The sequence below is a fragment of the Nicotiana sylvestris genome, chromosome 7 (genome assembly GCF_000393655.2).
Source record: "Nicotiana sylvestris chromosome 7, ASM39365v2, whole genome shotgun sequence".
In the NCBI taxonomy this organism is placed as follows: domain Eukaryota; kingdom Viridiplantae; phylum Streptophyta; class Magnoliopsida; order Solanales; family Solanaceae; genus Nicotiana; species Nicotiana sylvestris.
The window spans coordinates 137,174,251-137,246,339 of NC_091063.1; the positions used below are offsets into that span (position 1 = coordinate 137,174,251).

A 72,089-nucleotide genomic window follows, 5' to 3' on the forward strand; every position below is an offset into this window, starting at 1 on the left:
CATGATTGCACCGCATAAGACCCATAGAGATGAAAGAACTCCCTATCAAATTTATTTTAGAACTTGAATTCGAAACTTCTAACTAAAAGTAGAAAGAATTACAAGAAAATATACATGACTTCACACCATAACAAAAGATGGTCCATGTTTTTAAAGTTTACCCGCTATAGCCTAGTTTATATAGAATTTAAAGAAAAGATTTCAATCACTAACCTAGTTCTCTTTTTCCTTACGCGCCCAAAATGCTCTCTCTCCATGTGCCTCTTCATTCTCTATAGGCCATTATCTTCTATCCTCTATATTTTTTTGATCTATCTCCCATATTCATCTAATATCTTCTATAATTTTTAAATCTATCTTTCATCCTATCTTTTATCCTCTCTAATTTCCAGATCTAATTTTCCTTAACTTTTGTTAATTCTCTCAAACTTTCCTAATGCAAAAAGATGAAAGTCTAGGGTAAGATGAAGAATATGAAGTTCGTTGTTCGTTTGAAAGGATTGAGGAAGAAAACATTTGACCCATTAATGATTTAAGTAATTTTGACTGATAAATCTCCGAGTCTCTTACCTTGAGCATTTGGTATCGAAATATAAGTCCCAAAAATCATAATTCCGCCACTGACGAAGCTAAAGTTTTCAGATCTGGAAGTTTTATTGTGAATTGGTGCTTCAATCCAAATGGGTATTGACTAATAATAGTATTATTGATCGGGCGAGACAAAATTTAAGAATTTGAGATTCATCTAGACCTATCTTGAGCTGATTGGTTCTTCTTCTTCTTTTTTCTTGTTCTTTTTGATAATATTGGTGTTAAAACAGAAGTGTAGTGACAGACATAAGGTATTTTCCAGTGCATATACCGTATAACTGGTGTTTATACACACTTATACAAATATTGTATAATTATGTATAAAATAGGTATAAGTGTGTAGATTTGTGTATAATGATGTATAATTATATTTTTTTTCAATATATAAGGGTGTACATACATTATTATTGTATAAGAGGTCTTCATGAAAGTTTGACACTTTTTTTATATGGTAAATTTTGTGTTGAAATAAAGGTTTAATGATGGTTGATTTTTTTTTAGTGTAAAATATGCATGTTGAATTTATGTACATTCAGTGCATATGTTGTATACTCATACATATGTATTATATATATATATATATATATTGTATAAATATGTATATAAGTGTGTATAATTATATATATACGAGCATATAATAATGTATTTACATTGCATTCCAATGTAAATATACTCCTTATATATATATATATATATATATATATATATATATATAAAATGACAATATACTCCTTTTTAGTAAATTTCGGACAAAAATAAGGCAAAGAGAGGGGGAAAAGTAAGGATTTAAAACCACGTGATGACTTGACTTTTTGTGAGATAGTCACATTAATCTGGAAGAGAAAAAAACAAATAGGAGAAATAGAAAAAAAAGGAAAGAGATCATTATGAGATTGATGTGAGACGATAATGTCAGTCAAACAATAGTATTAGAGGGCTCCGTTGGCAATACGGATGAAAACTTAAAATGATTGATACGCGGATGAAGAGCACCTACATGGGCTCTACTTATGTAAAATTATCCCTTAAAAGTACAAAAATACTAAGTAGGGGCTATTTATCATTCAAATTCTTTTTCCATGAATAAAATAGCCTATAAATAAATATCGAGAGAAGATTAGCTATCATAAATACATTCAACTTTCACAAACATCCTTTTCTAAATAAATTTGAAAAGAACTTTTTCCTAATGTTGTTCAAAGGTTTAAAACAACTAGTTACTCCGGTTCATAATAAGTGACCAGTTTCCTTTTAGCACATCCATTAAAAAAAATACTAAATTCTATACAAAAATACCTAGTATGACTAAACAACCCTTATTAAATATTGGTCACATAGTTATAGTGAGGAGTGAGAATTTTTTTTAGGAATATGCATATAAGGGTAAAAGAGTAAAAATAAATTTAATTTGTTCTTGATTGCCTAAGTGAACACTTATTTTAAATCAAAATAAAAAAATAAACTGATCACTTATTGTGAAGGTAGCATATCATCGACTCTTTAAAAACTCCTCTAACTTTATTTTCTACACTTTTCATTCCCGTTTCAATAGTTTAATCGAAAACAATTTACCGCATCGCATAAGGGAATGGTCCTATAATGTGCTCTATCTTATTCCACCCAACTCACTTTCTCCCTATAAATACTCTTCTCCAGCTTCCCTCTTCTCTTCCAAAGGAGAACACACTTTTCTCAGTCTCTACTATTCAGTAGGTTTTCTCAGTTTCAAAACAACAGTTGTAGCATACAAAATTACCACAGCAAAACAAATTCTCTAAGTTTCGAGAAGGAAAAAATGGATGCATATACAGTTCACCTAGCGATGGCGGCACTAGTCGGAGCATCGCTAGTGGCGGTATCGGCGTATTATATGCACCGTAAAACCCTAAATCAGTTATTAGAGTTTGCGAAAACGATAGATAGGGATAGGGACCGGGATGACGTGGCGACGACGGAGGACGTCGACGGTGAAGAGGCAGAGAAGCATTTGAGGAAGTACGGCGGTGTTGCTGCGGAGAAGCGTCGGAATCATAGCCGGAGGAAAGGGAGTAATGGATATTACCGCCGTGCTTCAGCTTCGTTGCCCGACGTGACTACGGCGACTTCCGGCGAGGTTGAGGAAAACAGGAATGGTCCTGTACACGTGGATTCTATTCCGGTCGGTTTGCCTAGGCTTCACACGCTTCCTGAAGGTATGTGATAGAATTAAAGTTATATGCACGGACAGTGTAGTCAATTTTTTAAAGTAGCAATGTAATTTAACCTGTTCTAACTGGTTAATTACCATTTATTAAAGATTACTATTAATCAGTGCTATTAAAGCGAGTTACCAGCGATTAACTTTTGAGTGACCTAATAGTGTAAATTTACACAGTCAGTGCACTTAAGGATTAAAATTATATGCTTTACTGTATCTCTATTCACTCAATGCTTTTAAAGTGGGAATGCCTGCAATTATCTTTTAAATGGACCTAATAGGTGTAAATATTTTTTACACCGTCACTGCAGAAACTTGATAAGGATAAACCTTATACTTATTTAATGTACTGAATATATGTTTGCTATGGTATTTCCAGACAGTGTAGTAACTTGTTTTTGTCTTCAGAAATTGATCATTTTGAATTATGATACCGTGGAGAAAAACTATCAGTTACCTAATATTCAAATGAGAAAAGAATCTTTGGCTTGATTTGAAGACGTACATGCTTGAAGCAGATGTGTCATTACAGTTATATATATAATAATAAGGCCAATAGGCCTCTTATAAAGTTGGTGAGTTTTAAATAATGGGTGGAATTAACAAGTTGGTCTCCTCATTAGGTCCTGATGTTTGGTGCTGGATATCTAGATACATGCTTTTAAAAAGTTAATTCATCTCTTAGTTTCCTTTCCAATTGCTGAGATATTTCATCTTTAAATTAAATCCGGACCCACTATTTCAGTTGGATAGAAATGACGGTGCATTATTAGGTTAGGGACAAAGGAAAGGAATCTTTTTTGTTCTGATTTCTGTTTTAACAATATATAATAGAGTGGGAGGGATGTAGAGAATAGAGATATAGATGACCTTACTAATTTGGCATTAAAGCATAGGTTGATCGATTGTAAATTTCTTATTACTCACGTTTAGCGCCAAGAAGGTGCTGATTATGTATACAGTTGTATAAAGATGGCATCTCCTATTGATAAGAGAGGTTAGATCAAGCAGAGAGCTCCCTCCACCTCTTAACCTTGAGGGTGGGCTTCGAGTCACTAAAGGGACAAAGTGGGGAACACGATTGACTCTCAGGAAGGAGGGTTTGGGTGGAGTAGATCTAGGTTACCAATAAATTACTGCGTAGGGAAGTAACAAGAAAAAAAAAAAAAGGAAACTATCTCTGTCATGTGCAACATTTAGTTTATCCCAAAATAGAAGATATGCTACAAAGGTATTTTTAGATTATACAAAGATCTTATTCATTCTTCAAAGTATAAATTGTTCCTTTTTCTTCATAAGAGCAGTATAATGCATACAAGGAATGCCAGTCCAAGTTTTCCTGTTGTCTGAATTCTGCTGCCCTTCCAATCACAAAAAAGATTGCCTAAAGGCATTAGGCGTTACCTACTTGGGTTCAAAGAGTTTCAAGCACATGACAATGCAGAAATAAATGGTTGACCTTTTACAAACTTTTTTTTTTCACACCTGATTTTGATCTCCTTCAACAAATTATCTTGGATAAGATAGGCTTCATGTAATAATCCACCCAAAACATGCAACTCTTTGGGGAGCCTTGATTTTCCTAAGCATTTCTCATGGCCAAACATTCCTGTTGTTGCTGGACCAAGTGTACCCAGATTTACTATGCGGAACCCTGTGCTATCCTCTGGTTTACTCGATAGCAGGATTATCATAATTTTTTGGGAATTTCCTCCTAAGTTTTAAGTGACAAAAAGGAGTTGTACATCCAGGCGTGTCCTGCGCATTGTGCAAATTTTTCTCAATATACTAGGTGTTCAGATGGGAGTGATAGGAAATGACTCTACAACAACAACAAACCCAGTATATTCCCACAAGTGGAGTCTGGGGAGGGGAGTGTGTACGCATACCTTACCCCTACCTAGTGAAGGTAGAGAGACTGTTTCCAATAGACCTTTGGCTTAGAAAGAGTGAGAAGAAGAAGGGGAAGAAAAGGAAGAAGACGCCAGGGGAAGAAAGAGAAAAGGGAAGGGGGGGGGGGGAGAATTAATAGTACTAAACACTAACAACAAGAAATACGATAACAGAAGCAAACTAAATCACATGACGAAGTAATGATCTACTAAAGCATAAGAAGGAACTTGAGTGCTTCCAAAATAACTGGTAAGAAAAGGAGAAACTTACAACTACCTACTACCTTTCTACCCTTATCCTCGACCTCCATACCTTTCCATCAAGGGTCATGTCCTCAGTAAGCTAAAGCCGCGCCATATCATGTCTAATCACCTCTCCCCAATACTTCTTTGGCCTACCTCGACCTCTTTTCAAACCTGCCATGGTCAGCCTCTCACATCTCATAACAGGAGCATCAATGCTTCTCCTCTTTACGTGCCCGAACCATCTCAGCCTCGACTCTCGCATCTTGTCCTCCACGGAGGCCACTCCCACTTTGTCCCGAATAGCTTCATTCGTAATCTTATCTCTCCTGGTATACCCACTCATCCTTCTCAACATCCTCATTGTTACTACTTTCATCTTCTGCACATGTGAGTTCTTAATTGGCCAACGCTCTGCCCCATATAACATAGTTGGTCGGACCAACACTTTTTAAAATTTGCTTTTAATTCTTGGCGGCACATTCCTATCACAATAGACGCCGGACGCAAGCCTCCATTTCATCCATCCCGCTCCATTGCGATGTGCGACATCCTCGTCAATCTCCCCGTTACCTTGGATAATAGACCTGAGATACTTGAAACTATCTTTCTTGGGGATAACTTGAGTATCAAGCTTCACATCCACTTGTGACTCATGAGCCCCGTCACTGAATTTGCACTCTAAGTATTCTCTCTTAGTCCTGCTCAACTTGAAACCTTTAGACTCCAAGGTATGCCTCCAAACCTCCAACCTTGCGTTGACCTGGCTTCCGTCTCGTCGATCAACACGATATTATCGGCAAATAGCATGCACCATGGCATTTCCCCCTGTATCTGCTGTGTCAGCACGTCCATCCTCAAGGCAAATAACAACGGGCTAAGAGCTGATCCCTGGTGCAGCCCCATAACAATTGGAAAGTGCTCCGAGTCCCCTCCCACGGTTCTCACCCGAGTCTTAGCACCATCGTACATATCCTTAATCACCCTAGTGTACGCTACTGGAATGCCGCTAACCTCCAAACACCTCCACAAAACTTCCCTCGGCACTTTATCATACGCTTTTTCAAGGTCGATAAACACCATGTGCAAGTCCTTTTGCCTTTCCCTATACTGCTCCACTAATCTCCTCACCAGATGAATAGCTTCAGTAGTCGAGCGCCCCTGCATGAATCCGAACTGGTTCTCGGAAATAGACACGCTCCTCCTATTCTGACTTCCACCACCCTCTATTATTAAGATTTTTAACGATATCTAATATGTCAAAGTAGCGGCATGTAAAATCGATGAATTGGAAATCATGTTACAGCATAACAGTCAATGAAGGTGGAGTGGTTCATGGGAGATCATGGTTCAAATCCCATCCTAGAAAAAAAAAAGTTTGGTGATTTCTTCCTATGTGTGAGTGTTGTTGGACAGAGTTACCCCATGCTTACGTTGCTGGAAGATAACAGGTCACCGGGGTGTACTAGTCAAGGTGCTCGGAAATTGGCCTGTACACCATGAAAATGTACCAATACACTGCATTTATCAAAAACCAATAAAAGAGAAAAACACATAAAAAATTTAAAATGCACTCCTTTTTGATTTAGCTGAATCCTTTCATTATTTGGCTATAACCAAGGCAAAGGAATTATTGATCACAAAAATTACTTGATCTTCAAACATCTTTTTATCTTACTTCTATAAAAAAAAAGTAAGACCCCCCCCTCCCCCCAAAAAAAAAACAAAAACAAAAGAAACAACAAAATATCTGTCTTGGAGATGCAGGTGCTAGTTGCCGTTCAACATGCTATGAACTCTCAAAGTTACAATGCATTCCCCCCCCCCCCCCCCCCCAAGCATCACGTATCTTTGGTAAAGAAGAGACCGAAAAGCAAAACAAGTTGCTCGTGACAATTGCTATGGGGTATAGAATGGCAAGGAATTATCCTTTTTTATAACAAAAGATTTTCAGTAGCACCAACATCTTATGGTCAAGTGAAATGTTAATAACCCAAACTTTTATTCAAGTGCAGTAGGAGTTTACATGGCTATACATATTGTTTCAGTACAACCTATGTACTGATCTTTTAATATACACAATATGTTACCTATCTCAAAAAAAAAAAAGTTTACATGGCTATACTTGCAGATATATGGATAATGCTCATATTGATACAGTCATGACCTTGTTTGACAGTACTTGAGACAGTATTTAAGTGGAATCTGAGAAGGGAGAAATTTGCCTTGACCGTGCTCTGGTTATGATCAAACTGTGTGCATCATTTGTTTCATAGAGTAGCTGGCTGTAGTAAAATTGTTTTCTTTGACAACTTTTGCCATGAAAGATCTCGTTCAACTATAAGTGCATGTTTTTGTATTTGATTCTTTCATTTGCTTTGATTCCAGAAGTTTACAAAATGTTGCTTATTTTCTCTCTTCTTTGATTAGAACTGATTTCTAAGTTTACCATGAAGGGTGACGTTCACTTTTTATTTTTAAAGGGAAATCGAGATCCGCACATTCTCTGAGACCTACTTCTCCCAAGTCTCCAGTTGCAAGTGCCAGTGCATTTGAAAGTATAGAAGGATCAGACGAGGAAGACAATTTGACTGACAATGCTAAACTCGACACTTCATATCTACACACCAATGGGAATGTGGTACTACTGGAATATTCAAACTTCTAATTCCTCCATTTTCCTGAACTCCCACACCACTCCTCCCCCCCCCCCCCAAATATATAAAAAAGAAGGAAAAAGCCATCATAAATGGTGCTTTTTGAGTCTAGTATATTACTTATCATTGAAAAATATACTTTAAGGGTCATAATGACTGCTAGGACACTTTCACTATCTTCTTCATGAACATAACATTATTCTGATAACTTCTGTAGAATCTTATAACTATTTGCTAAATTGTTAAACAGGGCCCAGATGTCAATGGGGATCAAATGGCGATGGCTGCACCAAGTATGATTCGCACGCACAGTGTATCTGGTGACCTGCATGGTGTTCAACCTGATCCAATAGCTGCAGATATTCTAAGGAAAGAGCCGGAGCAAGAAACATTTGTACGACTGAAGATATCTCCTGGTGGTAATGCCCTTTTCGTATTCCAGTCCTTGTCATGCTACTGACTGTTCTTAAACAACTGTGTTTATTTGAATCTTGGAGACAAGGAAATAGAATTTTGGTATTCAGAGAAAGCAAAATAACACTGAGCGAAAGCCTAAAATTTTACATTTGCTTGTTTTAGAGTCTTGCTGCTGTGCATCATTTCAACTTGTTCATCTGTATCCTAAAGCATGTTACAGTTAGTTTATTACTCGAAGCATCTTTCAAAGGAAGTTTTTCAAAAAAAAAAGAAATTTCTGTTCTCTCTCTCCATTTACTTTGAGATTGAAGTATCAATTAGATATGGATGAGTTCGGTGCCAACATGCCTATACCAGGTGAAACAATGCTCATAACTGAACGTGGAAGAAAAAATAGAGGGAAATAACTTGTGTTGCCCATGAGACACTTTCCTATAAAAATATAAACAGCTTCCATATCATGCTGCATAGCCCAGATCACGAAGGGCAAGATTAAGATTCTTTGACTAATACCTTGTCTCCTCCATTCTATAGTGGCTGATCTAAATTGGCTATTTATTTCCTTCTTGGTTCTCTAAATATACCTTGCACGACCCGGTGAAACTGGGAAACCATGATGCTCATCTACATTGTCGTTACATTTTTTTCTTTCATTGGATAAGCTATGTTGATGCTCTGTATAATTGTTTTTTAGCAACAAATTAGTGCACAATGTGCAGCCTGAAACTTAATGCACTGTTTTGCCAATTTGGAGTGTTTATGCAGGTGTGAGGAGTATTATCTCGCTATGTTTCTTGCTGGAAATATAATCTCTTTGAATCATGCTTCAAATCTTGGATCTTGTTACCCAGGGTTTACTCCCCCCCATCCCCCCACCCCCACCCCCACCCAAAAAAAAAAAAGAGAAAAAGGAAGTATACTTTATATATTCTAGCTTTTTCTGATCTGTGAAAAAGTAGAGATTTCTCTTGGATCTGTTAAGGTTCCTGCATCCCTTAAATTTTTGTTCGTACTATTTCTAGAGACACCATCTGCCGATGAAGCGGAGGTTTATCGGAACATACAAGCATGTCTTGAACTGAGACGAAGTTACGTATTCAGGGAGGCTGTTGCTCCTTGGGTGAAGGAAGTAATTTCTGATCCAAGCACCCCAAAGCCAAATCCAAATCCATTTGAATTCACTGCAGAAGGAAAATCTGATGTAAGCACAACTATCTATTTTAATGCTAGAGCTTTGTGGTACATGTGTGCTACTGATTTTATATTTTTTGGAACAAATATTACGCGTTCTATTACTCATAACTTTCTATTAATGAACTTCTTGATTACTTCTGCAGCATTATTTTCAGATGGAAGATGGAGTTGTTCATGTATATGCAAATAAAGATTGTAAGCTTAGAAGCTCTTGCCTGCTTCATTTTTTCCCCAACGTTTTTAAGTTCTGAAGGCCTATCTAACTCCTGTTTATTTACTCTTAATGTCTGCCACCCCCTTTTCTCCCTCCCCCTTTGCACTTGGACCAGCGAAAGAGAAACTTTTTCCTGTTGCTGATGCTACGACCTTTTTCACCGACTTTCATCACATCCTTAAAGTAATAGCAGCTGGGAATATCAGAACTTTATGTCACCATCGCCTAGTGCTTCTGGAACAAGTATAAACCTCTAGGCTTGCATTTCTTTCAGATTATATGATATGTTATTTTTGTTATGACGCTTACATTTTATCCAGAAATTCAATCTTCATTTGATGCTCAATGCGGATCGAGAGTTCCTTGCTCAGAAAAGTGCACCTCATCGTGACTTCTACAATGTGAGGAAGGTTGATACCCATGTTCATCACTCAGCATGCATGAATCAGAAACATTTGTTAAGATTTATCAAGTCAAAGTTGAGGAAGGAGCCAGATGAGGTAATTTTCTGTTTGAATTTCTTTGCTGATGTGTGCTTCAGCTTTCCAATTTCATTGGGCAGCTAAAGCAGTTTATTTTCTTCAGGTTGTGATATTTCGTGATGGAACATATATGACCTTAAAGGAAGTCTTTGAGAGCTTGGATTTGACCGGGTAAGGAATAAGTTTCTAGGAGTTGGTGCTTGAAAGAGCATGTGAGATGACCTAGCTATTAACATTATTTCTGATGCCATTGTTTACTTTCTCTTTAAAAAGGTATGATCTCAATGTTGACCTATTAGATGTTCATGCTGACAAGAGCACCTTTCATCGTTTTGACAAATTTAACCTCAAGTACAATCCATGCGGTCAAAGTAGGCTGAGAGAGATTTTTCTCAAGCAGGATAATCTTATACAAGGTATGCTTTATGTATCTTTTAGATGGTCTTTCTAGTTGACCCTTCCATCATCATTGTAATCATCTTCTATAAAATCAAGTAGAAGTTGGGATATGGTTTCAATGTTATCAAGCATATATCCTAATCCCTAGGCTGCATGAACTTTTGTATGGGTAAGTATCTAAATGTGTATGAGTAAGTTTCTTGTATGGGTATGTTTCATTTTAGTGAATGACCATGTCAACTGGTCATGTCTGTTAAATATTCTGAAACCTATGTTGCTTGGACTCTCCGAAAATGTGGCCGGATACGTGTCGGATCCTCCAAAAGCAGTGCATTTTTGAAGGATCCGACACGGGTGCGGCTACAGTTTGGAGAGTCCGCGCAACATAGTTTGAAACATATGAACTTTGGTGATAAATGGATTGAATGGATCAACTATTGCATATCCACTGTTAGGTGTTCAATACTGATAAATGGGAACCCACGCGGTTTCTTCAAATCTCATAGGGGGCTGAGGCAAGGGGATCCACTATCTCCCTGCCTATTCACTCTGGTAATGGAAGCCTTTAGCATGATGCTAAAGAGGGCAGAAAATTTGGGCTGGATAAAAGGCATGAGTTTTGGGAGAATCGGTGCTGAAAAGGTTACTTTATCCCATATTTTATATGCTGATGACACCCTTCTGCTGTGTGAAACAGACAATGAGCAAATGCTTTTTCTTAGAGGGATTTTCAGCATTTTCAGCATCAATGTAGATGATTGCATAGAGGAACTAGCCGATATCCTGGGATGTAAGGTAGAGAATTTCCCCACTATTTATTTGGGATTTCCACTAGGGGCAAGAAGGAATGATCAAAGTATTTGGCAAGGTGTCCTTGACAGATGTGCTAATAAGCTTATTCCATGGAAGAAACAATATCTATCCTTTGGAGGCAGACTCACTCTTATTAACAGTGTATTAGATGGTATGCCTACCTACCTAATGTCCTTATTCTCAATGCCAGTTTCAGTGGAGAAAAAAATAAACTCATTGAGAAATCAGTTTTTATGGGATAATAATGTAGATAAGAAAAGAATTCATTTGGTGAAATGACAGGTGGTTCTCAGGGATAAGAAAGGGGGTGGGATGGGTGTGAGAAATTTGAAGCTGCATAATAAAAAAGTCTACTATTCAAATGGTTGTGGAGATATAGCTTGGTAGGTAAGGAAGTTTGGAAAAGCTGATAAATTCCATCTACGGGAAAGCAGGAAGGGTGGAGAACTGTAAATGGAGGAATATGGAAGGGCATAAGTAAGCATTGGGAAGAGTTTAGCAAGTTTACTAGATTAGATGTGGGAACTGGAGTAAAAATCAGGTTTTGGACAGATGTATGGGTTGGGTATGAATGCTTTAAAAATAAATTTCCTACTCTATTCAATTGCTCAACAAATAAGAATGGTACTGTTGCTGATTTTCATTCTAGTTCTGGTTGGCAGATTGTCTTCCGAAGGAATTTGAATGATTGGGAAATAGTAGAATTTTGCGAGCTGCTTCAGCAATTGAGATCAGTTTATATTGATCATGGTAAGAGGGATACTCTAATCTTGCTGGCAAGTAAAGACAAGAAATTCTCAGTCAAGAATTGCTACAGTATGTTGATAAAGCTGTCAGGACAGTGGGATACTTCTTGGCCATGGAGGATGATATGGAAGACAAAAGCTCCTGTGAAAGTAGCATGTTTTGGATGGGTCACCACCTGGGAGGCATGCTTAACTCAAAATAACTTGCAGAAGAGAGGCTTTTCCCTATGTAACAGATGCTACCTATGTCAAGTGGATCAAGAAACAGTTGAACATTTGTTCCTCCGTTGCAGATTTTCTAGAGAATGCTGGGAGTTATTCCTAAATATTTGTGGTATTGCATGGGTGATGCCTCAGAATGTGAAGGGGTTGATGGTAGGTTGGCAGCATCAGGTGATATCAAAAGAGATAAAGCAAATATGGAGCACTATCCCATTGTGCACCTTATGGACAATATGGCTCGAAAGGAACAAGGCTTGCTTTGAAGGACAGAGAGCTCCAATTGCTAGAATTAAGAGCATTTGTTTACAAAATTTGTATCTTTGGTGCAAATCAAGCCCACTAGTTAGTTCAGATCAGTACATGGATTTCTTGGAGTTGTTAGGAAGAAGATTGTAATAGGCTGTTTTTTGTTTCCTTGTTATCTTCTGTACCATCTTGGTACTATTCAATAAAATCTTTATCTTATCAAAAAAAGCTATTTAATAATGTTTTATGGTTTCTGTTGCAGGCCGTTTTCTTGCCGAACTGACTAAGCAAGTATTTTGTGATCTTGCTGCAAGCAAATATCAAGTAAGTCCATTTTTACTTATAACAGATAACTGTTACCCTCCTTTTTCTTTTTCTATTTTATCCTAATCTGTTCGGATGTACCTGGAAGCCCTTCTGTGAATTTAAAGATATATCCTGTCTGGAGTGACAGCAAAAAAACTACGATGATATTAAAGAGTAAGGGAAGAAAGATCTAGGAACTCTAAATAGTCGTTTGAAGAACAAGTTACATTTACGTACTCGTCACAAAGTTTTTTGAGATTTCACTGGCTTCTCTGGTTGCTTAATTATTGCAAAATGCAATCTTAAAGATCTTTGTGGGCTTAAAGGTGATTATTGTTATGCCTCAGTCCAACGTTTATTATTCAAGTTTGCGGTGCTGGCAGTGGCGAAGCCAGGAATTTTCTGAAGGGTGTTCAAACTTGAAATAAGTAAAAAAGAAATTCTGACAAAGGGTGTTCAATATATGTTATGTACCTCTAAAACCTAATATTTTACTTATATATGCAGTGTAATTTTCTGACAAAGGGTGGTGAATTGACCACCCTAACTTAAGTGTGGCTTCGCCCCTGGGTGCTGGCGATATGGTGTTTTTCCTATTGCTATTGAAACATGACAGGAACAACATTGTAGATTTGTTTAATAAGGAATGAAAAAGATTTCACTTGGTCGAGTCATGTTTTGTCTGCCCTTTTCATTTGGCAGGTCTTAATCTTTCTCGATTTTTGCTTTTAGATGGCAGAATACAGGATATCAATATATGGCCGAAAGATGAGTGAATGGGACCAACTTGCAAGCTGGATCGTAAACAATGAACTTTACAGTGAAAATGTTGTCTGGTTGATCCAGGTATGATGTAATATATGTAACTTTTTGTCAGCTGTCAAGTCCTAATAGGTCAACTTAAGCATTTTAGGCTGTCACGTCTTAACTAGTTGTTCACGAATTAGAGCTTGTACATCAATTTCCAAAAAACTTTAGGTGAGATATGTACAACTTAAAAGGAGGTGTGTGATTGTCATGATTTCTTTAAGCTATTGATAGGAGTACTCTTACAATAGGCATTATAGACTAGAGGTTGAAATTTACGTTTTGACTTGGAAAACTGATATTGATACATGTACTTTTTTGGGGAAAGACCAAAGGAGGTCTAAGTTGGTGTTAGAATATAGATGTGAATAAAATCAAATCTTACAGAGGTGGCTTTGCTCTAATGACTAAAATCCCTTATTCAATGAAAAGTCTGCTCTAATGACTAAAGTCCCTTATTCAATGAAAAGTCTGCTCTAATTATATCTTATAAATCAGTAAGAGATAGTCAAATACACTCTTAATTTTCAATCTTATGAATCTTGGTTTAGTCTGATTATTTTCAAACTAACACAAATTATCTTACTCCAGATCGTTTTAATCCTTTCAGTGGCTTAGTTTTATTTTTTACTTCCTTTTTAATGGTTGACCATTTGGTTTTCGTGTGCGCATTTTGATGTGGTAATATTATTCTTAAACTTCCTGCTTTCTTTGTCTCCAGCTTCCAAGACTATATAACATATACAAAGAAATGGGAATTGTAACATCATTTCAAAATATCCTAGACAACATCTTTCTGCCCTTGTTTGAGGTTACTGTGAACCCAGATTCACATCCTCACCTGCACATCTTCTTGAAACAGGTATGATTTACTAAACATTTGAATCCACCCTTTTATTGTTTTAAAAAAAAATGAAGACATCACATGCTTGGCCCAAGTTTGGTTGAAAATTGAAGATTTGGTTGTTTCAAGTTTAACCCACACTTGTGGTGCTGAATTCTAGGAAGTACTAAAACTGCTTGCTATGCTATCGTGTGCTGGGATGGAGTCGGATATGATCCAAGCGTTGACTATATTAGGGTGATTAAAGACATGTATGCTGGAGCTAAGACTCGGGTTAGGACAGTAGGAGGCGACTCTAAACACTTTCCAGTTATTACGGGGTTGCACCAAGGGTCTGCGCTCAGCCCATTCCTATTTGCCCTGGTGATGGATGCACTGACTCATCATATTCAAGGGGAGGTGCCATGGTGCATGCTATTTGCTGATGACATTATTCTAATTGACGAGACACGAGGCGGCGTCAACGAGAGGCTAGAGATTTGGAGACATGCTCTTGAGTCTAAAGGTTTCAAGTTGAGCAGGACGAAGACGGAATACCTCGAGTGCAAATTTGGGGTTGAGCCGACGGAAGCGGGAGTTGAAGTGAGGCTTGACTCTCAAGTCATTCCCAAGAGGGGTAGTTTCAAGTACCTTGGATCGGTTATTCAGGGGATCGGGGAGATTGACGAGGATGTCACACACCGTATAGGGGTGGGGTGGATGAAGTGGAGGTTAGCGTCGGGAGTCTTGTGTGACAAGAAAGTGCCACCGTTACTAAAAGGTAAGTTTTATAGAGCAGTGGTTAGGCCTGCCATGTTATATGGAACTGAATGTTGGCCGGTAAAGAACTCACACATCCAGAAGATGAAAGTAGCAGAGATGAGGATGTTGAGGTGGATGTGCGGGCATACAAGGATGGATAAGATTAGGAATGAAGATATTCGAGAGAAGGTGGGCGTGGCCCCCATGGAGGACAAGATGCGGGAAGTAAGACTCAGATGGTTCGGGCACATTCAGAGGAGGAGCACTGATGCACCGGTGAGGAGGTGTGAGCGACTGGCTGTAGTGGGCACGCGGAGAGGTAGAGGGCGACCTAAGAAGTATTGGGGAGAGGTGATCAGACAGGACATGGCGCGACTTAGGATTACTGAGGACATGGCCCTTGACAGGGAATTATGGAGGTCGAACATTAAGGTTGTAGGTTAGGGGAAAGTTGTGAATATTTCCACAGCACAATAGAGTGAGACTATCCAGTTAGGAGTTAGACTAAGAATGTCATTGGTCGTCTATTGATGCAGGGCTTTGCCTGCTAGTTTTTACTATACCAGCCATCTATTTCGTATTTCGTATTCTGTATTTCATATCTCTTATAAAGCTGTTATTTTATTATGCATTTTTATGGTACTAATATATCGTCTCTTGTTGCTTGTTTTTGAGCCGAGGGTCTCCTGGAAACAGCTTCTCTACCCTTCGGGGTAGGGGTAAGGTCTGCGTACATATTACCCTCCCCAGACCCCACTTGTGGGATTATAATGGGTCGTTGTTGTTGTTGTTGTTGTTGTTGTTGTTGTTTTCTGTTCCCTTCGTTCTGTGATATTGGGGCATTCATCTACGTGGCGGATATAAAATCTTGGTTGAGCCTATATATGTGATGAATAAAGTAGATGGTCTAAATGGTTATTGAGAAGGAGAAAGATACATAGCTGTGGTGGCATTTTTTTTTGATTTTAATCCACTCTTTTTGGATTGTTTACCACAATCATCACTTCTTATATTCTTAATTTTAATATGTTCTTCTTCATACTTTCACTTCTTGTTCTGTCATCTTAAAGGTTGTTGGATTGGATTTGGTGGATGATGAAAGCAAACCCGAAAGGAGGCCTACCAAACACATGCCTACACCTGCTCAATGGACCAATGCATTCAATCCTGCCTACTCATACTACGTGTACTATTGTTATGCGAACCTCTACACCCTGAATAAGGTTCGTAAGTTACTCCATTTCTATCTCCTCCTTTCCCCTTTGGTTCTGCCATCTTCACTTCCTTGTCTGATTGGAAACAAAGGATAGTGCTACAACCTATTTCGTAATGATCTCCAGTTGTGGTTGCTTTGGGGGAAAGATTGGTAAATGGATAGAGGGAGTTTTAATGTGAATAAACCAGAATCATATCCTTTGTGTTAGCACAACACATTTGTGGGGTGCTTATAACTAACGTTGCTGTTGCTTGAGAAAGACGGCGAAAAACTCATTTTTGAAGACTTAAAAACAAAACGAAGGTTGTTTAGAGTCTAGCAGCAGTCTCTCTTAGCTATCCTTGACTTTCAGATAAGATTCTATTTCTTTATGGATAAAAAAAAGCTCAATTCTTGTAATTACAGTCTATTTTTTTTGGTTGTTAAACGAAGTTGGGTGGTTACATATTACTCCCCGTCATTAGTAAATCCCATTTCCAGAGCTGTAGATTTGTCTACCGTAATACTATTAAAAGGATCTATCTACCACAATAATCTCGTTGATATTTTGCTTGTAAACGTTTCACACGTCGAGTTCTGACCCCATGCAAAATAACATCTCAGCTACGCGAGTCAAAGGGCATGACGACCATCAAATTCCGGCCACATTCTGGGGAGGTAGTCACTCAGGCTTATTGTAGTGTTCTTTAATTAATGAGTTTTTTTTGCTTGCTGATTAGATGATTTACATCTACAGGCTGGAGATATTGACCACCTTGCAGCAACTTTCTTAACAGCCCATAATATTGCTCATGGTATCAATTTGAGAAAGTCTCCTGTTCTCCAATACCTGTACTACTTGGCCCAGGTAATAAAGAAATTAAAGTGAATCTTGGTTAGCCATGTGTGTTATCTGGTCATCCATCATGACTTTTTTTTTTTGTCAGATTGGCTTGGCAATGTCTCCTCTCAGTAACAACTCTTTATTTTTGGACTACCATCGAAATCCTCTTCCCATGTTCTTCTTGAGGGGCCTGAATGTTTCTCTTTCAACTGATGATCCATTGCAAATTCACTTAACAAAAGAAGCCCTCGTTGAGGAATACAGTATAGCTGCTTCAGTGAGTATTTTAGTCTCTTGGCTGAAAGATTTATGATGTCACTTGGTCAAGGGGATTAATAGTTTTTGTCATGCAGGTTTGGAAGTTGAGCGCATGTGATTTATGTGAGATTGCACGTAATTCAGTATACCAGTCAGGCTTCTCCCATGCGCTAAAGGTTTGTGTATCTCCTTGAAAATTTAAATGCTGTTGGCATGATAATCTGCTCCCAGCTCTCAATATTCATCAAGCTCGTGTCCTTTTCCAATTGCTACCAAACTCCACTTTCACCTGTGTTCATTAATCTGTTGATGCGTTGTTTTCTTTTAAATCCCCGAGTTGCCTTATGTGAATTTGCTTTATTTACCTTTCTGTGAGACACAGAAGTCGAAAATTGGGTAAAGTATGACTGTGGATACCTGTGTGGCTGTATTCTAAGTCCATTTAGCAAATTTACCAATTCTAATCCAAAGTGTGTAGATCCCTATGGATGTATATCTCATGTCTATGTTTTATCTTGACCATATTGGTAGTAGAGTTTTATTAGGGGTTCCTTCCTATTCTTGACAGCCACTCTGCTCGGTTCTGTTTCTTGTTAGGATAAGCACCCGGAAACTTGTAGGTTCAGTGGTTAAATTGTTTTGTTGCGTTTCCTGTGTTCATTCTCTCTTCTTCTTTCCTTCTTTTTTTTTTTTGGGGGGGGGGGAGGAGGGGGGGTTCCATTTTACTACCCAGGCCTTAGTTTCCACACCAGTTGCATAGGCATTGACATCCCGCTTTGTGGCTTTGGAATTAACCACACTTTATGCATATTTGACTTGTTTATCTTCTATTGCATATCTTACCTAAATGGCTGGTGTGCTAATTCTACGGCGGGTATTTTGATGCTTGTGTTTTGTGGTCTTCTTTTCTGACATATTCCTCCACTTATATACATAGTCCCACTGGATTGGGAAGGAGTACTACATAAGAGGGCCAGATGGAAACGACATTCATAGGACAAATGTGCCTCATATCAGGCTCGAATTCCGCGATATGGTAAGTACTTATATCTAGGGAGTATATAATGTTCTCAATTTAGATTAGTCTGGTGGAGTATTGTGTTGATTTCTGCCTGTAAAAACCCTTTCTGGCTTCCATTTGTCCATATTTGCAGGAATTGTTTGTATCCAGAATCAGTACTTTTTTTTGAATATTTTCTTTTGTTTCATTTTACTAGAGTTTTCCGGCTTGTGGTATTGACAGAAGAATAGTGATCTCTGTTCTTGTTACTGTTTTTTTCTCGTTATTGTTGAAAATTATAAAACAAAATTTTCATATGTTGCACTGGATTTGATTGACATGAATCTTGGGTTTCTTTTAATAGTCAAACCCTGTATTTGACCTATAGAACTTCATTGTTCCTAGATATGGAGGGAGGAGATGCAACAGGTTTTTCTGGGCAAGGCTGTATTTCCTGCATTCGTTGACCCATGATCTGCAATGCTAATGCATTATCACGGGCTCTGGGTATCGATTCACAGTATCTGGAGGTAAGGAAACAATTTGAAGTCCTAGTTATCTCCATTAGTCATGACCTTTTTTTTTTTTTGAAAATAAAATCATAACATAAATCTCTTCAGAAACAAATTTCGAAATTAGCATGGTCAATCTTATATCATCATAGGGATTAGTCACGACTTGGAAGTATCAAATTAAGCAGTTTGCCTACTTGTGCAGAGTTGCCCATCCGGTAACTCAAGAAGCTTCTCCACCATGAGATATCTGGATTTTTGAAGCTGAGAGGGTGAAATTTTGGTATATGCTAAGAGCTTATTAGCCAAAGATGTGAAAGACCATTGGATATATATACTTGATAGTTCAGGAAGCAACTGGAGCTTAGAGCCTATAGCACAACCAGCAAGGCAGTCCGTCCACTATATACGGAAGCAAGCAACAACAGCCCGTGAATAAGGAGTTATGTATATCATGTGTGTCGTAGGTTACAAACTTCAGATGCATCGCAAGATGGAATTCTGAATGTTCCATGGTTCTGTTGTATCATATTTGACATCTTGGCTAAATAAAGAGTGCTTCCGCCCAATTTTCTTTACTTTTTCCCCTTTGGGTGAAGAGGTGAAGCTGTTGTGAGGGAACGAGGCGGAGTTGGGTTTTGATTTGTTAATGCACCACATATATTCGCATATGTATTTATTACGTGCTTTAGCAATATTGAGTTGGTTATATAATTCCTGAGCTATGTATTTGAGTTATTATAGTTTGATAGCACAAAGCCATGGCACTTTACTAGTAATAATTTTGAAGACTGTCTCCTCGAGTTGAGGCTTTGTCGGAACCGTTATTCAATGAATTAAGTAGTTGAAATTTTTTGCAGGGTGGATGTTTATAGTGTTCTTGCTCATGTAGTACTTTCATAATCCTTATTTTTCGTAATCTTTTATGTGAAAAATAGCAAGTGGGGATACTCAATTCAAAGGCAACCTCTATGACAACCTATGGATGAAGCATTCTTTGCTGAAAAGTGTTCGAAATGGTAAATGAGGAATTAGAGTGTATCCATGGAGAATAAGATGAAAATAAAGAACGAATGGAAAGTCATAAATAGAAGCGCGTTAAATTGCAACCATAAAGATAAACTAAATGTTATGTGTTTCATTTTGGTCTTTTTTTACCTGGTTAAAGAATGATAATAGTTGAAAAAAAATTCGTTTTAAATTTTCTAGAGTCGTAATGATCTTTTCGACACTTGTTCTTTTTAGTAAACGCAAGATTCTTGTGCCGCACCGTCTCGTTTACTTAAAACTGACCATCTTTGTCGTCGTCGTGTTTGTAAACATAATCGAATATAAATATTACTTCAATTTTTCTCTGTAACTACCAGTGAATGGCAACTACAATAGGCATGTTGATCTCATCGTTCCTCTACTAACTCATTACTTTTTATCTTGTATGTATCTTTTGTCGCTTAAAAAATTTGAATGTTATTTCACTTCATTTGTTGAACTTGTAAATCAAGAAAAATACTTTCTTTATTGTACTATAATCATCTAGTATCCCGGCACTTAGTGACAGATTAATTTAGATTCTCGCATATGCTCATTAAAGGGGAACATTATATCCACTATATCAAGGAGTAAGTTAAGAAAGGCATACAAACAGGTTAAGAGGCAAATTATTTGGTAAGAACGATCGCTTCCACCTTGCACTTGAAATGTTCGAATCTTGTATTCTTCTTCACTTCACTCCTCTCCTTTCTCTATTTTGTAATTGAAAATGTTAAGAGAGAAGTAGATCCTAAACTAAAGAAGGATAAGTAGTCAATTCCTGCTTGAATATTCCAGTGTTATATATTATCCCAATTTATAATTAATAAAGTTATCTCAGTTTTTGGCTAAAGGAAAAATAAAAAAAGAAAGAACACGCTAACGTCACGTCAGTCCGGGTGAACAAAAAAGAAAACGGAGAAGGGCTATTACTGTCCCTATACTATTGTATACTCATTAGTTATTTGTACCCCGTTAAAGGGTTACGGATCGAGTCGCGCTTGGGTTCAAATCGGGTGCAAAGATGGGTAACCAAAGGACAATTAAAATAAGAAAAGAAAAGAAAAGGGGTCGAGTGTCTTAAGATTGAGCCACGTGTCCGTTTCGACTGGGTTCATTGATGAGAGAGTACATTTACGAATAACCCTAAGGGATCGTTTGGTACGTGGACAAAATAATACCGAAATTGTAACTCGATACTAATTTATACCACATAAAAGATGGAATAATATAATCCCACAACTGGTGGTATAAAGTGGGATAAGATTTAAAATTATGTTTATACCTTGTTTGATTAAAGGTACAAATTTATCTTTGAATAAATTTATACCTCCAACCAAATAATGTACAAATTTAATAGCAACTCTTATCTCACCTAACACCTCGTACCAAAAACCACAGGGATAGAAAAAGTTGAATAGTATAACGGGGTACAAATAACTATCACGTTAGTCTGGACTAACATTTAAACTTTAAGTTACATTTGTTTTAACCTTTAAACTCTTCCCGTTATATTCATGAAAATGCCAATCCAGTTTTTGCAGTCAAAAGACAGGACACAAAATTTGAACCCTATATGAGGGTGAGAGTAACACATTGCAGTATTTTCTTGATTTCTCCGCAACCCCCTTTTCACAGAGTCCTCTTCAGCTTCATCACTCATACTTCTCTTCATTTTCCTCTCAGATGAAGTAAAAATGACTCTGCTTCTGCACTCTTGATTTTGGTAAAGAGTAACCCCTTTTATTCATCCTTTTTTGTTTTGTTTTACCTGTTAATCTTTTACTCTTTTTAGCTTTTATGCTATTATTTGCATGCATTTGCTTGTGATTTTACTCTGTTTGTGCTTGATTCTGTTGACTTTAGGTCATGAACTATTCTGCTTCTGCTCCTCTATCTGCTTTCATTTTCAGACCGTAGAATATTCAAAAAGAAATGAGGTCTTATTTTATGCAAAAACAAAAAGAAAACATAGGAGCTTTTAGTTTTTTCTTTTACCTTTATACATTTTCGCTAGGAGGTTACTTACACAGACATTTTTTTCCTTCAGAATTTCTAAATTTTTTCTTTTTTTACTTTTTCTTTTTCCCGTTTCTGTAAATTTTTACCCTTTTTATTTCTTTATTTTTTCATGAAGAATGAGCTCTAAGTTAGTTATTTGGTTTGCCATTGTTTTTTGTACTTTTAGACAAAAGAAAGAAATTAATAATGTCCTTAATAATATACCTTCTCCTTGAATTGGATGATCTCTGTCAGTAGCATTTTAAATTAAGAAAATGTCTCATTACGAAAGTGATGTTTTTTTTAATAATAGTGATGTTTAGGTCAGCTTGCGCGTATATCGACTAATTCCACTGAGTACCTGCTACCTCCTACCAACACCTGTATCAGGTAACTCTATCCACTAATGCTTGGACAAAGAACTAATGTAGAAAAATAAACTGTGTTACTTGTGAAAAAATAATGATAATAAACTTTGTGCTATTTTGAACTTGGAGAGACAGAAAAAGTTGCTATTGGTAGCAAGGGATGGTCAAACAAATAGAGCCAAATGAAGATGGAAAGTAAGTTTACAAAATTGGAAAGTAAGGAGTATTTGATAGATATAACGCTTCCAAACTGCATAATAATGCTCAGTTTTTTTTGTTTTTTGAATTTTTTTATAGTGGTAAGGCTTAGGAATTAGACAAGAGGGGTTGCTCTGATGGTAAGCAACTCCCACTTCCAACCGAGAGGTTGTGAGTTCGAGTCTCCCCAAGAGCAAGGTGAGAAGTTCTTGGAGGGAAGGATGCCGGGGGTCTATTTGGAAACAGTCTCTCTACCCTAGGATAGGGGTAAGGTCTGCGTACACACTACCCTCCCCAGACCCCACTAAGTGGGATTATACTGGGTTGTTGTTGTTGTTGTTGGTAAGGTTTAGGAAGATGGGTAGAAATTACATAGTGTATTCTTTTTGTCTCTAACAGGATTTGAACCTTATCTTCCATGGTTTTTACCCACTTCATTTCACTAGGCCACACCTTTTGGTGCGTATAATAGTACTTACCCAATCTCATTTTGGCCAAGTTGCTCCGACACGGCAGTTTAGGTGCCGCACCCGTGTCGACACGACACTAGTGTGGGTGTAGGTATGAGATTCGTATCGGATCTGGTCAAGCGATTTTGGGTACTTTGACCACGACGGATGGAAAAATTTGAGACGAGATACAATTTGATTCCTGCAACCAGAACCAAAATTAGGGTAAATTTGAAGAAAATAGCATACCTTATCTAGGAAATCAATACTTTACTTATCTACAACTTGAGAACAAAAAAGAATTCCACACTTTACAAGCTAATACGTAAGTATTCCAGAAAATTTCTCATAATTTAGAGTTATTTTTATATTTTTATTTCTCATAATGTTTATATTTTTATTTTTTTGAATTATTTTAAGCCGGATCCCCGCACCCGTATCGGTACTAGGATCCATATCCCCGAGTCTTAGAATTTACATCTCGAAGAATCTGACCTCTTGATTCGCTCCCGTGTCCGAGCAACTTAGCATTTCGGGTATAGCTCACATCAAGCATAATAAGGTTTTACATACTATCCTCTTGTTTGTTTATGTATGTGACTCTGTGTGCGCGGTTGTGTGAAAGGGATTTACTGATAGAAGTGTGAAAAAAGCCATTTTACTCGTACTTTCATACTGATGTCTTAATTAGATCTCATCTACAAAAGTTACGGTATTGTTTATGGCTTATGCTAATCTGTTGTATGCTTCTAGTGTCAATCTGTTATGCCACTAGACATTGTCTTTGGAGATTTTCTTAAACTTTTTCTCACATTAGCCTTCTTTTGCTGAGAAAAAGGTAAATAACACAATGAAAATGTAGTGTCAATTTTCCGTTTTGTGCTCTGCCCTTTTTCGTATTTAATGAGGTAGAACATTCATGAAAATTTCTTCCAATTTAGACAAAAATTGTTGAACCAATGATATAGTCTTCCTTTGGAGTATTAACGTAACCCCATGTATTTTTTTTAAATTTTTTAATGATGCCATGCTTCAGATTAAATTGGCACTTGCATTTTTCATTAGGATCAGGATTGATATTTGTTGCGTTTTCTGCACCACATTAAGTAAATAGGAATGAAGGGAGTTCGCTATTCACTTGGAACAAACTGTGTGGTTTATTTGGTCATTGTTTAACTAATATCAAGGGTCCTTATAAACTTTACACATTTATGGAATGGAAGTTATGTGTACTCTTCTGTTTTCACATTTTTAAGGAAGTCTTAACAACTCATGGATCATAGTTTTGCAGTTGAAGAACAGTCAATATAAATGTGAGATATGACTCAAGATCAAATTGATGTTCGTCAACATGGTGTAGCAGTTGATCAGAAGAAGCAAAAAATCAAGTGCAACTATTGTCATAAAGTTGTTTCTGGGTTTACCCGGCTTAAATACCACTTAGGAGGCGTTCGAGGAGATGTCACTCCTTGCTTGGAGGCTCCTACACTTGTCAAAGAAGCAATGAAAGCCGAGCTGCATGAGAAGAAAAACGGCAATTTGATCAAGGAGGTTGAGCAGCTTTACCACCCAAATCTTCCGTTGAAGCGGAACTGGTGCCCCCGAGAAGGTGATGGTGAACCAAATAAGACAGATCTCACTCAGTGTTCTGAAAATGGAAGTAAAAAGCATAATAGAGTGAATTCAAAAGTAGCTGGTAGTTCTGTTGTAGATTCATCCTCACGAGAGATTTCGAGATCTATAGGGAGATTTTTTTATGAAGAAGGAATTGACTTTGACGCTATTAGATCACCTAGCTTCCGGAAGATGGTAAAAGCCACCCTTAGTCCTGGGAAGACAATAATATTCCCAAGTTGTCACGAGTTGAAAGGGCGGATCCTTCAGGACGCAGTGGAAGAGATGCAACAATATGCAACGAAGATAAGAAATTCATGGGCAAGTACAGGATGTAGCATCTTGCTAGACGGATGGGTAGATTCAAAGGGTCGAAATCTGATTAATATCCTAGTTTACTGCCCAAGAGGCACCATTTACCTTCGGTCATCAGATATCTCATCTATCAATAACAATGTTGATGCCATGCAAGTGTTCTTCGAGGAAGTTATTGAGGAAGTTGGAGTTGAAAATGTGGTCCAAATAGTTGCATACTCGACAGCTGCTGCCTGCATGATGGAAGCAGGCAAGAAACTAATGGAAAAACTTAAGACAGTTTTTTGGACAGTAGATGCTTCTCATTGCATGGAACTTATGTTACAGAAATTCACAGCGATAGACACGATACAACAAGTTCTGGAGAAGGCAAAATCTCTGACACAATTTATTTACAGCAATGCTACACTCCTAAAGCTTCTGAGAGATGCTTGTCCTGATGAGCTAGTAAGCCCTTCAAAGATAAGGTCGATTGTGCCCTTCATGACTCTTGAGAACATTGTATCACAGAAAGAACACTTGATTAGGATGTTTCAGTCTTCTGATTCGAATTTGGCTTCCACAAGTGAGGGTAAAAGAATGTCAGAAATGGTCAAAGATGAATCCTTTTGGACTGAGGCTTTGATGGCTGTGAAGGCAACCATTCCCCTTGTGGAAATTATAAAATTGCTAAATAGTACTAATAAGCCACTAGTTGGTTTTATATATGACACAATAGATCAAGCTAAAGAGACAATCAAAAAGGAATTCAAAGAGAAGAAATCCCATTATGCAAGATTTTGGAAAGCCATAGATGACGTGTGGGATGAATACCTCCACAGTCATCTCCATGCTTCGGGTTACTTTTTGAACCCAAGCCTCTTTTATTCAAGTGACTTCTACACTGATGTGGAAGTTTCCTGTGGCCTTTGTTACTGTGTTGTTCGCATGACAGAAGATCGTCATATACAGGATAAGATCACGCTGCAAATTGATGAGTATCGCATGGGGAGGGGCACATTTCATTTTGGTAGCTTCAAAGAGAAGTTATCAAATATTTCCCCAGGTTTGTATGATTTTGCACTTTTTTTGTGCTATTTTTATCTTTCTCTGTAATTCGTTATGTTAACCTGGAAGTCATGGATGGCTGCAGCAATTTGGTGGTCACAATATGGTGGTCATTGTCCCGAACTGCAAAGGCTTGCTGTTCGAATCCTTAGTCAGACGTGCAATGGTGCTTCACATTATAGGCTAAAAAGGAGCTTGGTTGAGAAATTATTTACACAAGGGAGGAATCTGATAGAGCAGCAGAGGATGCGTGATTTGGTATTTGTCCATTGTAATTTGCAATTACAAGCTTTTGATCCAGAAGGAAGGAATGACATTACAGATGATGTCATTGATCCCATGGATGAGTGGATAGTTGGGAAAGGGCCTAATTTGATGTCTGAAAACACTGAACTGACATGGAAGAATTTAGACTTGGGAAGCAGAAAAGGTAATGGAAATTTTTGTGTGGAAGAACCTATTATTCATGTAAAGGAGGAAGAGGCAGATAATTGTATATAGAGTAGTAAATGTAAAGTGAAGTGACAATGAATCTTTCTTATGCTGAATTATGTTTACCTTTATTAATACAATGATATTTTGTTCTAGCTCTATGCTACCATACAGTGGCGGGTTAGAAATCTCCCCAAGGTTGTTCAAATTTGAAAGAAGTGAAAAACATTTCGGACAAAGAGTGTTCAATATGTGTATATACATCTAAAACGTAATATTTTACCTATATACACAATATAATTTTTCGACGAATTAACCACCCTTCTGTCCATGTGGCTTCGCCTCTGCTTCCATATGCTATGTTGTTTTGACTTCTAGCAACGGCATGATCTTCCACGTCTGGAGAGAGGCAAACCATCTAGACTTGCTATTTACTTCTATAAGACAGGAGATTTATCCAAGTCTTCTTCCTAATAAGGATTTTTTAACCTACTATGTGAAGACCTCGTAAGCGATGAAAGAACATGAAACCATTCTGTTTCAATAGAGGCACGAGAAACAGCTGGGTGTAATGAAGTAGGTAAAGTGGTTGGATTTTGCGAGATGTTCCAATCACTGCTGGATGTGATTCCAAGAGTCGACGAATGAATACCACACATAAGAGTCAAGACCAAGCTCCAATATAAAATGTTTAACCCATCCATTCTGGATCGACCGAATTGGTACGGGACGAGTAGGCAGGGTACGACGAAGCCAGCAGGGTGTGCAGATTTTCTTGCAAATGAAGATCACAAACATGAAGAAGATTTGCTAATATGGGATGATGCAATCAAGGATGTGGAGTTTTTGCTCCTGCCAGATTTAATCAATGTAGCTTATGAATGATTTTAGTATTTCTCTAATATTTTCCAACGTACCACAAAAATGGCATGACCTTGAAAGGAACTTAAGGTGGTCTCTCTAGGTGAGAGAAACCAACCATTATGAAGCTCTAAAGGTGATTGTCTTGGCTAGACGTAGAACTTCTAGTACATATTGATTATTATCATTTGAATTTTAAAAGGCTAACCAGAACTACTTCATTGTACCAAACTGCTGCGTGTTTTTACATAAATAGCCGACCATATTAATTGTTTACTTTTTCTAGCCATGTACATTGATTATATACAATTATACATATTTAATATATAAATTATGCATATAATATACATTCGTCGGCTATTTTTAGTTTAAGTAGTAGGGTGGACGGCTATTTGGGTTTTGTGAGCTTCGTAAAGCATAGTCAGTTTTTGGGTTTCAAATCCGATAATGATGATACTGCTTTCTAACAATACCTTTCTTTTGGTCTCTTAGTAAGAGCTTAGCTCGTAATGTCTGAGTTAAGTGCACGTCAAAAATTCAAACCCTACCACAAACAAAAGCAGTTAATTTAAATAGACAAGAATGTAGGAATAAGCTCACTATCCATCGAGTTTCGACCGCTTCGTATTTATGTAGAGAACGGTATCGCCGTTGGCTCATTATCTTTCAAACACTGCGCCAACTAGCCTCGACCATTTTTCGATCTTCAAGACAATTTATAATAAATTACCTGTTTCCTTCCAAGAAATAGTGTAATACGTTTCATACCCAACAATTTACGAGAGAATTCTCTCAGTTTCATTATATCATAATAATTTCATATCCTTGCATTTAGGGCGGAAAAGCTGAATAAGTAATCATAAGCATTTGTATTTCAGACGCAAGTATAAACACAAAGAGCTCAAGTATAAACACAACTCAACTTTTTGTGAGCTGCAAAATGAATGGTAAAATTCAACCTTATATTATTGAAGACAACAACGTTTACTTAGTTGCCAAGGTTTAATGTCAGTAGAACTGTAACGAATACCATTCCTAATTCAGGATTGCAGTATACCATCAAACTGCAACAGTTTTCTTCAAATTCTGAAGTTGAATGTCATGTTTTTTCAAATATCATATAAGCTTTAAAGTAACTCAAAATCTCTCTGATGTATTCACGACAAATATTCCGCCAAATGCAATACTTAATGCTCAAGCAACAGTGTAGAACCTTCCGCGAGTATTTATGCCTTGACTCGATTGTATTGCTTTATCTCATTAATTATGCCATCAGTAAGCATGTCGACGTCGTTATTCTTTCCGAAAAACTTCACAAATTCCATCTTAGGATCCATAAGATACCTGCACATTGTGTTATCAATCTCATCAAAACTCATGTGTTAAAGTAACATAACCTTTTCAATGGACGAATAAGCCAAAACATTTTAGAGAGATATCATTAAGCATTCAAGATTTAGGAGAGACGGATAATCTTAAAGCATGCTCAATCAGAATGACCTAAATGGATAAGGAGAAAACAATATTTGCCACTAAACAGAAATGCAGATTACCATCGATAGAGCTTAAATTACATCTCTAGTCATCTGGACTACTCGATGCTTGGATGGAATATTTTTGTATTGTTTATTAAACCAATTTCATCATTTATGAACTGGTTTCTGGTTAATATGTAAAATACAGATAGTTTTCATGAATTAATGACCAAAAATGATTCCAACAAACTTATAATTTGTTAGTCGATTAGAACTGCTAATTCATTAGTCAATCATGTTCTAGTCATTTATCCAAATGGCAAGATCAGTTTAGTTAATAAAACACTAAACAGATTATGATAAATGATCAAATTTGGGCATAAATGGTTCTCTAACAAAGGCGATTCCATACCCAAGGCTCGAACCTGAGACCTCTGGTTAAGGAAGAACGAGTACTTATCATTCCACGACAAGGTCTTTCATCAGTAAATATCCAACTCCATAAGACTTTGTTCATGCACAGGTGCACTCTTGATGTGATCAAATGGCAATTAGGTAGCTAAAACCACTATAAGTAATGGTTTTCAGATTGATGATACATGACGGGAAAAAAATCAACGTGTGCTTGTATTGATAAAGGTTGTAGATATTGAAATTGAGAGGCAATTAAAACTGACAGGTAGCAATCACAGCTAGGATCAAGTAACACATACATGACTATTGAGTGATCAACAAGGTAATCTGAGCCTTCTTCTTCTGTCTTCATATAGTAAACCCGATAAGCACGTGCCGTTTTCTTTATCTCTTCTGGGGTACCAGTGAGGCCAATCAAGTTTGGGTGAAACTCTAAACATTGAGTACAAAATAGTCAGTTACAGCGTAACAAGTAACTTACAAGTATATCTAATCAATGCACGAGACATAATCAGTTCAACCTGAAACGCACCTTTAACATATTCATGTACTTGCTCAACCGTATCTCTTTCAGGATCAACTGAGATAAACACAGGTATTACTTGAATTCCTGACTTCTCTTCTGCATATTGAGTATATTTACGAATTAGGAGATTAACATATCTCTATATGCTTAAAATTAAAAGGAAAAAGACATCATGACAGCTAATCACTACTCCGCCTCTGTCCCAATTTATGTGATGCACTTTCTTTTTAAATTTGTGCCTTTCTATATTTAGAAACAATTTAAATTTAAGCTTCCTATTTTACTTTCGGAAAAGGGCCTAAAATCCCCTTTAATATATGAAATAGGACAGGCTAGCCCTCCGTTAAAAGTTGGTCTCTATTCTGCCCTTGTCGTCAACAAATGGGCTCGTATATGCCCTTCATCACTAACGGGAGACTCATAAAGCCACGTGGAATATATGTGAGGGCAAGTTAGACCTAATTCGAATTGTACAGGGGCATATATGAGTCAGTTATAATAGTCATTTCTCAAACACTTCACAACTCCATATCAGTTTACTTAGACACCTATTTGACAACACCAAACTAATTATCACAGCAAATAAACTAAGTTGTAGACACAAACATTCAAATGAACGGTAGTGACTTCATTAAATCCTAGTAGCTCAAAGGGGTCGAATCATAACAAAAGACAATATCGGAATGTTCTAGTAGATCAAAGGGGTCGAATAGGAGGTGTCATTACGGACTTACTGCCAATTATTTCATGGCATGGACACCTTTAAATGCTGGGAGAAGGTTTTTCAAGTGTCCGAAGCATGAGGTAAGCAAATTTTTTGATGGGTTCTTTTAATCATTCCAATTTGCTTGTAAATTTGTGTTATTTATTTTTGGTTTTTAGGATGAAAAATATTCCTATTGGGAATGGCAAGATGAAGAGCTTCCTCCTAGAGTTTTAAATCTCATATGCAGTTTAAAGAAGGAAAAAGAAGCTCTAATCCGTAAAAGAAATGCTCTCTAAAGGAAAATTTGATCTTGAGAATGTTATGATGCTCGTCGATTATGGAGGAATAGAAGTCTTGGAATTGGAAAGAAATGTTCTAATGAAGAAAGTGACCGATTTAGAGTACTCAGTTGTGCTTGATGCTAAATTTCGGAAGAAGATGTGGATTTTAATGTGTGTGATATTGGGATGTCTTGTTATGTTCTTTGGATCAGTAAGAAATGATATGTAATGTTCATGTTATTGTGGCTTAATTGTTGTCTTTTATTATATAATGAAGCTTTATGTTTTTGTACAAGGATTTAATGAAGTCATTGCCGTTCATTTGTTGTGTCTATGACTGAGTTTATTTGCTATGATAATTAGTTTGGTGTTGTCAAATAGGTGTCTAAGTAAACTAATATGGAGTTGTGAAGTGTCTAAGAAATGACTATTATAACTGACTCATATATGCCCCTGTACAATTCGAACTAGGTCTAACTTGCCCTCACATATATTCCACGTGGCTTTATGAGTCTCCCATTAGTGATGGAGGGCATATACGAGCCCATTTGTTGATGACAAGGACAGAATAGAGACCAACTTTTAACGGAGGGCTAGCCTGTCCTATTTCATATAGTAAAAGGGCATTTTAGGCCCTTTTCCGTTTTACTTTTAATGAGATGATTTATAGCCACAAAAATTACTGACTTGTTTTAGACCACAAGCTTCAAAAGTCTTTCTTTACAATCAAAGTTTATCACATAAGAGAGTATAAATTAATGGGCTTTTCTGTCGCAACAAAAAAATTGGAACTATACAGCCACTAGTTGCCTTTTTGATTTGTTAAAATAGTCAGTAGCTGTGGCATTGTAGTCTGCTACGACATTAGCTTACATTTTCTCCCGTAGGTAGCAGAATGAACATCTCCTTTAGGAGAACACTAAAACCACTTTGAACATTTTCATGCACAACATGAAATTACAATTGAAGCAAGGAAAAAGTTTAATTGTTTGAGTTCATTCAATTCATGCTCATAGTTCACATGGTACTTATTATGCACGATCAGCTTTTCTTCACTGAATCAACATTTGGCAATCAGAAGGTCCTTTTAGTTCTGTTATTATTACCTCCCTTTGACCAAACAAATTGGGAATCAAGACTGGATTAAAACTTGGAAAATCAGACATTAACTTGAAAGGTGAGAGGAAGAACAAATATAAAACAGAAAGACAAAAATGTGGTTGACGAAATGACCAATCACGATAATCATGAGAAACTTCATCGACTTTGGGCACAGAGCTATAATGAAAAAGGCTCACTAATTTTATCAACTGCAGCAGCGAGTTTTTGTAGCTCATCTGGGCATATATCTGGACAGTGAGTGAAACCAAAATATACAACAGTCCACTTGCCAAAGAAGTCTTTCTCAGTTACTGGTTTTCCGTTATGGTCAATGAGACTAAATGGACCACCAATGGCTGCTTTTCCCGCAGAAGGTCCTTGCTTTACGGAAGTTGAGGCAGTGGTGATATCTGTAACAAGTAACAAGCTTAATTAGCAAACTAGAATGGTAGGAAATCAGAGAGCAAGAACACATATTGAAGCCTACTTAAAAACCCAAAATTTCATAAAATGAGTATCTAAACCTCAGTGGTTTGTTCCATTAAACAGAGATACTTTTGTGTGTAAGTTAACTGTAAGAAGAAAACTATGGTGATAGTTTCAATAAATTTAAAACAGAAGGCCATTTAACAGTGTTTTCGTGATACCAACACAAAGCCACACTATTGAAAATGCACGCACTTGCTCTACCAAATGAAGAGAAAGGAAAAACCACACCACCATATTTCTATGCAAAACCTAACTTCCTGAATAACACTTTCTAGCATGCGTTTTTTTCCCTTCTAAAAAGGCACAAGAATTCAGTAGTGGACCAACAAACAAGCATAATCAGAGGTTTAGCAGTAGAAACCTTCATACTAATGATATGGGCAGATGCCAAAGAAACAAGCAGAAAAGGAACACGCAGAAGATTTTTGATATCCATTATGCAATTACGGACTCTGCATTCTAACGTATCTGCTTGCGCGCACACACACACACAAAAAAAAAAAACCATTGTAGCACTATACTCAGAGTCAGGCAGTGCTACAACCTGAAAACCTAAATGCATACATGCTGACAGGTAACTAGCAGCCTAATCGGACACGTGGTGTTATAAATATTAATCCTCCTCCACAGTACCTTCAAACCCGAAGTCTAATGAGCCAAACAAAAAACAGTGTTTTATGTGATTAGCAAACCACAGTTTCTTTTCCTAAAACTAATACAACTCACCATAGTAATCTACCTTCAATATGCCGTTTCTTTTCCCTGTCATAATAGTAAACCAATCCTGCTCCAGTGCAAACAAGCAGAAAGAAGCTCATCCATGACACAGGCTGCACATGTCAATTAATTACTTATCAATTGCAGGCTCTACGAAACAACAAAAATGAAAAAAATTTACACCCAACTATAAACAGATGATGCTGCATTAGCATTCATAGTATTTTCCCGTCAAGAATCTAGCAACTCCAAAGCAGAACAGAAAACTGGAACTCTCAATCACACAAATTAAGCAAACAGCTTATACCCAAGCTACAAGCTCAATACCCAATTAATTCCAGCAAATAAAAGCAGCCCCATATGATCAAACCTACCTTTTACTAGAACATACACATAAATGTAGCCATACTATAAACAGTTGAAGTTGCATAAGCAGTCATACTATTTTTCCATACAAAATGTAACCATTATAAACAGAAATGAAAAGCTTTTACACCTTACTATAAATAGTTGAACTGTTTTCCCGTCAAGAATGCAGCTATTGGAAAGCAGAACAGAAAATTCGAAACCATCGATCCCACAAATTACGCAAAAACTCTGCAGCTTATACCTGAGCTACAAGCTCGATATAAATACAGGAAAAAAATAGTAGCCCCATATAATTAAATATACTTTTTACTAAAAGATACACATAAATGTACTCCCAATGCACGTGTTAGGCAGCAGGTTTTCACAACACACTATCTTCGACTCGCTATACATACATAAATTACATGCATATACTGACAATTTCTATTCAAAATATCATTTTGATACTAATTTCAAATATTTTATATTAATACTAAATTTGCACCCACAGTCAGCGTAGGAGTAGTGGCAGAGTGGATCCAAGATTTAAACTCTATGGGTTCAACACTTAAGGTTCTTAGCAATGAACCTGTACATTTTTAAAGTTAAGGGTTCAGACCTACTATTTATAGCAATTTTAGTGAATTTTACATTCCACGTCGAATGTATTGGGTTCAGAAGAACAAGGTGCTATAAGGCTGCATCTGCCTCCGAGTAGTGGGTGCAGTCACATTCCTCACCACAGACTTAAAATTCTGAATCTGCCTGTAAAAAAATGCAGTATATCTCTCAGTGAATAAAAAAGAGAAAGAAACTTACACTGCCCCGAATAGACTTTCCCTGTTCAGAAGTCTTCTGAGAACCACCAGAACTTTCACTCTTTCCAGAATTAGCTCCAGAGGAGGATCCACTGGACCCAGAACTTGATTGATTAACAGAATTAGAGGTGCAAAGAAACCTGTAACAATTCAATCCACTCCCCAATCGACCCGAACGCATAGCCTGTAATCCAAGATTCCGCAACCCCACCTAACAAAAGATAAAAAATTTTAGCCCCATTAATCAAACTCTATAAAAACTCAATCTTCAAGTATACAAACAAAGACTGTACAAAGATACCCAAATAATAAACAAAAAAGATTACTTTTTTTCAGCCCAATAATCTGAAACTAGAAAAAAAAAAGTTGAAAACTTTCAGCATAATACCCAAAATTAAACAAAAAAGATTACTTTGAGATTAGAAAAAAGTTGAAAACTTACTAATGGAGAAAGGGGTAGGGGTTTGGTGTGGGAGAGAGCATTTGAAAGGCTGTGAAATGAAGGTTTTGTTGAAGAAATGGAGTGATACAGAAAATAGCGAATTTGTTGATTTCTTGATATTGCTTTCGCCATTGCTATGTTAATTGTTGTGAGAAATCACAGAGAGTGAGAGATTGTTGAATCTTGGAAAGAGGTCAAAAACCCTACCAAAACCACAGAACAAATTTTCTTTTTCTCTTTATTTTTCCTATTTTATTTTATTTATTTGATTGTTTCTTCTTCTTATTTGTCTCTTTTTTTTATAAAAACATTTTTTACATCTTTTTCTTGTTGCAAACGAGTGTATGTTCATGCCCAACTTTTATATGTGGTTCTTTATATCTAATTTTGTGTATATATGTATCATTAATGCGTTTAAATTTATTGTGAACGGTAATTTATTTTATTTTCTATGTTATTAGTATCACTTTTTATGAACGTTTTTATATTTTATCTTCCAGCTTATTTGGATGGTTGTTACACATCGTTTCATAATGTATCGTATAGTATTGTACTGTATCGTTTGATGAATACAATATTTGGATAGATTGTATAACATGTCGTTGTTTCATGATATCACGCACTAGCCAGTGACGGATCCAGAATTTTCATCAAGGGGTATCAAAATATAAATAATTAGATGATGGATTATTATATGCAGCGGAAGCAATCCCAGTATCAAAATCACATGTAATTTAGACAACTAGTATAAACAGGATTTCACGGGTTACCTCTTGAAGCGTGAACATATCTCTTCTACCACGTGAGCCTTCAGTTCCATAACTTCTCAATGGAATCTCCATCACCCGCACAATCGTGATCCTCGAACGTTCCACGGTCTTCTACTGTGTTACCCAAATAATACCCGAAAATAGCAATTTCGTGTGGGCGAAATTTCTAGGAAAACTTGGCTGAAAATTTCAGCCACCATGTACTCATCCCTCTAGGTGGAAAACCTTATGTATTTATAGCACAAGTTTTAAGGGTTAAGACCCTTTTCCAAAACCTGTTAGGTTTTCTTTTCCACCAGAAAAAGGATTCCTTTATTTCCTATTATTTAGGCACAGTAGGGACCACAGAATTTAATTAACAAGGCTTCCAATTATGGAATTAATTTGTAATTTTCGAAATTAATATCCACCATAATTAATTACGAATTATTCCACTAAAAATTCGTAATTACACTCCTTATTCAATTTCGAAATTCATCCATTAAATCTTATTTAACTCCCCATGTTAAGATTCAGATACGAATCAATTAAATTAAATTACTGACGATTTAATTTATTGATTATTTCCTTTAGACTTTCGCTTAACTTATTTCATGTGTCGGATACAAAATCCACCGGCCGGGTTTACACATGAAAACTTATAAGCTTTCATAAAGGTATATCATCAATCTCTAAACTGAGACATGGATTCCATCAACTAACTATTACTTCGCCAATGTATATTATTATTATCCAATTTACCAGGCATATTGACCCACGAAAGAATCTCGCCTTTTAATAAATCAAAACAATAATAATATACACAGCTAATAATAATTATATCAAGATTAAGAGTATAAGTACATTTAATGGCTAGAGAGTTTATTTTATTAAGTCAGTATAAAATACTTATCTCTACCTGGTCCGTTCAATACATACAAAATGTACTAGCACAAGAAGTTGGAATTAAACCATTCCCATAATCAAGATTAATTATATTTAATCTTGTGCTACAATCATTCCTGATGGTTTGTCCAATTCCATCATTAGATTGTGAACTCAAACTTTATACTTATAAGAACCGATGATTTAATCTTCCGTGTATAAGCTAAACTCTATACACTAAATCATCTACTATATAAGCAAAGGATACAGACTATTATATGATCTATTTAAAACTTTATTAAAACTGAATAAACAATTATTTCATAATAAATACTATATCTAAACCAAACTCATGGTTAATAGTATATATCCCAACATTAGATGCATCGAAAAATTAAGGGGAGTCAACGTATAGTAAATATACATAAGATAAAAAAATTTATCTCGCAAAATAGTGTAATTTTCCGGTGAAGGGGTGTCGCTTGACACCCCTTGCTTTAATGTGGCTCCGCCACTGGCACTAGCAATATGAAGAATAAACTTACAATACTATAAAAAAAATATATGATACGGGGTAAATTTATTATATATAAGGGTAGGGTAAATGATAAAATAAAATTATTTAATAATAATAAAGTGTAAGATGAGAGAAAAAGACAAGATAACGAAGCAACCACACCAAATCGGTAGAATTCGTCCTTACGTAACGACGGATTTAATGTATGATACAATAAAATTTAAGTAACAACCAAAATAAACATCGTATTTAAAGTAACAATGTGATACAATACAATAGGTAACAACCATCTAAACAAGCTTGGGTGACTCGACATCTATAGATATATTTGCGGAATATAAAAGTTAAACTCTATAATAAGTAATTAAAAGTTATTTTTATGCATAATATTGAGCAATGACAAAAAAGTTAGTTTTTCTGTTATAAAACAAATAAAGTTGATGCAAGCAGTTACTCAGATACAAGGATGATCAGCATAATACATACTTTGAGCCTGAAGAAATTGCAAAAGTGTTTGTGAACTTCTAAAGACAACTAACTATTAGGCAATGGAGGAGATCTTAGAATTCTGGCTTATGAGGTTTTTTTTGAAGAGTGGACATACACTTCCAGTGCAGGAACAATTACTACTAATGCAAGGTTATTCTGAAAGGAATATTAAAGATGCATGTTCAAACTTCAAAATATGTAGCAATAAAAGTCCATGCCTGATTTCTTGTTGTACAAATGCATTTCAAAGATGTTGGCAGAAGATACTCAAGCAACTTTGTCAAGGGAAGATCATTAGTGCACAATGTCCTCGTGAGACATGACCTTCTAGGCACTACAACAGGAAGAAAACCCCGAGATATATGATGAAAATAGACTTGAGAAAAGCTTACGACATGGTGAGGGGGGATTTCATTGAAGACATGCTGAATGGGGATAGTTTCCCCAAGAAATTTACTTAGTTAGTTATGACTTGTATGTTAGGGATATAGTAGATATGCCCGAGATCCAATCTCATATTTGATGATTCGAACATATTTTGTGAACGTTATTTGATATAAAAAAAAATATATGGCATTATTTATCATAGTTATTATTAATTGTTTGATTAATTTGATAAGGTCCTTGATTAAATTTTGAGACTTGTCATCGTGATAGAGATCATGATAATGAGAGCAAAGTCTCTTACAATTTAACCTAAATCTGTTCTTGATCGTAGGATTATTAATTTGGACATTAGTAATCCGGTTAGATCAATATTTATGTGATCGTCTTTATGGGATAAAGATTAATTGATCTCATTAACTAAATCACATAGATAGATGATGCATATAGAGATATGATCATTGAACCGACTCATTGGATAATTCCTAATGGTTAGAATTACCATAAACTGTCAATAGGATATTCTCTTGAAGAATGTGATGTAAGAATTTCCTTTGACCTGAGATCGTCATAGTAATTGACAAGTTATTTGTTGTGCTTTAATACTAGACACCTATGGCCCTAGGGTAATAATTGAAAGGATATTGGGTACAATTGAATACTTGTAGAATTAGTGATTGATCAAGATGGAGTCTGTCAACTCTTGGTAATGAGTTTAAGCTCCATGTTGTCATGAATTATAAACGACCAAATTAAGACATTGACCAGCGCAATTGAATGAAAGAAGAAAAGAGTTTCTTAGGTCATTCAATGGTCGATTATATTTGACATGAACACATAGTTGGTCGCCTATTAGGATTTGATAGTTGAACCATATCCTAGGGTGATCCAGAGCTATAAGGACAGAAGGAATTACTAGATTATTCTTCTACTGGTTCTTGAGAGTAAATTGTATACTTCATTCTATCTGGTCGTTAAGGAGTGTTGCTAGACGTCACCCTTGATTAGTATATTGATGTGATCAATTTACTATCGGTTTAGTATTGAACCTATGGGGTCGCACACTAACGAGTGTTCTGATCTTTGCTAAAGGATTAATTACTTTATTATTTGTTAATTAAATTAAAGAATTTAATTAGTCAAATAAATTTAGTTAGTTAGTCCAAATGAAATATTATTATATTCTTTGCTAGCACAGAAGATATAATTAATATTGTGAACACATTGAAATTTCTATTTGAAATAGAAAATAAATTATATCTCTTGATTGAAATAGATATATATATGATATATATAATTAATATTTATTTATTTAAGGTATGTATATAAATATTAACGAAGGATTCTAAGTAAATCCTATTTGCATTGGATTGACACAGAAGTCCAAAAAGGACGTGAGGCTAAGTTAAACCCATTAAGAATGGGAGTGATATTAATTATTTAATATAAAATGTTAACTAAGTCTCATAATCCAATTCAATTTGGAATTGAATTGAAAAGTCAATAAAGCTAACGATGGCACACGTTATTCCATTAGGAATGAGATATACGGTTTTTCCAATGGAAAAGACCGCAAGTTTATTTTTGGAATAAACTCTATCCTGGGTAAATCATTACCCCAAATCAAATATAAAAAGGGTTTATAGGTAACCTATATAAAGGGTGATGGAAAAAAATTTACTAATTAATTCTTGAGAAGAAAAATCACTTTGTGAAAGTGAGAGTGCAACACAAGCCAAGAGAGAAAATACAATTACAAGAAAAGTGTTTCTTGTTCTTCTAACATTGAGTTGAAATTTTTGAGAAAAATTTCAACGCAATATTTCGTTCAATTTTGTTTGCGGGTTTCATTGATCAAAGAGTTGATAGCAAGGGTCGGTCTCGGTGTGGATACGCATAGAGTCGTCGCACTATCAAAGAATTTGAAACGAGACTTTTTTCACCAGGTACGTCTTAGATCCGATCTATTGACATGTAAATAAATTTTAAACACGAAAAGATCTGCCTAGGATTGTTATTGTCTTCCGCTGCGTGTTATGAACATCTATACGCAATCCTTCATTGTATCACATCAACAAAATTTCTTTGAAGGTTAATTGAGTAGGGTATGGCTACCTTGAAGGTAGAAGGGGCCTCAGGCAAGGGGATCCAATGTCCCCTCTCCTATTATTAATGGTTATGAAGTATTTGAGTAGAGTACTAATAAGATGTCTCAATTGCCTGACTATAGGTTTCATCCTATGTGCAACAGATTGAAACTAACACATCTTATATTTGCAGACGATTTGATGATATTTTGCAAAGGGAATGCAACTTCGGTGAAGCGGGCTGGGTAATAGAAGCACTCAAACACTTTAGTGAAACAAATAGCAAATCTAGACAAATCAAATACATTCATAGCACGGGTTGATGAGACTACAAAGGCTGAATTATTTAGGATAACAGGCTTCTCTATTGGTGTGTTTTCTATGAGATACTTGGGGCTTTCACTTTCACCAAAAAAGTGGAATAAAATGGACCGTCATTAACTAATAGAAAGGACTACTAAGATAATTAATGTTGTATCTGCTTGGCCCCTTTCCTATGCAGGGAGAGTGCAGGTGATAAATTCTATACTGTTTTTATTGCACAACTTTGGGACAAGATGAAATATCAATTTGTGAACGACAGGTTCCATTGGATGGTGAAACGTTCTCACATAGCTGAAAGAGTAGGAGGAGAGGATTCAATTATTGTTTTTCCTCTTGCGATTGTGTCTTTAAACTTATCAGATTAAGAATATAAAGATATACCATAATGTATACAGTAAAATCGGAGGGTCCAATTTCTCGTAATTAAGGGGTTTCGAGAAGTCATGTCGAAATCTCGAGGCCCTTCGTCAGCTAGCCCGAGGCCCGGACGGCTAACCCCTTGGTTTGATTATAACTCTGCTTTAGTTCGTAATTTTGCCGTTAAGTTTCACATATCTAGCATTAACTGCTCTAACAACTAGCATAAAAATAGTTCACTTATTTTTAGAGTCCCATCAACAAATTTAATTGTTATTACCATTTTGACGATAAACAGTTTGGCGCCCACCGTAGGGCTAAAATAATAGTGATTATTTTCTTGCAGGTTTCGTTACACAACGCAAGTTATCTTTCACACTTTTTCTTGTCCAAAATCTTCGATTTCAGGTCAAAATGTCTGGCTCAGTGAACAGAGTTGAGAACGACAACCTTGAAAACTATGGAGAAAACGGTGTGGCCATTCCAGTTATTGGCGTGCCACTACAGAACCCCGATAACGCACCTGGACCGATTCCAGCGGATGCGGGTTTGCAAGATGCACAGCAAGTCGATGAAACCTCGCGCACCAACAAGAGCGTACGACATGGCGACCAACAGGAAGCCCAAAAGACCTCAGTTCGGGAAGAACAAGAAGTTAGCCTTCATGTTATTTTCGAAATGTTGCAGGCACAACAGCTGGCTATCGCTCAGCTGCAAAGCCACCCGAAAACTCCCAGCACAGTCACACCGGAAACTATTCCCCCAGCCAAATAGGTACCGGAGAGATCGAGCAACAACAGATCGATAGTTGACCCTGCCATCATGAAAATGCTCAAGGACCTCACCAAAAGGATCGAATCGGGCGACAAAATGATAGCAGCCAACGATAAGAAGGTCGAGACCTACAACTCCAGGGTCGACCAGATCCCGGGCGCAACCCCCGGTCTTGAAAGGTGTGCATTCGAAGAAGTTCATACAAAGGTCGTTCCCTAAAGAAGTAGCCCCGAAACCCATTCCTAAGAAATTTAGAATGCTGGATCTCCCAAAGTATAACGGGACATCAGACCCCAATGAACACGTTACCGCCTACACTTGTGCAGTAAAAGGCAACGACATAAAGAACGATGAGATCGAGTCTGTATTGCTGAAGAACTTCGGAGAAACGCCCTCCAAGGGGGCCATGATGTGGCATCACAACCTAACTCCTAACTCCATAGATTCATTTTCCATGCTAGCAGATTCCTTCATAAAGGCACACGCTGGTGCCATCAAAGTAGCAACAAGGAAGTCCGACGTATTCAAGATTAAGCAAAGGAATAATGAAATGCTGTGAGAATTCGTACCTCGTTTCCAAACGGAACGAAAGGAACTACCCCCGGTCTCCGACGACTGGGCGGTGCAGGCCTTCACTCAAGGCCTGAATGAATGAAGCTCGGTGGCTTCAAAACAGTTGAAACAGGACTTGATCAAGTATCCAGCTACGACCTGGTCGGACGCCCACAACCGGTACCAGTCAAAAATCAGGGTCGAGGATGACCAGTTGGGAGCCCCCTCGGGTTCAGTATATCTGAGCAGACTCCTGGCGAAGGAGTCAAAATCAAACAAAGAAAGATACCCGCAGTACATCGAAGATAGGAGGAATGCCCCGAGGTGAAACCTACCTCGCAACGGTCGGAGAATGGATCGAGGACAATATCCTCGAAGGCTCATCAACAGATCTAGATTCGATAGGGACACAAGGCCAACAGGGACACCTTGCATGCCGGAATACAACTTTAATGTCGTTGTATCGGACAATGTGTTCACTGTCAGCAAATCCAGGGACATCAAATGGCCCAGGCCTATTTAGTCGGACCCTTCCCAGAGGAATCACAACTTGGTATGTGAGCTTCATAATGCACACAGCCATAGGATCGAGGATTGCCACCAGCTTCGAAGGTAAATAGCCAAGCTACTCAGTAAAAGTCACCGCCGAGAACTTTTGAGCGATCGGGCTCAAGTTCAGTTCCGAGAAAGGAAGGCGGCCAAAAGGGACGAATCAAATGGGCCATGACATATTATCACGATATTGGAGGGGCGTCGACACTCCCCGGAAACTTGTGAAGAGGAGGACAAAAATATCCATCACTAGAGAAAAACGGACCCGGGGATACGTACCCGAAGATGCCCTCGCGTTCAGCGAGGAAGACTCCAAAACCTCGCCCCAACCTTATAAAATGCACTGGTAACCTTCTTTCTCATTCGTTCATTTCAAATAAAACATGTGGTCGTGAATTTAGGTGGCTCGACTAATATTATCGGGTCGAGGGTGATAGAGCAGCTCGGACTGCCAGGCCAAATCATGCCCGCCTCTCGAATCCTTGACGGATTCAACACGGCGATCGAAACAACGAAAGGAGAGACCATTCTCTCAGTCAGCATGATCGGCGCAGATCGGAAGGCCAAATTCCATGTCATCAAAGGAGACGTGAGGTATAAACGCCTTATTCGGATGGCCGCGGGCACACCACATGAAAGCGATACCATCCCCTCTTTGCCAAATGATGAAATCCCCAGCAAAGGACGGAATTAAAACCGTCTACGGGGAACAACATGCGGCAAGGGAAGTGTTCGCGTTACGTAACGTAACGCCGACACCAATATCTCCACTCTCGAAAGAGTCAAAGGGTAATCAAACTACGTCTTCGGCTAAGACCGATTAAACACAACAGAGGACCGTACCGAGTCCTTGCTCCAAACAACAGGGATACATCGGGACTCGGAACATCACCTGTGCACCCCGCGATAAGGTAAGACCACCTCCCTCTTTTATTATTTTACACTAACCCATATGTAGGCGCCTAGTCAAGGCGGTCAAAAGTGTTAACCCAACCCAAAGATCCCAAGGCCTTAATGGCGTCCGTTGCACTCTTTCCCTTCGGCCGAGCTTTTGTCCCGAAGAGGGTTTCATCGGGCAAGGTTTTTAACGTGGCAACGTCCACACGCTACCTAAGGAGGACCCAACAAGCTTACAAGGCCTCTTTTACAATCAACCCCGAACACTGGAGGGCACCCCATTGAGGTCATCCACTCGGAGGAACCAGGGAACGACGGACTAAGTTCCAATAGGAAATAATGTACCGGGAAAAACGGTCAAAAGAGCCGTGTCCGCATAAGCCGGGCTCACGGCAACAAAATAACATGTACTTATGCCAAACAATCAAAGAATATCCTTCGCCAAAACATCTCGTACTCTAAAGAAAATTCAGCATTTTCACAACAAGGATCCCTCTGCTGAGAACGCTCTGAAATACTCCGAGACTACCGTCAATAACTCGGCACCCGCATGGCCTCAGGGTCGGAGCTCCATATTCACAAGCCCTTGATGAGATAACTCTAAGTTCACGGGTAACGGCCTCTAAGCCTAATCAAACTCGATGACTCGGAGACTGTCACTGATCACCATTCGTTAAAAAACCCGGGGTCGTAAGACCCCAAGCGGGCAAACTCAGTCTCAAATAAAAACTCACACCGAGTATCAACAACTACACCTGTAAGACCTCAACGATATGAAAAAATTGTAAGACCCCAACAGGCATGGAAAAACTGTAAGACCTCAACATGCATGGAAAAATTGTAAGACCTCAATAGGCATGAAAAACTGTAAGACCTCAACAAGCATAAAAAACTGTAAGACCTCAACAAGCATAAAAAACTGTAAGACCTCAACAGGCATGAAAATACTGTAAGACCTCAACAAACATGAAAATACTATGAGACCTCAAAAGGCATGAAATTTTTGTAAGACCTTACTACAGGCATAAACTCAATCCCGAAGTTTAGGCTATATGTCGCATTTGTAAGACTCACGAAAGGGCATACCCTCAATGTAGACGCCTAAACTACCACACTCGGGATCAAAAATGCCTCCGGCCAAACACAAATGACTACGGTCAATACGGCTGCACCAACCAAATTAACGCGACTCGGGGACGCCCAACCACGCTATAAAATCACAAGCCATTACTTTGAATCTACTTCGAAAAGAACCAGTTAAACGGGCTACCCTCGACAGGCAAAAGAGCTTCGACTATGTCAGCTCCAAATCATAAGGCTTTGAGCTACTCAACCTATAAGCTAAACTTTCCGAGGTGCTCGAACATCGCCGCAAACGACTTGAAATCGAGGTTCTTCCCGAACCAACGGCGGGTCAGGAAAAATCATTTCAAAAAGTCCTTAACGAAAGGAAAATAAAGCCTACATATGCCCAAGGGAAAAGCGTAAGAGCCATTGTCGTCAGCTTAAAATTTGAAAGCTTGAGGATCAAAATGAGCTCGAGTCGTAACCCTATTCGGATACCGGATCCAAAATAGTTAACTAATACATGCCTAAGGGCAAAGCGTAAGAGCCATCGTTGCCAGCTTCATGAGCCTTAAGGCCATGCACATAAAAGGTCGCTTCGACCCAAGGCGTAGAGCCATTGTTGCCAGCCCATGCAGATACAAAACTTGAGGGTCGATCGAGCTCGAGTCGAAGACCTACTCGGAAACTGAACCCAAAAAAATTGAAATGCGTATGCCCAAGGGCAAAAGGTAAGAGCCGTTGTCGCCAGCCTAACAAATCTCAGGGCCGTACTACGGGTTCGAAAATTCCTGCTAATTCAAAGGTCTAATCGACCCAGTTGAGATCTTGACAAACAGAAACACAAAAGACACAAATTGCGGGGTTCCCCCTTTTACATATGGGTGATAAAATACAAGCTCCTTTTACAACATACTATGAAAGCTACGTACACAAGAACAAGGTAAGAAATAAACGTCCCCCCAGTGACTATGGCTCGGCGGCCCCTTCCTCGCCATCTTCAGAATCGGATAGAAGGAACTTGGCATCATACTCCTCCCCTTTGGCTTGCTCAATCTCTTCCGAGAGATCAAAGCCCCTAGCGTGAATCTCCTCAAGAACTTCCCTTCGGGATTTGCACCTCGCGTGCCCCTTGCTACTGCTTGCACGATCAAGGGCTCTATTCAATTCAGCTTTAGCAACGACAAAACTCTTCAAATAGGCTGCCACTTTCTGTCCCACCCTGGTATTGCTCATCAAAACCTCGGCCCGGACATTCACCACCTCGGTCTTCGCCTTCGAAAGCTCAGACGAGAGCCTTGAGATCATATTCGCCTGAGCAGAATCATTCGCGCAAACGGTCTGAATTTGCACCTCAATAGCAGAAACCATGGCTAGAGCACTCTCTTTAGCCGCAAAATGGGCACGTACATGCGCCTGCAACTCATTGAATTCGCGTTTGGCTCGACCAACCTCGCCCTAGAGCTATCCCAGCTCCTTCGCCTTGTCCCCCAACTGAAATATCAAAACATCAAGACGCTGAGGTAAAAGGGGAGAATGGAAGCCAGTATGAAATGCAGGATACCTGTTTTTCTAGGCAGATCTCACGGCTTCGGCTCCAGACCACCTCGCGCGGCAGGGAAACCGGCTCGCTTTCCTTTTCCGCACAAAGAAGCTTAAGGGACTGTTCCCTATCCAAAGCCTCCCGCAACGGGGCCTCACTACGAAGTAACTCGGATTTAAACCTGTCAAAGGCCTATGAAAGAAAACTACATAAAAGAAAAAATAAGAAAGGCACAGGGCCGGAATAATCTTATAGCGATCAAAAACTCACCATGAGGCCAAGTTGTTGTGCCTCGCCCCTCGCTAAAGGCCGAGCCAATATCCGATGGCTTACCACCTTCAGAAGGTAGCCGATCGACCGAATCGCTTCTTCTTAGCCGCTAAGAAGGAGTCGCCCCACTGTAATCCCCTCACACCCCGGAGCATATTTTTTGTTTGTCTTCAATCCTCTATCCCGAGGCCATCAATTTCTCCTACTCCCCCGGATCACACGACCTCATTTCGAAAAAATCCCTGATACCTGCAGCAGTTGTGTTAATAAGCCGGCAAGAAAAGCGCCATTTTTTAGGAAGCAAAGTGCTGGGCACCTACCACGATGCTTTGCCTCCCATCTCCCTTTGGACAGATGTCGTCACCGACGTTTATCATAAATCGAGCAAGATGCCAGCTTACGAGACCACTCGGCTAAATCGAGGACCTCGTTCGGCGACCAATGAGTTGCTACAAATATGGAACGGAAAGGTATTGTTACGGAGCCTGCCTCCAGTCAAAACGATGATAATTCAGATGAGACACTTACGTGTGAAGTTCCATTTCTCAGGAAATGGCAAACATTCTCTAGGAATGACATCGGTCGTTCGAATCCGAACGAACCGATTCATCCATTCACGGTCCTCTTCCTCTTCGCTACCAACGACAGGAGCTCGGGTGGATCGACACTGAAGAGCAATCAAACCTCAGTAACGCAGTGGTCGATATAACCTCACGAGATGGCTGAGGGTAAACTCTATCCCAGCCTTATTGGTAAAATATCTCATCGTTTATACTATTTTCCAAAGGAAGGGATGAGACTGCGCCAGTGTAACCTGATATCTCCGACAGAAATCAAGCACGACCTGGTCGGGGGAAACCAGCGCAAAAACATGCGTGTATACGCTCAAAAACCCCTCAATGTATGTCATGACGCTCTCCTCGGGAGAAGGTACTTGTAATACCGCGCTTTCTCCCCATCCGCATTCTTTTCTGATCATTTCGAGGTTTTCCTCTCCCACTGATGAGATATCCTCGACACATGCTCCCGGTGACCCGGAACATTGGGAGGCCTCCCGGGCATGATGGCTCTTTCTGAGGTAGGGTGCCCTGAGGCTCACCCACTGGGCATCGACGGTGAGTCGCTATCACCAACCGAATGCGGAGCACAGGAAGAACTCCGCTCTACCCGACTATCGGGCGTTGACGTAGTAGTCATGTCTATGATAGAATAAGAGGAGAAAGATGTGGATCTGAGCAAAAATTCTGAATTGGGGCAATGGAAGAACTAGCACAAAGCGCCAGGCTCTGCAGAAGAGATAGTCTATCAAAGTAGCAGAATCACCATTGAAAAGGCAGATGAATGAATATATAGGGGCAGAGCAGCAACTGCCCGCCCACCCAAAAAGGCCAATTAATTCTGGCCACGTTAACATCACCCTCTCCTAGGGAAACATACTGGCAAAATCACCCCGGGCCCCCCTTTACCTGATCAAGCGATTGTTGCTACGCCGCAGAACTCAAAAAACTGCGAGGCCTCGAGGGCTCCTCGATATCGCCAGCACCGGTCCGATAGGAGCTGCCGATTTAACCCTGGGGCATGTCCAGTTTGAGGGTCCCGGTTGCTCTGAGAACAGATTTCGAAAGGCCAACGTCAAAAGTCGAAAGTCAATCCGCAAAAGCAAAGGAACAAAGAAAAAAGAAACTGAAAAAAACTAACAGGAGGAAAATTCATCTTTTTTACATTGCCAATAACGTATCCACAAGAGACATCTTTACAAAATCCATCCCCCGTGGGCTGCCTACAAAGGGAAAAGAGGGGATACAAAATGACTTGAGGACTACTCCTCATCACTACTATCTTCGCCCTCATCGGGGGCAACTAAAAGCGCCAGTTCTCTCTCCAATTCGCAGGCTTCCTCGAGATCAACTGACAGGTCGACACCTCTGGCTCCGATATCCTCCACAGTCTCTCTCCTCGCCTCCGCCTTAGCATGATTAATAGCTCGAGCTAGCTTCTGCTCAGCTGCTATCGATACGTCACGAGCCATTTTATGTACCGTGGTTGCGTCCTCCAGATAAGTGGCAGCATTTCATTCAACCTCAGACTTGGTCGCGGCCAAGGAAACAACCTCCTTGTGAACATCCTTGAGAAGATCCTAGGATGTCGCCAACTCCTCAGTCGCTACTTCATTTCGCTTCCTCAGCCCAAAGATCTCCGTGTTCCATTGGCTAATCTGCGAACCATTCAGCTCGACCTATAAAAGAAAGGTAAGTCCATTTGTGTCGGGATATGGGAGCAGAGGTCGGGTACAAGCAAGGCAAAATACCTGCGTAACGAGGTCAACCTTTTCCCGGAGCGCTCCCTCTAAAGCAGCTCGGAGCTCTCCTAGTTCCTTCCTTCCCCGGGCAGAGCCAGCCTCCGAATCCCGCAGCATCGAGATAAGTTTCTTACACTTCTTTTCATGGTCAGAAAGCTCCTCGCGTAGTCGAAGGAAGGCATAGTCGTACATATCCTTGCGTTGCGGCATAGCGGAAAAGTTAGAAAGATGTAGAATGATGCCGAAGACTAAAAAAAATACACGAAAGATGGCTATCACCTGCCACATGAATCCCCCCGCCGCCTTGACGGAGCCAGGAACGTCAAGGCCGACACTATCGCTAACATCGTCAAAGATGTTGGCAAGAGAGCCTCCCCCTTGGAGAGGAATCCCTGCTTTGACGATGTCTGCTTCTCGAGCATCCCTCAGTTCCCCTAACGAGACCTGAAAGCATGAAATGAAGTCATTTATGTCGCCAACTTCTCCAAAAGGCAATCCCTGCTCCTGAAAAGCTCCGGTCCCCCACCCTCCAAGATCGATAGCAGCGATCCCCTAAATGAAAACTGCGTCAAACCTGGTTGTGCGATCTAAGGCCGCATTAACACCTTCTTCAAGGGTCTCCGGTTTACGATACCGATCGGAGTTAGCCGTTCCAAACTCAACAACCTCCGATCGAGGCACCTGCGAGGCTCTCGCATTCGACCTCGTCCTCCGTGCTAACTGACATTCATCACCATCCTCTTCCTTGGTGTCGGGATTCGCCCCTGAAGTTGAAGTAGAGGTCTCGACAGCGGCTCGATGCTCGAGTGACCTAGGTTTCTTTGCCATAGGAAAGGCGACAACTGCCTTTCTTTTTCTCTTCTTGCACCTGCACAAACACGACAACCATAGTTTGTCAGCACAAAGGGTGCAAGGAGAAATGCAGCAACGCAGATCTAAGGCATAGACAGCAAAGGATATTTACCGTGATTCTTGGCCACCCATCGTTCCTTGGCCAGGTCGGTCCAAGAACGATCATGATACGAAAATGCGAGGTCCAATAGTCTGATCCAACCCGGCAAGTTCGAAACCGCCTCGGGAACCAAGTAGCCGATGCGCAAAGCAATAAAGAAGTCATCATTTCGGGGAAAGGGAAGAAAATTACAAAATATGGTTAAGGGGGAATCACTTACGCTGTGTGTTCCATCTCTCCAGAAAAGGCATCCTCCGGGTCGGGATGATGTCAGAGGTCCTTACCCGGACGAACCTACTCATCCACCCTCGGTCCTTTACCTCGTCGGTGCTCGAGAAAAATGACTTTTTGGATTGATGATGAAGCCTGATCAAACCTCGGTAAAATCGAGGGTTGTACAACCTGATCAAATGGTTGAGGGTAAAAACCCCGCCCGCAACTCCCTCGGTGAAATGACGAAGCATCAATACTATCCTCCAGACAACGAGATAGATCTGGCCGAGCGTCACTTGATATTTGTCGCAAAAATTAAGGATAACCGGGTCTATTTCTGGGGGAGAAGATTCAGAAGATTCAGAGGACTCGGTGGGACCCAAGGTGAACGGGTAGGTATACATATAAAGGAAGTCGACCTTGTGGTCCGTTATATTTTCATCAGGGCCGGGAATTTCCACCTTCACTGCCTTGCCACATCGGCAGTCTGTCTTCACCGTTTCGATATTGGTCACGATACTAACGTATCGGGACACATGTTCACATCGACCCAGCGTGGATGAAGTGGTATCGACGGTAAAATCTTTGGACATATCAAACTTGGAGGGAGTACACTGTTCCAAGGTGGGCACCATTTTGATTTTCTCCTTAGACGACCGAGATAAAGATGTAGCTTTATTCCGCCGGGGAACCGTTCTAGAAGCCTTGGCCATTGCAATAGTGAATTTCCCTCTCAGAAAACAAGACGGAAGAGTGTAAAAGAAGATGGATATGGACTCGTGAATTTGGAGATGCTATGAGATGAGGATTATCAAACAGCCGATGTATTTATAGGAACCGCTTGGGCAGCGGAAATGACGAGTCAATGACAGTTCGTGGGTTCCTCGGTTATCGCATTTGACGATGACCCTTGCACAGTTTTCTGGAACATGGCATTTAATGCTCTTATCGGTTGACGTCACGACAATGATATCCTCGGAAAGATGGCTCAAAATCGTTTCCTATTACTTCATTCCAGGAAACGTGGAGACCAGCTGTATACGGTAAAATCGGAGGGTCCGTCATTAAGGGGTTTCGGGAAGTCATGTCGAGATCTCAAGGCTATAGGGTTGCGCGAGTTCTCTCCCTCGATGTTCATTTACGCTCGGCCCAACGACAATGCCAAGGACGGGGAATTCCCAAGGCGAGCAGGTAGCACCGGAAAAGTCTGGTATCATGTCTAGCCGTCCCATCTCCGTATCTTTACAATTAATGCATTCTGTATTGCGCTGTATTTTCCCTCCTATATAAAGGGGATCCTCACCACTTTGTAAAGGGTTGTTGTTGCTCCAACTATTCTACACAAGATAAATAATAACTCTCCCTCTCATTTCTCTCTAACTTACTCGCTCGAGACTACCATTTTCATTTATTGCTTTCGTACTTGTTCTTCATTTATTGCTTAATATTGGCCATAAAGAGCCTCCATTGATTATATCCTAACTGTTAGTCCCTTCTCGGCTACCCTCGATAGCTCGAGCCCGAGCCCAGGCATCGATCTCGAGGCCCTTCATCGGCTAGCCCGAGGCCCGGACGGCTAACTCCTCGGTTTGATTATAACTCTGCTTTAGTCACTACTAGAAATTCGGTAAAAAGCGACCACAAAAAGCGACCAAAGTTGGTCGCTTATAGGCCTAAAAGCGACCAAAAAGCGACCAAACATGCCTGGTCGCAATATTGCTGGTCCCTTTATTTTAGGGACCAAAGTTGGTTGCTAATTAACGACCAACTTTGGTCTCTAAGGTAAAAGGACCAAATATTCTGATTTTGACTTTAGTGACCAACTTTGGTCGCTATATTAATTTAATAATATAAATTTGGCGATCAAAGTTGGTCTCTACATATGAAATACGTTGTTTTTAATTTATCATTAATCATTAGAAAGCGACCAACTTTGGTCTCTAATCCAAATATTATATTTTAAAATCTGGACAATAAAGGACCAAAGTTGGTCGCTAAATTCAAGAATTTAATTTTTTTTAAAGATAAGCGACCAACATTGGTCGCTATATTTCCAGAAATTGTATTTTTTTTAATAGAAATCTGGGCAGGTAGCGACCAAGGTTGGTCGCTATTGCCCAAAAAATTATTTTTTTTATAGTGAAATGCGACCAAATAGAGACCAAAGTTGGTCGCTTTTCTTGGTATATTTTGGCAGAAACTGCTTGTTTTGGCAGCTACACCACCTGCCTGCTTACCAAACATCCTAAACAGGCATTTTATGCCAGCAACAACAACAACAACGATTAAAAGCAACAATCAATAGAACTAACACATTAAGCTAACAAAACTAAGTTAACGCTTATTACAAGCCCATTCGAACTAAAAAGAACTAACACAATAGAACTAAATTTTTTTGTCTAGTTCAAAGTATATAAAGTACTCAAGGAGTGTTCTTTCAGCATCCTCGTCCGAAAGTTGGATTGCCTCGCCCGATTCATTAGGTGGTTGACTGCGTATGAATTCTCCCACGTCAGCTGCATGTGAAGCGAACCTATATGAAAAATTATATATATTGAATTAGTATTTCAAAATTTATATAAAAGTAAATCAAAATACTTAATGAAAAGTAAAAAACTTATATGTATATAGTCGAGGTTCGACCCTCCTTTCTGAATCAGTCTCTTTCTTCTTCTTTACAATACGAGTTTCATTGAATAGCTCATCTTGCTTCATTGGCATCATAAAGCTGTCTGGTGGCTTTGGTGATTATCCTCGTGGTACTATTACTCGGGATGAACTTGGATACAGAGAATAACAGGGTGTGTCTTTGATCAATTGTTGATCTCTATAGCTACAATGATAATGAGAAGGCAACGACATGTGTTTCAAAATAGTGATGGTATAGGTAGGATTTAACATTTCCTAAGTAGATAAAAGAGGTTATAGAGGAATTCTCTACTTCACTTTCCAAGAGGAAAAGAAGTTTGATTGATAGTGACAACGTTGATGAAGACGGAATGTTTTCCGTTGGTCATGGCAGTTCCCATAAAGCGGGGATCATAAGACTCTATGATGACAAAGATTATAGGAAGTTTTGTTCTAAACTTTCTTCCAAGTCTGATCCGTACAAGCTTAATATGATATTGGTGATATTTCTTCGGATTCAGACAATGATTTGACCGACAAAAGTATGGAAATGCTCTTAAAAAGAATTAAAGGTAAAATGTTTTTCTTGGTAGAGAAGGATGCTGAAAAGATTTTACCTTTAATTCTTTTTAAGAGCATTTCCATACTTTTGTCGGTCAAATCATTGTCTGAATCCGAAGAAATATCACTAATATCACATTAAGCTTGTACGGATCAGACTTGAAAGAAAATTTAGAACAAAACTTCCTATAATCTCTGTCATCATAGAGTCTTATGATCCCCATTCTATGGGAACTGCCATGACCAACGGAACACATTCCGTCTTCATCAACCTTGTCACTCTCAATTAAACTTCTTTTCCTCATGGAAAATGAAGTACAAAATTACTCTATAAGCTCTTCTTTTATCTACTTAGAAAATACTAAATTCCTACCTACACCATCACTATTTGAAACACATGCCATTGCCTTCTCATCATCATTGTCGCTAATGAGAAGAACAATTAAAGGCACACTTTGCCAGGTACTGTGTCTTAGTTATTCTTGGTGGAAGTTCTATTGCTTGTCTAATAACGTCATCAACCTCTTCTAATAATCCTCTGGCAATCTAAAATTCCAAAACATAAACTAAAAGTTCAATTCATATCCTAAACCTTCAATTCATATCCACAAAAGTTCAAGTCATATCCTAAAGGTTCAACTCATATCGTAAAAAGTTCAAGTCATATCGTAAAATTTCAATTTATATCGTACAAGTTCAATTCACAAGAACAAAACCTAAAAACTAAAAGTTCATCAATTCTTATCCTACGAGTTTAAACATAAACTAAAAGTTCAATTTATATCCTAAAGGTTCAATTCATATCCACAAAAGTTCAAGTCATATCCTAAAATTTCTATTTATATCCTAAAAATTCAACTCATATCCTAAAAGTTTCAATTTATATCCTACAAGTTCAATTCACAAGAACAAAACCTAAAAACTAAAAGTTATATTCATATCCTACGAGTTTAAACATAAACTAAAAGTTCAAGTCATATCCTAAAGGTTCAATACATATGCTAAAGGTTCAATTTATTTCCTAAAAGTTCAACTCATATCCTAAAAGTTTCAATTCATATCCTAAAAAGTTCAAGTCATACATAAAAGCTTCAATTTATATCCTACAAGTTCAATTCACAAGAACAAAACCTAAAAACTAAAAGTTATATTCATATCTTACGAGTTTAAACATAAACTAAAACTTCAAGTCATATCCTAAAGGTTCAATACATATCCTAAAGGTTCAATTTATTTCCTAAAAGTTCAACTCATATCCTAAAAGTTTCAACTCATATCGTAAAAAGTTCAAGTCATACATAAAAGCTTCAATTTATATCGTACAAGTTCAATTCACAAGAACAAAACCTAAAAACTAAAAGTTCATCAATTCTTATCCTACGAGTTTAAACATAAACTAAAAGTTCAATTTATATCCTAAAGGTTCAATTCATATCCACAAAAGTTCAAGTCATATCCTAAAATTTCTATTTATATCCTAAAAATTCAACTCATATCCTAAAAGTTTCAATTTATATCCTACAAGTTCAATTCACAAGAACAAAACCTAAAAACTAAAAGTTATATTCATATCCTACGAGTTTAAACATAAACTAAAAGTTCAAGTCATATCCTAAAGGTTCAATACATATGCTAAAGGTTCAATTTATTTCCTAAAAGTTCAACTCATATCCTAAAAGTTTCAATTCATATCCTAAAAAGTTCAAGTCATACATAAAAGCTTCAATTTATATCCTACAAGTTCAATTCACAAGAACAAAACCTAAAAACTAAAAGTTATATTCATATCCTACGAGTTTAAGTTCAATTTATATCCTAAAGGTTCAACTCATACCTAAAAGGTTCAATTCATATCCTAAAAATTCAACTCGTATCCTAAAAGGTTCAATTTATATCCTACAAGTTCAATTCACAAGAACAAAACCTAAAAACTATAAGTTATATTCGTATCCTACGAGTTTAAACTTAAACTAAAAGTTCAATTTATATCCTAAAAGTGGGCGACTCGTTGTACTCAAACAAGAGCCACGCAACGATTCGCTTAAGGCCTTAAACATTAACATTGTCTTGAACTTTAAGAGAAAATCCAAATATACTATCATGTGTCTATATTAAATATCTACCTATAAACTAATCAAGATTAAACTAAAAGTTCAATTTATACCCTAATATATATCTACCTATGAATCAAGTCTTTGACGTTAAATTAGTATCTATTGCTTACTAAAATATTGAAGGAGAAATACTCAATAAAGCCTAGCCTAAATATTCAACCCATACCCTAAACCCTAGATTTCTATAAAATGTTAAATAATGATAAATACAATCTAAACCCTAGGTTTCTATAAAATACAATGTTAAATAATCAATTGAAACACTAATTCTAGGTTGAAACAATAAACAATTGAAACACTAATTGAAACCCTAGTTTGTAATTCTAACCTTGAATTTTTAGGAGGTGGAGAAGGAGAGACGCAACAACGGCAGAGGTGACGGCGGCAGCTGAGCGGTGGTCATTGGTGGCGTGGGTGGGGCTTGGTGGTGGGAGTTGGAAGGGGGGTGGGGTTTGAGTGTGAGGGAGAAAAGAGGGATTTTGGGAATTTTTTAGAAAGAATGGGAGGGGATCCCGATTTTGAGAGTTATGTAATTAAAATAGCGACCAACATTGGTCGCTATTTTGGTGGGTAAAACAGTTTTGAATTTTTAGACATAGCGACCAACTTTGATCGCTATATTCTGACCGTTTGACCAAAATAGCGACCAAAGTTGGTCGCTATTTCAAAAAAATATATATATATACCATATAAATATAATATATATATATATATATATATATATATATATATATATATATATATATATAAGCTGTATTCGATACGCTATTACCTAATACACTTATAGTTAGTGCATAGTATAGCGTATGTATATATATATTATATATATATATATATATATATATAAGCTATATTCGATACGGTATTACCTCATACACTTATACTTAGTGCATAGTATAGCGTAAGTACATATATTATATATATATATATATAAGCTATATTCGATACGGTATTACCTCATACACTTATACTTAGTGCATAGTATAGCGTAAGTACATATATTATATATATATATAAGCTGTATTCGATACGGTATTACCTAGTACACTTATACTTAGTGCATAATATAGCGTAAGTATATATATTGTATATATATAAGCTGTATTCGATACGGTATTACCTCATACACTTATACTTAGTGCATAGTATAGCGTAAGTACATATATTATATATATATATAAGCTGTATTCGATACGGTATTACCTCATACACTTATACTTAGTGCATAGTATAGCGTAAGTATATATATTATATATATATATAAGCTGTATTCGATACGGTATTACCTAGTACACTTATACTTAGTGTATAATATAGCGTAAGTATATATATTGTATATATATAAGCTGTATTCGATACGGTATTACCTCATACACTTATACTTAGTGCATAGTATAGCGTAAGTACATATATTATATATATATAAGCTGTATTCGATACGGTATTACCTAGTACACTTATACTTAGTGCATAATATAGCGTAAGTATATATATTGTATATATATAAGCTGTATTCGATACGGTATTACCTCATACACTTATAGTTAGTGCATAGTATAGCGTAAGTACATATTATATATATATATATATATATATATATATATATATATATATAAAAGCTATATTCGATACGGTATTACCTAATACACTTATACTTAGTGCATAGTATAGCGTAAGTATATATATTGTATATATATAAGCTGTATTCGATACGGTATTACCTAATACACTTATAGTTAGTGCATAGTATAGCGTAAGTACATATTATATATATATATATATATATATATATATATATATATATATATAAGCTGTATTCGATACAGTATTACCTCATACACTTATACTTAGTGCATAGTATAGCGTGAGTACATATATTATATATATATAAGCTATATTCGATACGATATTACCTCATACACTTATACTTAGTGCATAGTATAGCGTAAGTACATATATTATATATATAAGATATATTCGATACGGTATTACCTCATACACTTATACTTAGTGCATATTATAGCGTAAGTACATATTATATATATATATATATATAAGCTGTATTCGATACGGTATTACCTAATACACTTATAGTTAGTGCATAGTATAACGTAAGTACATATATTATATATATATATATATAAGTTGTATTCGATACGGTATTACCTCATACACTTACACTTAGTGCATAGTATAGCGTAAGTATATATATTATATATATATAAGTTGTATTCAATACGGTATTACCTAATACACTTATAGTTAGTGCATAGTATAGCGTAAGTATATATATTATATATATAAGCTGTATTCGATACGGTATTACCTCATACACTTATACTTAGTGTATAGTATAGCGTAAGTACATATATTATATATATATATAAGCTATATTCGATACGGTATTACCTCATACACTTATACTTAGTGCATAGTATAGCGTAAGTACATATATTGTATATATAGACACACACGCCCGCTTCGTAGTACTATTCATCCCTTGTATTACAAAATTATTAACGACTTACATTTATATTATTTACATAGTAAACACAAAAGTGATTTTTAAATTTGACCATATAGAGACCAACTTTGGTCGCTAACTTTAAATGAATTTAATTTAGCGACCAAAGTTGGTCACTAAATGTACATGAATTTAAATTAGAGACCAAATTTGGTCACTAAAATTTAATCAGATTTATTTATATTTTATATAATATTTAAATTAATAATAAAAATTGTTAAACGTTAGAACTGGGTCCCACATTGGCGACCAACTTTGGTCGCTAAATTTTGAATTATATTTATTTATATTTTATAAATTTTTTACATAAATATATATTTATTAAAATATTATAACTGGGTCCCACTTTAGCGACCAAAGTTGGTCGCTATCTTCTTATCCTTCAGTTAGCGACCAACTTTGGTCGCAAGTTTTAAATTATATATATTTATATTTTATAAGTTTTATAAAATAATAATAAAATTATTAAAAAAAATTGTGTGGGTCCCACTTTTGCGACCAACATTGGTCGCTAAACTCAGTGTATCTTTGACCAAGCAAGTCTGACCAGTCCAGTCAACAGTTTGACTAAATTTGCGTCCAAATAGCGACCAACTATGGTCGCTAAATTATTTTAAATATTTTTTTTATTATTTTCGGTAGTTTGGCGACCAACTTTGGTCGCTTTTCTTAACAGACCAAATTTGGTCGCCAATATTTGGTCGCTTTTTGCCCGAATTCTAGTAGTGAGTTTGTAATTTTGCCGTTAAGCTTTACATATCTAGCATCAACTGCTCTAACAACTAGCATAAAAATAGATCACATATTTTTAGAGTCCCATCAACAAATTTAATTGTTATTATCATTTTCACGGTAAACACACAACCTAATCATGGAAAGGTGCAAAATATATATTATGAGGTTGAGATAGATGTAGCTACAAATAAGCCGTTCTAGATGACATGCTTTGCGTCTACTGCAATTACTCTCAAGGTTCTTTTGATTTGTGAGTAATGAAGGATTATGGGGTCCAACAATCTTGGACGATGATGCTCTTTGTCCCATATAATAGTATTTTGGCTAATGGTAGCCATCTTCTGGGTTTCAGTCCTATGTACTTGTTTGATAATGGTGACATTTTGCTAGAGACTAGCACATGCATGGTTATATGCAAGAAAAACGAGATAATATTGATGCCAACTCCTGTCCATAACGAAATTGAACTAGGTGAGATTTATGCAGAGATCTTGATTTCGCCCTGTTGTTTTCGAGGTAGAGGTTAATTGGTTTTTTTGTCCTTCTAGTGAGATTATTTTGTTTTGTCAATGTTTTAAGAGTTTTTTTTAGTTGTTTTGCAACATTAAATGATGCTATGGGTTAGATAAGAGTATATAGAGCAGGTAATTTTTGATTCAACGGTTTCATTTGTCTACCTATACAGAACTGTCTAATATATCTCTATAGTCTCCCGTCTCACACACTCTCTTTCTCTATTGCGAAAATTTCCTTTGGAATTGTTAGTGAATCCTATTTCCTATAGGAGCAGTTGACAATTGAATTCGAGTTTGACCATCACCTTTGTATTCGCAATAGTGCAAAAAGAAAGCTCAGCTCCAAGTTGTTCGAGAATAGTGACATTGAGTTTTCGATCCATTAGACTTAGGATTAATCAGATCAGATGTATAAGAGATTGAAGTTGCAGTGTCGTAGTAGTGGTATTCACCTTGCGTCCCTTGAAGACATCTTTTTCCTTATATACAGATTCACCTTAAAGGGCGGCTCGGTGCACAAAGTATCCTACGTTCACGCAGGATCCGGGGACAGGTTGTATCACTCCCAGGAAGTTGAAAATTAAAAAGAAAAAATGGAAGAAAGAAACTTAAAAGTTGAGTTTGATGGCTATAGTTTCAATAAAGGTAGTCGTGGAAACTCAGAAATTACAATTTCACACATGGTGTAAATTTCATTTACTTTACCATATTGATTCAATGTACTTACAAGAATATTCAAACAATTTTGCAACTGAAAGGAGAAAACAAATTATGCTTTAATTTTTTTACATTTTTTCTTTTGTCTCCTGATATTAGTGGGCTACAAATATGCAAAAAGCATTCTATTCCAAGTGTCAGGAACTCCAGGCAAACACCAATGTATACAATCTGCAAAATTCAATGGATCTGCTTTCTGTTTATCAGTTAACAATTTGCCTCCTAATTCACCATAAACTGATGCATGTCCATCAATTCTGTGCTCGGATAATTGTGTTATGTTAAGAACAGTAACATGAACTTTCATTCTCCCTATTACACCAGCCACTGCCTTCATCATCTCGATGTTCGAACCGACTCCCCAATGCCCCTTCTTCATCACCGGTCTTGTCTCGTTGAAACACTTTATACCTTTCATGTTACCCCAATCTTCATTTCTGCAAAATTTACACATGTTTTAGAATAATGCTACTGTGAGTTTTGAGGTCAAACAAGTTGTAATTTAACACGTTATAGTTGCTTGTCTGCTTTATTTTTTAAGGTAACGACTTCCACTTATCAGGGATAGTTACATTTTCTTATCTTTATCGTACTATCAGTATATAGAAGTTAAACTCTTTCAATAAATACTTGAGCAACGTACCTTTGGTGCGTAGGGGACATGGCAGTAAAGAACACCCTTGTTTTGTTAGTATCAATGGTTGAATCAATCCAATTTGCCCATGTTCTCAATGCCAGCTTGTAAGATATTGCTGTATCAAATTCTTCATATCCTTCTTCTCCATTTGCAAATTCTCCCCATCTGCATTTATTCAAACATTTCTAAACAACATCAACTAGAAAAAATTCTTTTGTTTTGAACTTTTGAATAGTATATACTTACAGTGCCTTGGCCTTAAGGCCACTCATCCACCAAACATAAGTGTTGAAAACAAGGATATCTACTCCTAACCACTGTTTGGCGCGTTCACTGATTGAATCCACTTTGATTATTCTCTGCTTTGGATCGACTTTTATGTGAATATCTGTATTAGACTCCACCAAGAATGGTGCCCAGTAGAACTCAATTGTGGCATTATATTCCTGAAGAATGTGAGGACAAGTTTAGCTGCAGATTATGAAATTTAAATAAAATCTAAAAATTTGAGCATATTTTTGAAGTAATTTTAATTCTCTGCACGTAACATTTTAGATTTTTCTTTTACTCTATAAGGTTAAGCTGACCTGCTATAGTAGATAACTTTTCTAGCAATTCTAATATGGTAACATCAAAAATATTGTAATGACATGTTACAACTTGTTAAAGTTCATTGATGTGTAAAAGTTAGTGTATATAATTCTTGGAAAAGCTGCAAAATTTCGAAAATTAACAAAAACCTAATTTTGAGCAAATTCTTGAAGTAATTTAAGTTCTACATATTGAGAATGTATACGGAACCCTCCCCATACCCCCACTCGTAGGAATTCACTGAGTTTATTGTTGTTGTTTTTTATACTGAGAATGTATAGATTTTTATAACTAGTCATAGTATATGGAAAATAGAGTAATAACATGTTATAGCTGGTTAAATTACAATTCTTCACATTATTAGTGTATACGACTCGTTAATCTCGAAAAAGCATAGATTTTTCTTGACTTGAAGATTGATTACCTTAGCTGTGAAGGCAGAGTGAACACGACCTTGTTTCATAGACTTCTGTCCTTCTGGGATCACAGATTGAACCAAACACACAAAAGATTCCCACATATTTCTTTGTATTGAGTCTCCTACAAACATTATCCTCTTTCCTTGAATTTTTCTCAGGGCAATCTTAGGATCAAACCTGAATATATTGTCAAGAATTTAGTTTAACATGTTCTATATCAAAAATTGAGATAGCAAGTAATGACGAGTTCATAACTCAAATGGTCACTCAACTATCCCAAATTATCTTCTAAAGTTACTTTTCTTTGGTTTGTAACAACAAAGTCACTAAACTATGACTATTGCACTCAGAATGTCACTCAACTAAATTTTCCAAATTTCGGACTGCCAAATACTTATTTTACACTCAGAATGTCTATTGCACTTAGTGTAACATGTTCTGTATCAAAAGTTGAGATAGCAAGTAATGACATTGACAGTACTATATAGTATTTGTTTCATTTGCATGGAAACTTCCATGTACAAACAGAGGATTGAGAATGACATTTTCAAGAAAACTTGCTAACCTTGGCAAGATGCAGTCATCAGGCTGCCATTCCCAGTGAAGATAATCCGAATCGTTTCGACCATTCTTAGTACAAGAATATTGTCTGTCAACATATGGACATGTTCTATCTGTGTACAATGGCTTAATCGAAGTGTTAAACACCCATTTTCCATTATTCAGGCTGCATTCCTCGGGATCAAACTCGAACCTATCGTCCGTTGGATTATCTAGTGGACTGCTCTTCAATTCTCGATCACCTATTAAGCCAAGGAAAATGAAATTTTAACATGACAAGAGAAAAATAAGATCAAGATAGTGCATTTTAGATCGAAAAAAATAAAGAAGCTGCAGGTGCACCTGTATGATGTTTTTTAAACTTTGCAACATTTCGTCTAGGACAAGATTTAACCCCAAAAAGAGAGCCAGAAGAGAAAGTGCTAATCCTTTCAGTGTACAATAAAGCAATAAATGCTAATGTACAGAAAATTCCTGTAATTACAGGCAAAGATAGCTTTCCTCTAGCATATTTTGGCCATCCCATATTGAAAAGTGTGTGGATATGGGCTGACAATGGAAAGTAGAAGGAAAAAACTTAATTGAGAAAATAAAGCAAAAGCTATTTACTTTAACAAGGCTTAATGTAATAAAGTGCACAGAATGATGAGACATGAAATAACTTTTTGGTAGACTTCTGTTTTAATAGGTTTTGAGTAAGAGTGAAGTTTAAGTCATGTATGGTTGGACATTATATTTTTAATAGTAAGTTGGCAAAAGACCCAATATTTTGTGCTTTATTACGAGTCATGTGTGTGTTAAAATAATTCTAGTAATGAAAAAACTATTATAATAAAAGTACACCCACTGCTGTGTAACTTTCAGACAGAACCAACTTTGAGTGATCAGTAGGTGGGGAAAGGTTTTGTTGTAGTAATGTCAATTTTTAGATGTCTAAGTTTCTATCTTCCTGTCTCATGACTTGCATTTACAGTCACTAGCGCATTAGTAGATCTTTTTTTTTTTTGGTTTCTTATTTTGTGTCCGGTGCCCAATTATATCCGGATTCGTATTGAGTAGGACCCCATTTAGGGGATAGCGCTCCCTACCAATGATTTTTTCATATCCAGGGCTCGAACTCAAGACCTCTGATTAAGAGAAAAACAGCCTCACTACACCACATCCTTTGATGGTGCATTATTAGATCTTTCTTATTTATCAAACGGTTACCTCATTTGGGATCTGCTATACATGTATTTTTGTACATGCTGCTAGAGAATATTCATGGAGAATGACATTCGCAGAGGTACTTTTAAGGTATTTCTGCCAATATGCTAGTCATATATATATATCAACCAATATTCATTTTTTTTGGAAACGTTAGCCAGCTTCCGTGCACCTCAATTATTTCATCGGATATCTACACCTCGATTATTCTACTCTATATCTGTTATCTCTCTCCAACACAAGTACCAGATAACTTTGTGCATTAAAGTTTAGACAAAAAGTTCTACATTTCATACCAAATAACTTCGCGCACCAAAATTTAGACAAAAAGTTCTACGTTCACTAAAAAGCGGTGCGACTCAACATGACATGCTTATGCAGGCATTTTGAAACCCCATGTTACATTCCATATATTTTTCCCTTTGTCCCATTTTATGTGGCCTTGTTCAACTGAGCACGTAAATAATATGGTTATAAATTATCTCATCAAGGATAGAATAAGAATTTTATAGTAAAATTGTTATAACACATTTCATTAAGGATATAATGAGAGTTACAGTTAAATTGCTTGTAAATATAGAAAAGTGTTAGTATTTCTTTTGAGATATACTAAAAAAGGAAGTTCATCATATAAATTAGAATACAAGGAGTATTAGGTGGATTATGATTGCAATTGGACCTAAAGATTGAAGGTCACTCAATAAAGAAAGAAGTGAGATGCAGATGTCAATTATGTAAAGAGCTAATTATCAATCAAGTTGTGTCCACTTAAGTTTTGATAAGCTTAATCAGAGAAGCATCTTCTGACTGGCAAATTATGCTGATTTTTCTGTAGAGTGTTAATTATGAGTAATTAGCTAGTCATTTGTTAAAGACGGATATTTAACAGATTAAAGCTAGCACTATTTTCTAATCTGAAAATCAGTCCTATCATTCTCAATTCATTTTGACTTTTTTTCAATAGCCATTCTAATCAAAGCCTCTTCCTGCGATTATTCATTTGAACCAACCCTGATGATCTGGATTCTGGACATAACAACCATAGCACGATGGAACAGCCTAGTTGCTCTGACCTTCTAAAGTTCTTAACAAATAGTCGACTGGATTTACATGTTACTTTTTCTAGCCGGTATATATAAATTATACGTTGATTGTATACGGTTATACACATATTACATATGAATTATGTATATCTTATATATTCACCGGCTATTTTTAGTTTAAGAAGTTGATTGGATGGTTCTTTAAGTTAATTATCCTTTTGACGTGATAAATTCTCAGATTTACTCCAAAAAATACCTACGCATACTCAATATTTGCATTAAAAAATACAACTTATCATGGTTGAGTTTAATTTATTAACACTGTTAGTGTAACTTTTTTTATATATGTTGTAGGAGGTAACCTGTCTTATTTTTAAGATTATAAGTTTAATATTTTAAGATGACTTATTTGTAAATATTTTTTGGATGATTTAATAGTGTAAATAAAATTTAAACTGACAGTTTATATTATTTAAACTCGATATAATAATTAAATGAAGCGGGAATCCATAATATTTAACTAAGTAAAAATTAATGAGCTAAGGCACACCATGTATTTATTAGTTTGACGTAGATAATAAATGTGAATAAGTTTTCTTCAATTTGTTTTCCGAAATTCTTTGTAGCTTGGGAATAATTAGTCCTTAATTAGCAACCCAAGGTGGGTCCAATATTTGATGCTGCAGAATCAAGATTGTGATGTTGTTTGTTCAGATTTGACCTTTCCACTGTACAGACTAACAGACATGTTAAATCACTTTATATTTGCAGCATGTGAATTGCTCTAATTAATTAAGTATATTGCAAAATCCTTCTTTTAAGGAAGAGACTCGTTTTTTGGAGACTATGAATGGAAAAGGCCAAATATACTTTTGTACCATGAGAAAATATTTAAATATATCATTCGTTATACTTTAGTTTCAGATATATCCTATCGTAATACTATTGGTTCAAATATACCACTTTTATGTTAAGTTTGTCCAATGTGGATATTCAATCCTACGTGACACTAATATTTGAGGAAGTGAATGTCACATAACATGCCACCTCAACGCCCCTAATCCATATATAAAGACTAAATTTTGAAATACAATATTTTCATGGTAGCGGTAATGGTGGTAATAGTGGTGGAGAGAAGAAAATTTTAGTGATGGAAAAAAAATAGAAAGGGGGGATAAAATGGGTTAGGGGCGCTAAGGTGGTAAGCCATGTGGCACCCACCCCATCAAATGTCAGTGCCACATAGGATTGGATGTTCACATTAGACAAACTTAACGGAAAAGGAGTATAATTGAACCAATAGTATTACGGCAGAGGTATATTTGAACTCAAAGCATAACGAATGATATATTTGAACATTTTCTGATAATACATGGGTATATATGGCCCTTTTCCGAACTACGAAACACTATTTGGAAACAAAGTTTAAGAAAGACTTAAAATATTTTTAAAATTGTCGTCTAAAACAAAAGGCAGCTTACTAATTTCAACAATTTTGAGCTATATTTTCCGCTCTTGCTTGTTCTTTTGTAGTACTCCATTGTTTTAGCTCGCGGTTATAGATTTAATTGAAACTTGAAAAAATAATTTTTGAATTTGCGTTGAAAAATAATTTTTGAAAGTTAAAGTTGTATTTGGACATGCATTTTACTTGAAAAAAGTTGAAGTTTTGTGAGTGGAAAAAAAATTCACACAAAAACTGCCCTAAACCAGTTTTTAGGAATTTGAAAATTTTGAATTTTTTTTTTAGCAAAACATGATCATATTTCATAAACAAACAATGTTTTCAATTTTTTTGAAAAAATAAAACCAAAAATCTATGGTCAAACGAGAGCTTAGAGAAGGTAAATCGTTTACTGCTTCCCTTCTTATTTAGTTGTCATGTATACTAAAAAATAGTAATTCTCAAATAATGTTTTAAAAGGCGAGGGCGTGAGGCGAGGCGAGGCGTTTTACCTCTGACGATGCGAGGCGTAAGCCCTGACACATAGGGCGTAAGTCCCAAGGATCTTTAAATTTTACTAATTTCAAGAATTTTAAGATAGTATAAAATAAAAATAATTATAAAAATTACATTAAAATCACAAAATTATAAAAGATAATATATTTAAAATATTTATAAATTATAATTCATTATTTATAAATTATAATTCAACTATGAATAATACGAAAAGTATGACATATATCATAATATGTAAATTAGTTGCAGCGTCGTTACAACTCAAACATCAAAAGTAATGTATTCGATACGAAATCTTATATGTATCTCTTAAGGAGTAATGAATGTTGAAAGAATTTTGATATTATAATTTGATATTTTTCTTAAAATACTCCTTTTATTTAATATGCTTTCTATTTGAAAAAGAATTTATATAAAAATATAATTCACAATTTAAATATGATTCTCTAGCTTCATTTATTTTTAAGTTTTAATAAGTTAATAAAGTGAATATAATTCACCATACAATATCATGATAACTAATTATTTGTAAATAGTTACTAGCTAATACTGAGCTAGTAAATTAATTACTATTGTATCTCCTAAACGTGAAAAAATAATATTTTAAAAAATAATTATAAAGAAAATTATGGATTATTATATAGTAAAGACATAACAAAAGTTAATAAATAAATATTTTTTAAATGAAAGATTTATATAAAATTATCTACCATAGTAATCTTAGTGGATAACGTGCAATAATTTTTATTTCAATTATGACATAAAATACTCTCAACTTAATGATATATGAATAAAAAAAATAATTTTGAACAGTCGATGATCAATTTATTAAGAAAATTTGAGGTTTACAAGGTTAGTTACATACAATTATATAAAGTTCTATTAGGCGAGCCTAGTACGTTGGGCGTTGGGCGTATCTGGGGCATAAGCCCCGATGGATGAGGCATAAGTCTCACGGAACTAAGCCCCACACATAAGCCCAAGGCGTTTTACGAGTGCTCCATTCCGGAGTGAGCCCCAGGGGAGTCCCAATTCTGCCTTTTAAAACAGAGTAATCTCAAATACTTGTCAATTTAAACAATCATTAGAGAATCAATTATTTCTTTTTCAACGCCCTTAACAATAATTGTTCTAAAATTAAGAGGCACATAAATAAACAAAGATTAAAGAATTAATAAGGGGTAAATTTGTTAATTTACCTTTTTTATTAATGCTTTCTTAATAGGCGTGTAAAATATTATCCTAATAACTAAATGAGAACCGAGGGAATATTCCTGGTAGGGAGCGTTACCCCCCGAATGGGGCTTATCCGGCGCAAATTCGGAATAGTCGGGCTCCAATACGGATATCGAAAACCGGGTGAAAAATAAAAAAAAATGAAATCACTTGCACACTTGAGAAAGGAGATTACTACGAATAACATTTACTTGGGCTTTCTTTTTAGTATACCGTACGATTTTTGATAAAGTTGGCTAAATTTCGATTACTTTTGAAACTGGACTATTTTTGAACGATCAGTTGTAAATCTGACTATTTTTGAATTTCTCCCCACGATTTTTGATAAAGTTGTACGAATTCTAATTTTGACAAAGAAAAAACAAAACAAATAAATAAATAAACGAGGAACATATACTATCATTGTATTTGGTAATTTGGCCAATCAATGAGTCAGGAATGCAGACAAGTACTTCAAAAAACAAAAGAGAGAGAGAGAAAGAGATACCATACCATGTAGATGGCGCACCAACTAGACAACTGCATTATAGTTCAAATGTTAGGTTGCGTACAAAATCTGGATAAAGCACTGTTTGTATATTTTAATAAATGGAGTTGTTAATCAACTTGGCAATAAAAAAGACTGATTTAAAGCCGAATTATTAACATCTGAAATTTAATTAGAGATACCAACACAAAACTAGGTGATTTTTTTTTCCCTATAACTACTCGTGAATGGTCATCAAACAGAAGCTTCCCAAGTTGGCATATATGGTTCAAATCTCAGTAATCTTTCACATTCCTTTCGTGGGCGTACCCCTCTTGAGAAAAAAAAGTTTATTTGAAAAAGAAAATGAAAACTTTACATAAATACCGATCGACTTAACCATATTATAGCCCCCTAGCTGATAAATACACAATTTGTTGTCTATAAACTAATTACAATAATCAGCCGATAAAAAAGAATTTTTATCTCTTATAGCAAAGGTTAACACCTTATTTATTTTAAATAAACACCATCTAAAAAATTATATTCTATAGATACCTTTTAATGTTTATAGCAAAATATCTAATTTTGGTTACCTCATATCCCTAAGCCACTAAATACGCTATTCAGTTATACTATTTTCTTTCTCTCTCTACTTTGATACATGTCATTCTCTTCCCCTATTCCCCGAAAACACAATGCTTAATCTCAAAATTCCTCTCACCCACATCACCTACTACTAGTCACAAAACGGTGATTTTACCTTCTCTTTGTTCTTCTGATAAGCTGTTGAGAATGGGTATATTAAGGATTTAATTAGTTGAAATTCATTGTTCCTCAAGAATCTATCGATGGCCTAGGTTCTTACTTTAACCGTATTGGTTCTTATATTCCTCTTTTTCTCATTCAGTATTCTAAGATGCAACATTATCAAAAACGATATGCTACATCTTGCCATGATTTTTGCTCTGATTTTTGCTCGGCTACTGTATAGGATGTGTGAGAACAATGAGATTCAGGGATTTTGCTCGACGGCGGATTCGCCGGAAATTAGGGTTTGGTCTTGAATAAAGACGACGGAGTTTGGGGCTGAGCAACTTGATTTTCTGTTAATATATTTCAATGTATTTTCATGTATTTCATTGTATTCAATGTCTCTTTTTTCATTGTAATTCAATGTATTTCGTTGTATTCCATGTATTTCATTGTATTCACTGTCTTTTTTTCATTGTATTTCAATGCATCCCGCTCTATTCTATGTATTTCATTGTATTCACCGTCTCGCTATATGCCATGAATGTATTCATATGTTTTTTTAATTAATATAATTTATGTATTCAGATGTATTATATAATTTCTCTGAAGATTGCTATATTTTTGGGGTATTTTTCGGTTGAAAATCTTTTTTATAATTGAAAATACCAAATTTGTGTGTTATAATTGAGTTTGTTGAGTTATATTAGAAGTCTATTATGTTAATCGATTCACTTTTCGTTTAAAAATAGTGTAATCCCCTGTTTCACGCCGTAAATACAGTCGAACAATAATCTGTCCAGTGTAATCCCATGTTTCACGCCATGAATACAATCGAATACACTCGAATACAATAACTGATTAGCTGGACTTCCCTGATTCACGCCTATTTTTGCTATTATATTCATGAATACAATAGCTTAAATACATTTAATACATCTTATAACAACAGAAAACGTATCTACAATCCGTAATATAGCAAATGGTATTTATAGATAACTAATTACCACTAAAAGATAGTGCTTTATGAAAAAATTTCAATAAAAAATCCCAACACCGCCTTTAATCCTTTTAACCTGCATCACACATTGATCCCACCTAAATATTCATGGGATTTTTCATTCTTATACACTATTTGAAACTTTATTACCCTTAATATCCATGTGTTAGTTAATTACCCGGCATAAATAAGTTTTTTTTACAAAATATATACAATCCACCTTAAAAGGCTCTCCAATCCATTATTTGTGCCTTCAATCAAGGGATTTAGTTACACATTTTTCCTTTTTTTTCTCCTAGCCAACATGTGCTTTCATTCTCCACCGCTAACACTGCTCCTCTTGTCAAATTCCGTATTCATGAATGTGAGAAGAAGAGAAAGAAGCATGCAAGAGAAAAGAGGATTGGAAATATCCAGAAATTTTTCATTCTAAACTAACTGATACAAAATGAGCCTTTAGTTGTTTTATACTGAACTACTAACTCCAACTAACAACTAACTCTAGTTACAAAATACACTAACTCTAGTTAAGTTAAGTTATATCCTTTACCCCCCCCCCCAAGCTAGGAGGTATGAAGATATTCTTCATTCCTAGCATGAAAACCAAATAGTCATGTTGTGCCCGGCCAAGTCCCTTTGTGAGAATGTCAGCCTGTTGTTCCGTTGAAGAAAGATAGAAAGTCTTGACAAGGCCTAGCTTGATCTTCTCACGGATGAAATGACAATCAATGTCGATATGTTTGGTGCGCTCATGAAACACGGGGTTGGCAGCTATTTGAATAGCTGATTTGCTATCACAGTAGAGAGGAACAGGGACTTGAACTGCTACATCCAATTCTGCAAACAAACCCAAAAGACAAATAACTTCTGCTACAGTGGAAGTTAAACTTCTGTACTCTGCTTCAGTAGAAATACGAGAGATGGTCGTTTGCTTCTTAGACTTCCAAGAAATGAGGGAGTCTCCAAATTTGATCATGTAGCCAGTGACCGACTTTCTAGTATTTGGGCACGACACCCAATCAGCATCACAGAAGGCAGATAAAGACTCTGAACAGTCAGCCTTTAATAACACTCCCAAATCAGGGCAAGACTTGTGATATTTCACCGCATGCAATGTAGCCTCCATATGTGAAGCTTTTGGAGAGTGCATAAATTGACATAGGCGTTGTACAACAAAATAAATATTTGTCCTAGTAGCAGTAAGGTATAGCAGTCTCCCAAGAAGTCGTTGATATGGTCTGGGATCAGTCAAAACTTTATCTGCAGTGTCCCCCACGTGTGCATCAAATTCAATTGTCGTTAATTTCAGATTTGGCTCCAAAGGGAAGCCTATAGGTTTAGAACCTGATAAACCTGTGTCTGCAATCAAATCAATAGTATATTTCCTCTGGTGCATGAGTATGCCTTCTTTGCTTCTAGCAAACTCAATTCCCAAGAAGTAACGAAGTTCACCTAGATCCTTAATCTTGAACTTGTGCTGAAGAGTAGACTTAGTGTGCCGAATCAACTGAATATCATCACCTATGATAAGAATGTCATCGACATACACCAACACAACCACTATTCTGCCACCAGATTTCTTAGTGAATAAAGAATAGTCAAGATGACTTTGAGTAAAACCAGAATCAATTAGTGCAGCAGACAATTTCAAATTCCATTGTCTAGATTCCTATTTAAGGCCATAGAAGGACTTGTGTAGTTTGCATACTAGAGACTTATCCCCTGAATCCTTATGGTATTTGCATGTATACTTCTTCCTCCAAATCCTCTTGCAAGAAAACATTATAAACGTCCATTTGAAAAAATTTCCACTGCCTAGAAGCTGCCAAGGAGAGCACACTTCTCACTGTTACCATTTTTACCACCGAAGAGAAAGTCTTTTGATAGTCTAATCTTTCCTGTTAGTTAAATCCCTTAGCTACAAGTCTAGAATTAAATCTCTCTATATCACTATTTGCGTTGTATTTTATCTTGTAGACCCATTTACAACCTATTTCTTTCTTTCCTTTGGTCAAAGGCATAATCTCCCATGTCTCATTATCTTCTAACGCCTTGATTTTAGTATTTATAGCAGTCACTCATCTGTCATCCTTAGCAGCATCAGAATATGAGCTTAGCTCTACCTCTGTGGTGATCTTTGACGGAAAACATGATATTTTGATGAAACATTTGAATAGCTTATGAAGTCAGATATGGGGTATTTGCAGTTATGAGCTCATGTACCCTTCCCATTGATGACATAATCTTGAAGCCAAACAGGTGGCTTTGATATCCTAGTGGTTTTTCTGACATCTGATTCTTGAGTGGTAATGACTGGCAATGGAGGTGAGGAATCAACAGCTGACCGTGTCTGTGTTTCAAGACTTGAACTCTCATTGGTAGTGGTAACCTGCTCTTGCACCATTTCCTCACTTCCCTGCTCAGTAGAAGCAGTCATAAGAGGACTGCTTGTATGCCTTTGCTCAGCATTATTATGGACATAAGTTTGGCTGGGAGTTGTTCCATGTTCTGGTGCACCCTCCTCAATTTAATATCGTGAGACAACAGGACTGTTCAGACGTATAAGATGATGCCTCAAATGGAAACACATCTTCATGAAAGTGGCATCCCGACTCACAAAGTGAACTCCATTTTCCAGATTCAATAATTTGTATCCTGGTGCATATCCAAGTAACATAGACCTCACAGCTCTAGGTCCAAATTTGTCTGCAGTAGTCAAGTCAGTAGCAAAGCATAAACAGCCTATGACTCTCAAATGGCTCAAATTAGCTTGCTCGTGAAACAACATTTCATGAGGACTTTTATTCTGCAGCACTGTAGATGGCACTCTATTGATTATGTAAACAACAGCTTGAATATAGTGGCCCCAGTATATAGCTGGTAAGTGTCCTTGAATTCTAATAGCTCTGGCAATCTCTAGAATGTGATGATGCCTCCATTCAACCACTCCATTTTGTTGTGGAGTATAAGGGCAAGAGCTTTGATGTAGTATTTCATGTGATTGAAAAAGTTCTTTGCAAGTGCTATTGAAAAATTCTCCACCATTATATGATCTAAACATCT

The 72,089-nt window shown here is 36.9% G+C and overlaps 4 protein-coding genes across 10 annotated transcripts; 2 read left to right on the forward strand and 2 right to left on the reverse strand.

The window, feature by feature from the left end:
• The first annotated feature begins 2,216 nt into the window (after positions 1–2,216).
• LOC104210522 (AMP deaminase) lies at positions 2,217–19,679 on the forward strand. The gene is made up of 20 exons (XM_009759438.2): positions 2,217–2,783; positions 7,407–7,564; positions 7,831–7,999; positions 9,020–9,198; positions 9,335–9,386; positions 9,521–9,648; positions 9,726–9,905; positions 9,991–10,058; positions 10,161–10,303; positions 12,576–12,637; positions 13,352–13,465; positions 14,148–14,288; positions 16,082–16,234; positions 16,831–16,884; positions 16,964–17,074; positions 17,154–17,327; positions 17,404–17,484; positions 18,246–18,344; positions 18,714–18,838; positions 19,026–19,679. The coding sequence occupies exons 1-19, from the start codon at positions 2,387–2,389 to the stop codon at positions 18,780–18,782; spliced, it is 2,532 nt and encodes an 843-aa protein (XP_009757740.1). The 5' UTR covers positions 2,217–2,386; the 3' UTR covers positions 18,783–18,838; positions 19,026–19,679.
• A 1,695-nt stretch (positions 19,680–21,374) lies between these two features.
• LOC104210523 (uncharacterized) lies at positions 21,375–26,428 on the forward strand. 7 transcript variants are annotated; one of them, XM_070151044.1, is made up of 5 exons: positions 21,375–21,575; positions 22,164–22,240; positions 22,354–22,413; positions 24,149–25,839; positions 25,927–26,428. In XM_070151044.1, exons 4-5 carry the CDS (start codon positions 24,186–24,188, stop codon positions 26,340–26,342), a joined length of 2,070 nt encoding a protein of 689 aa, XP_070007145.1. In that variant the 5' UTR covers positions 21,375–21,575; positions 22,164–22,240; positions 22,354–22,413; positions 24,149–24,185; the 3' UTR covers positions 26,343–26,428. The 7 variants fall into 7 exon arrangements, with proteins under 7 accessions (XP_070007145.1, XP_070007146.1, XP_009757741.1 ...); XM_070151045.1 differs by having other exon boundaries at positions 24,157–25,839; XM_009759439.2 differs by lacking the exon at positions 22,354–22,413.
• Positions 26,429–28,075: 1,647 nt separating this feature from the next.
• LOC104210525 (protein SCO1 homolog 1, mitochondrial) lies at positions 28,076–34,719 on the reverse strand. Its single transcript, XM_009759443.2, has 7 exons — positions 34,452–34,719; positions 34,011–34,220; positions 32,866–32,956; positions 31,835–32,047; positions 29,556–29,645; positions 29,323–29,455; positions 28,076–28,478 (listed from the first exon to the last, which is right to left on the reverse strand). The coding sequence occupies exons 1-7, from the start codon at positions 34,581–34,583 to the stop codon at positions 28,361–28,363; spliced, it is 987 nt and encodes a 328-aa protein (XP_009757745.1). The 5' UTR covers positions 34,584–34,719; the 3' UTR covers positions 28,076–28,360.
• Positions 34,720–59,103: 24,384 nt separating this feature from the next.
• On the reverse strand, positions 59,104–62,016 carry LOC104210526 (protein trichome birefringence-like 3). Its single transcript, XM_009759445.2, has 6 exons — positions 61,705–62,016; positions 61,367–61,604; positions 60,807–60,978; positions 60,038–60,237; positions 59,798–59,956; positions 59,104–59,591 (listed from the first exon to the last, which is right to left on the reverse strand). The coding sequence occupies exons 1-6, from the start codon at positions 61,886–61,888 to the stop codon at positions 59,258–59,260; spliced, it is 1,287 nt and encodes a 428-aa protein (XP_009757747.1). The 5' UTR covers positions 61,889–62,016; the 3' UTR covers positions 59,104–59,257.
• Between the last annotated feature and the right edge of the window lie 10,073 nt (positions 62,017–72,089).

Coding starts and splice junctions, on each gene's coding strand:
- LOC104210522 (XM_009759438.2), top strand. CDS start 2,387: ATGGATGCATATACAGTTCACCTAGCGATGGCGGCACTAGTCGGAGCA. Junction 10,304..12,575: donor GCAGGATAATCTTATACAAG/GTATGCTTTATG, acceptor TTTCTGTTGCAG/GCCGTTTTCTTGCCGAACTG. Junction 17,075..17,153: donor ACCTGTACTACTTGGCCCAG/GTAATAAAGAAA, acceptor TTTTTTTGTCAG/ATTGGCTTGGCAATGTCTCC.
- LOC104210523 (XM_070151044.1), top strand. CDS start 24,186: ATGACTCAAGATCAAATTGATGTTCGTCAACATGGTGTAGCAGTTGAT. Junction 25,840..25,926: donor GTTATCAAATATTTCCCCAG/GTTTGTATGATT, acceptor GGATGGCTGCAG/CAATTTGGTGGTCACAATAT.
- LOC104210525 (XM_009759443.2), bottom strand. CDS start 34,583: ATGGCGAAAGCAATATCAAGAAATCAACAAATTCGCTATTTTCTGTAT. Junction 34,221..34,451: donor CCCTACCCCTTTCTCCATTA/GTAAGTTTTCAA, acceptor ATCTTTTGTTAG/GTGGGGTTGCGGAATCTTGG. Junction 29,456..29,555: donor AGTACATGAATATGTTAAAG/GTGCGTTTCAGG, acceptor CTCAATGTTTAG/AGTTTCACCCAAACTTGATT.
- LOC104210526 (XM_009759445.2), bottom strand. CDS start 61,888: ATGGGATGGCCAAAATATGCTAGAGGAAAGCTATCTTTGCCTGTAATT. Junction 60,979..61,366: donor GATGACTGCATCTTGCCAAG/GTTAGCAAGTTT, acceptor CAATATATTCAG/GTTTGATCCTAAGATTGCCC. Junction 59,592..59,797: donor ATGTCCCCTACGCACCAAAG/GTACGTTGCTCA, acceptor TAAATTTTGCAG/AAATGAAGATTGGGGTAACA.